The sequence below is a fragment of the Eptatretus burgeri genome, chromosome 10 (assembly GCF_056783735.1).
Source record: "Eptatretus burgeri isolate ZD-2024b chromosome 10, Ebu_testis_v1, whole genome shotgun sequence".
Classification (NCBI taxonomy): domain Eukaryota; kingdom Metazoa; phylum Chordata; class Myxini; order Myxiniformes; family Myxinidae; genus Eptatretus; species Eptatretus burgeri.
In genome coordinates this window covers 51,775,149-51,837,289 of record NC_140970.1, presented here as the reverse complement: position 1 = coordinate 51,837,289, position 62,141 = coordinate 51,775,149, and the positions used below count along the sequence as shown (strand labels likewise).

Here is a 62,141-nt window from a genome sequence, read left to right as displayed (position 1 = left end):
TCTGGCTTCACCAAGTACCCATGTTCTCTGTGCATGTGGGATAGTAGGGACCGTGCTCAGCATTACACGAAGAAGGACTGGCCTGTGCGGGAGGAATTGGTGCCATGCAAAGAAAGGAACGTCATCAACGACCCTCTGGTGGACAGAGACAGAATACTCTTCCCACCGCTGCACATCAAGCTCGGCTTAATCAAGCAGTTCACCAAGGCTCTGGACAAAGATGGTGACTGCTTCACTTACTTGTGCCAGGCTTTTCCAGGATTGACCATGGAGAAGTTGAAAGCTGGCATCTTTGATGGTTCTCAGATCCGTCAGCTCATCAGAGATCCAGAGTTCAAAAACTCAATGAACGAAGTGGAACTGGAAGCGTGGAAGACATTTGTTTTGGTAGTGAAGAACTTTCTTGGCAACAATAAGGCCAGAAACTACGCAGAACTTGTCAACAACATGCTGACTGCTTTCAGAAACCTGGGCTGCAACATGAGCATCAAGATGCACTACCTATTTTCACATATGAACCGGTTTCCTGAGAACCTGGGTTCAATGAGTGACGAGCAGGGGAGAGATTCCATCAGGACATGAAGGAGATGGAGACCAGGTATCAGGGTCGCTGGGACGCAGTCATGATGGCTGACTACTGTTGGAATCTGAAGAGAGACCTCCCTGCCGCTGAACATTCCAGGAGTTCGAAGAAACGGAAGTTCAAGCCCTGAAGTTTGAACAGTGGTGACGCAACATGCAATTTACTTGTACTTACCTTTATCAATGCCCACCATTCAGATGACAGTAATCGATGTTTCTATCATGTAATCAATAAATGTTGATGGCAAAACATTTTTTTTTCTTAAAAACATGTTTAGGATGATATGTGTTGACAAAAATCAGCTGATAATGCCACAAAAATGTAATTGATTTTGTCACAAGATCTGATTTTTTCAAATCAACTTAGCACAAAAACCTGACCTGATGGAGAGAAACGGATGCCATTTCCTGATTCAGCAGTGCCAGAATACCCTAATTCACTTGTAGAAATCTAGACAACATTCAGAAAGTAAAAAATTGTTGACCAGTGTTCTTTTTTTCTTTTTTGTTCTTGTTCTTTTTTTTTTGTTCTTTTTTTTTTTTTTTTTTCTTGCTTTTTGTTCTTGTTTTTTTATTTTTTTTTTGTTCTTGCACATCTTGCACATCTTGCAAGTTTTTGTCTTGCACATCCATACTTTGAAGCAACTTTTGAATCTGGAAACATCTTTTGAAATAGAGGTCCAGCATGATCTGAGACTGATATGGGCAAGTTATGTTCCACAATAAATCCACTAAAGAGAAGTTCCGCTCGGGTAACATCCTCTTCCTCGCTTGTCCCTTGTTTGGTGAAATAATTCAGAAGTGTACCGGTACTCGTGCTCGAAGATCTCTCCTTTGCAATGTCTGTGTGCCGTTTGCTTCCAACGTGCTTCCGAATATCATCGCGACCTCCGTGCTCAACTGAAATATCAACGCTGCATACTGTACAATACGCATGATGAATTCCTCTTTCAGACTTTCGAATACATGGGTATTGGAGACTGTATTCGGTCTTGTACTTCTGAGACCATTTCTTGGTCTTCGTAAGCTTCTTTTCTGCCATTTCGTAATCAACATCGAGGGCTTGAAGCATCGGTAACTTCGAAGTCGATGTTCCACAGCTGCAGCGCGACTCGTAGAACTCTAGCGGCTGTTAAACACCGCACGGTGGTCGCGACCGCCGGGCTGGTACGGGGCCCAGCTGCATGCAGTGAGCGTATCGCATGCATATACACTGTGCACACATACCGCATGCACTAAATCTCAGTGCATGATCGCATAAGCGAGATCCAGACCCAATGTTTCGCTGCTCCTCATTTGAATTTGCAATTTTTTACGTACAATTTGGTAGCAGCGAACGTTATGGAGTTACCACATGCTATACGTAGCAGACGATGCTTTTCATTCAATTCTCATACTAGTACATTCTGATTAGTGAACAGTGCAAAAATATCAAAATTTCGGGAGGATAAGGATAGTGATCGTAAGGGCGGGAGTTTGGGTGAATTTTCGGAAGCCTCCCGATGAAATCGGGAGGGTTGGCATTGCTGGGATATATGATTGAGATGTTTAAGATAACTTGTGCATGCCCGTAGGTGCGTGCCCTTACGTGCGAGGCCGTACGTGCAAACAAAACAAAAGAAAAAAAATTCAAACCGCGTGCCAGAAACAACAACCACACAGGCCGTTCCTTCGCTCTCACATGCCTGTGCATGCGTGCCCGTACCCGTTTCTTCTGCACGGTGCCTTGCCTCGCGTCCAGTGTTGTCTGCCAAGCGAGCAGTTCGTTCTTCATCCGTTTCTTCTGCACGGCGCCTTGCCTGGCGTTCAGTGTTGTCTGCCAAGCGAACAGTTCGTTCTTCATCAGTTTCTTCTGCACGACGCCTTGCCTCGCGTCCAGTGTTGTCTGCCAAGCGAGCAGCTCGTTCTTCATTCGTTTATTCTGCACGACGCCTTGCCTCGCATTCAGTGTTGTCTGCCAAACGAGCAGCTAGTGCTTCGTTAGATTCCATTGCACGTGCATGACGCGCAGCTTCGTTCCTTCGCTGTCGTAAACGACGACTGGATTGGGGTATTGTGTTTCAGAAAATCGAGAAAGAAATCGAGAAAGTACAGAAATCGAGAAAAAAAGAATACAGTAAGTCGATAAATCAAGAAAAAAAAATCAAGAAAAAAATCGAGAAAGAATACAGTGATCGTCACTGACTGGATTGGGGCATTGTGTTTAAGAAAATCGAGAAAGAAATCGAGAAAGAAAGAATAAAGTAAGTCGATAAATCGAGAAAAAAAAAATCGAGAAAAAAATCGAGAAAGAATACAGTAAGTCGTCACTATCCGGAAGTCCGGAAGTTAAGTCCTCACTGTCCGGAAGTTCGCATATCGCAGTTAGGATTATTTGCAATTTAGTTTTAATAGCCAGTTATTCAATTAGCACCAACGTATTTTGCCTTTTTGCAATGTCATCGCAAGGAAAAACACAAAGAGAAGAGAAGAGAGAGAGAAAAAAACCGTTGTGCAAAAAAAAAAAAATTACTTCCTGGTTCGGAGCATACCAGCTCACCCTGATGTTACCGAAATTTATGCACCGTCCAATATGAAAACGATCATAACTTGGGGCATTGTGTTTATCTATAAATGCGCATAAGAAATCGAGAAATTATTAGAATACACGAAGTCATCATTACCCGGAAGTCCGTATGTTGTAACCCGTAATGGGGAACGCGGCTGAGTTTCCCTCCCCCATCGGCCACGCCCACGCAACAACGTGTCTTGTCATTGGTTGGTAAATAAATGGCCATAACTTGGGAGGCACTTGTCCGATGAATAGTAAACCTTGAAAAGGCACATACTCTGGTCCCCAGCAATATATCTGGCAAGTTTCAATTAGATCGGACCAGCGGTTGTCGAGAAACAGCGGACACACACACACACACACACACACACACACACACAAACACACACACACACACACACACACACACACACACACACACACACACACACACACACACACACACACACACACACACACACACACACACACACACACACACACACACACACACTCACTCACTCACTCACTCACTCACTCACTCTGCTGGAATTATAGATATATGAAAGGTTATAGATAAAATAAGTGTAGATGAATTATTCAACAGAGTAGAAAGTGAGAGGACCAGGGACCAATGCCTGAGAGTAAGGGAGGGAGGGGACTTTTACTCAGAGAGTAGTTAATGCATGGAATGGTCTCCCTGAAAAGCTAGTGGCAGCAGAAACAGTGGACGAGTTTAAAATGGAATTAGATAGGTACCTAGAAGTGATGGAGACAGAGGGGTATGGGGATGTTGGCAGGACTTTTAGGTAGCTTGAGTGTTGATGGGTGATTGTGTGCATCTGGCAGTGTTGTCTGTGGTGGTCTCATCAAGGGGTGTTGTGTGGTTTATGTGTTTCTCACCCAAGGACCGACTTCATCCATTCCACACCCCCCTCCCCCCACCAGAAAGAAAAAATGTATGCAGTTTTTTTTTTCATCGAAAACTGTTTGTTGTTGATGTGGCACAGGCACGATGGGCCAAATGGCCTCCTGCATCTAAACTCCTTGTGCATCGTTGTGTGTGACGGGGAAGTAGTGTGAGCGCGAGATCGAGTGCACGTTGAAAGCGAAAGGACGAAATGCGCGAAGGGAGGTGAAACGTGAAAGAGGACGAAGATTTTCGCTGACCCTCCCCCACTCTTGGTCATGATGAAGTCAAACCGGAGAGGTTAATCATGTCGAGCTATCGACCAATACAAAGCCTCGCTCTCACTTCGGTGTACACATGCGATGTTCGTGATTCGTCTTATTCTGTTTTGAATTCAAACTGTCACTGTCGATTGTCGTGGGTCAAAGCATCGAATGTTGCGGCACCATAAATAAATAATAATGATGATGTGCTTGTTTACTATCGTTCAACTAACCTAACTTATCAACCACCTTCACACATCACAAATACACACGAAGATCAAAGGTTGCGCTCTGTTAAAGAACCATTTGAGTGGCTCTGAAAAGAGCCGTTTGTGGGTGGATGAACCCGAGGAGCGCGGGGTGCGAGTCCGAGCTCACTTGGAGCTCGTGTACTTGGTCACGGCCTTCGTGCCTTCGGACACGGCGTGCTTGGCCAACTCCCCGGGAAGGAGCAGACGAACCGCCGTCTGGATCTCCCGCGACGTGATGGTCGAGCGCTTGTTGTAATGCGCCAGACGAGACGCCTCGGACGCGATGCGCTCGAAGATGTCATTGACGAACGAATTCATGATGCTCATCGCTTTGGATGAAACACCCGTGTCGGGGTGAACTTGCTTCAGAACCTTGTAGATGTAAATGGCGTAGCTCTCCTTTCTGCGGGAACGCCGTTTACCGGGACCCTTTCGCTTTCGGCCTTCGGAAACTGCTTTCTTCGAACCTTTCTTCGCCGCCACTTGTTTGGTAGATTCCGAAGGCATGATGAGCGTCGATCGAAGCAACAACGAACAAAAATCTGGATATATATATATATAAGGACGTAAAAGGAACCTTCGCATCGAGTCGCCTTATAAAGGGGTTCATATGCAAATTTGTGGATCACAGAGGGTTTGGAGGCGGGGCCTCACAACCTGTCGTTCAGCCATTGGATGGTTGAAAAGTGGGCGTGAACGATTCCTGATCCGACTTCCGCTGAAAATTGGAACGACATTCAGGAAGGTGCTTTCGATGTTTATGCCTGTGTACAAATTACGTGGGGGTATTGTAAGGGCAGCAAAACGGGTACAGTCATCTTAATAAACATCAATACACGTCCCAACATCATCCAATAATGTCTGCCAGCAACAATACGGGATTGAACAAAATGACGTACTGGTGTACGTTATAACAGGACGTTCAAATAGGATAGCAAAACCGCCTGTCACTTTCAAATAGCACATACCATTTTGAAAGAGATTATAACATAGGCTTCCCTTGAGGTCGGTGACTCGAAATGCGGCTGCCACCTTGTTCATCCACTCTGGAACTGCATCTCGCCGAGGGGGTTCACGCACCGCCCAGAGACGCCCCGAATGGCAAAGAACGTGTGAACTGGACAAACGAACCCCCCTCCAGCAGCCGGACCAGCCGGCCAAGCCCAACCCCACAGTCCAAACCCCGAAACCCGACTCAGGCCAAGAGACCAGAGAGCTCTTCATCACGCCCTCGCTGCGATGCTCATAAATGCCTGGAGCCACCAGTATTTTGTGCCTTTGTTTAATTTCAGCACATGTTTTACAACCAATATGCGATGAGCCCCAGAATCTCTCAACCCGAACTGAATCCCAAAATTCAAAACGCAGAATCAAACCCAGCAGCAGCCCCGACTACCAAAGAAAGCACCCACCCTCACAACCTGCACACTCCCCGATACTCCCGAGCTCTAAACACAACACAAACACCGGAGCACAACATGACCACCTCCAAACAACACAACAACACAACCACCCATTGTTTTCTCACTTCATGAAAGTTGGAAAAAGGGTGAGAAAGGGAGGAGAGAGAGGAAGGAGGGATGGGGGAGTGAGGACAAACGAAGAAATGAGGGGAAAGGGATGGATGGATGGAAAGAAAGGATGGATGGAAGGAAGTATAGAGGGAGGGAAGAGATAGAGGGAGGGAAGGGATAGATGCAGGGAAGAAATGGAGGAAAGGGATGGATGGATGGATGGAGGGGACAGAAGGAATGGATGCATGAGATGGAAAGTGGATTCACAGGAAGTTCCACAGTTGTTCATTAACGCATGATACTCTAATCTCACAGAGGGAACACGAGGTGTAGGAATGAATGATGAATTAATGAATGAGTTCACACCTGCTGTTCCTTTATCTGCCATTACATTCCCTGCAGCATCTGCAATGAGCTTGGGTTTGGGAAACAACTCTCCCCTAATAACCTCTAAAGTACTCTGCCAGGGGGGGGGGGGGGGTGTACTCCAGGCGGTGCTCAACATCACTGCTCTGAGGTGAAGGTTACATTTTAAACCTTTGTCAGATTTAACTAAGACTATGAAACACATGTTTATATATTTATGTAATTTACATTATTACCGAACATTGTCTTGAAAGTCAATTTGTAATTTTATTTTCAAAAACGACAATAGCTGTAATTTTTTTTTAAAAAGTCATTTACACTGCCATCTACTGTCTCACCATGGCTTACAAACAACAGTTTGGACCATCCATCCCTTCCCTCCATCCATCCCATCCGTCCATCCCTTCCCTCAATCCATCCCTTCCCTCCATCCATCCCTTCCCTCCATCCATTCCTTCTCTCCATCCATCATTTCGTTCCCTCCATCCATCCATCCTTCCCTCCATCCCTCCCTTCCATCTTCCATTGATAAGGAATGGTAGGCTTGGCACCGCACAACGCCGCAGTGTTCAACACAGGCAACTGCTGCTGAAACTTGACCACCACCTTCATCGCCCATGATGTACAAAAGTTTGTTCATGGCATTAAAAAAAAATCTGGGTCTGTTGGGGGTCTCCAGGGAGAATTTACAGGGGGGTTGTCGTCCCTAAAAAGGTATTTGCTTTCTTCTCAGAAATGACGCACATAATTCTGATGAAACTTAACTACATCCTTCATCTCCCATGATGTACCAAAGCTTGTTCATGACATTTTAAAAATCGGGGTCATATGAGTGTAAGGGGGGGGGGGGTTGCCTTTCAAAATATGTATTTGGTTCTTTCTCCAAAACTTCACACACAATTTCGATGAAATATGACCACAACCTTCATCACCTGTGACGTTCCAAAGCATGGTCGCACCATTAAAAAAAATCGGGGTCGAAGGGGTCTATGGGGGTTTGCCCCAAAAATAAGTATTTCCTTTCTTCTCCAAAACTACACACACAATTTCAAAGAAACTTAACGAAAACCTTTATCACCCGTGATGTACCAAAGTTTGTCCGCACTATTTGAAAAATTGGGCGAAGGGGATTTATGGGTGGTGGGTTGCCCCTCAAAATAGGTATTTGCTATGACATTGGTTCATTGGTACATTTTGCTGATTCTGTCCCATGTTCACTTCCTCCTCAGTTTCATTATTGTACCAGGTAGGCGCCCAAGGGTATTGCTGACGAGCCATAGATAACTCCGCGGCACAACGGGTTGCTTAACAACCACGGACACCGTCGGAGATGAATACTTTAGCAGGGTCCTTGCGTCCAATTCATGTGTTACCTTTCCAGCAAATCAATCCCCCCAGATAGGGAATCATGCTCTCGATGCCCCATCCCTTATGAATGAAGAACAGCCAAGCTGAACCATAAGTGGCACGTTGGCTAGTCTGACTGTGGTGAAACTGTGCAGCAAAACTCCCACTATTCGCATACTCTGTCTTACCAATGGAGAAAGAGACACTTTGGCAGGTTGGAAAGAAATGGTCATGTTTAGCAAATGGCATGGATTTACAAACAGTCATTTATAAAGCAAAAGCAGTGTCACAAAGAAAGAACCTTACCCTTGAACACACAATCCCCATTCATCATTCATCTTACCACAAAGCTACACACAGACACCTCAATCATTCTGGGAAGCATGATAAGCAAGGGTGATAGACAAATAACTGAAGTCGGTAGGGGATGGTGTCGAACTCGGGCTCGCCCATACATGAACCGGTCGGCTCATGTGCAACAAACAAAGTGTATGGTGCAGGTGATTGAAAAGTGCAGGTAGGAGGAGCAGTGTATGCGGTAGAGATCTAAAAAGAACTGTTGTGGACTCCGTTGATGCTCCACTACAGTGAGTCAATGAGGTGTGTGCGCTGGGAGATAGAAGGATATAAGGTGTGTGTGTGTGTGTGTGTGTGTGTGTGTGTGTGTGTGTGTGTGTGTGTGTGTGTGTGTGTGTGTGTGTGTGTGTGTTTGTGTGTGTGTGTGTGTGTGTGTGTGTGTGTGTAAAAGATGTGAAAGAAGAGAAGTCAGTTCTGAGGAGATTTGATCAGAGAGGAGGTGATCACCATGCCTGGAAACCTGCGTCTCCGTTCTTGGTCTACCTGGTACATCTCAGCGTTGCATTCCTTCAAGCGCCTGATGTGGACTAACACTTTGAACTTGATTCTTTCGAACAGGGTGTCTGTGTCTGTGTCTGTGTCTGTGTCTGTGTCTGTGTCTGTGTCTGTGTCTGTGTCTGTGTCTGTGTCTGTGTCTGTGTCTGTGTCTGTGTCTGTGTCTGTGTCTGTGTCTCTCTCTCTCTCTCTCTCTCTCTCTCTCTCTCTCTCTCTCTCTCTCTCTCTCTCTCTCTCTCTCTCTCTCTCTCTCTCTCTCTCTCTCTCTCTCTCTCTCTCTCAGAACTCACCCGAGCTCCACCACAAAAAATTCTCCAAAACTTCTCCTTATGAACTGCTCTGCCGGAGATGTTATCGGCTTCGCCCCATTACCAATCACCTCTGCTTTTCGGCATCTCCCACACTGGCTGGTGCACTGCAATCCAGCTTTTGCGATTCGTCCTTGAATTGTGATGAGCAGGCGGAATGGTTGTGCAATGCGTCCAATGCCCGCGCGAATGCCCACCTAGTTTTTTGGAACCTTGAAGCGATCGAAGCGCTGGAATTAGACGATTGAATCACTGGAGGTGCCGCTTCGATGATCGAAGCACTGGAGAAATGCAGTTACGTTCGGCAAGTGTCTTGAGAATGTGGTTTGAGAATGTGGTTTGATAATGATGGTTAGGATGGAGTATGAGAATGAATTTCGAGTGGAGTTGAAGAATTAAGAAGAGCACAAATGCCAAAGGGGATAGTTCTAACTCCATTCACAATGCATCTTTTCCTTTCACTGATACAAGGGGAGGTAATCTAACTCCACAAAAATACTACAGAGATTTTGAAACTCCAGGGTTTCTTCATGTGTTGGATGTAACTCACTGGGGTCTTCCAAAACCGCAACACTATGTCCTGTATGTGTCACATTTAATATGTACTGTATTATCACGTGTAATATGTGCATAATCATGCATTATGGTTATGGTTTTGAGGAGTCCCAAAGAGATCCACACATACTGTGGTTAAAGCTAGTTATTTCATAGTTTAACTGTCTAAAGTCCGTGTTGATAGGTCTGCATTGTGATTGTGAAGTTAAAAATCCAAAATGTGTCATTTTCATATTCTACATTATGTATTTTCTACAAGCTATTTCCCACATTCTGTAGATGGTGCCGATAGAAAGTCTACACCCCCTTTCAAACCTTTTACCTTTTGTTGCCTTATAGCCTGGAATTAATCAGGATACATCAGGACAAGTCCCCCATCAAAATGTTCAACCAAATTCCAGCACAGGACATGCTGCAGCACACATGGTGCAGTTCCTTGCCCGACGATTCCCACTGCAGGTCGATCCATTCTCCATTGGAACATTGACAACGAAATGTTCATTCTATAATGCGCTTCTGTTTCAAAAGGAAAACCACAATTGTTGCCACAAAGGCAAAGTTAAATTGCCACCATTGGCACAATACCAAACTGAACTCAAAGACCCTTTCACAACAGATACACCACAAGCTCAAAACTTTAGAGCCAACATCCGCAGCTATAATAGTTCCATGGCATTCGCATCATTTGGCGCCAACATTGTGTCCCCACCAGGCCGTGGCCCATATGCATTCAGACTTCATGGCCAAGTGTACCACAGGTCTGGCTCACTTCACCCTCCTCAAGGCACCACACCATGCTATAGTCAACTGTACATTTTAGAAGCAAGCCAAGCTCTACAGGACAGGATGCAACAACCTACCAATCAACAATGTCTTCCAGATGTCATGTCACTCCTTCAAAATGTCCTACAACGAACCAACCCGTATGCAGCAGTCTACAAACAAATGCAACAAGTCAAAGCTGAACAACGCCGCATAGCTGATCAGAATGGAACACCACAAACTGTTGTAACAATGCACATCTTGAGAGGTGGTGACCAGCGGAAATATAATGATCCAAGGCAAGATGAGATAGCAGTTGTCTTTTCATCACCAGATGGCACACCTACACATAACAGAGATATTGTTGTGCATCCCAAAGGTGAACCACCCCAGCATATTTGTTACCTGTCGTCGAACATTGACCCCATGGTTTACCCCATCTTCTACCCATTTGGAGAATTAGGTTGGCAGCACAACATGCAACATGATGAACAGCACAGGTCAGAAAAAAGACACAACATTACTTGCCTGCAGTACTTACCCCATCGCCTGTCAGTTCGAGAATTGTTCTCCCCAATTTTCTATGGTGGAAAGCTTTTCCAACAGTATGTTGTTGACGCATGTATTCGTGTCGAAGCTGGCAGATTGCAGTATATACGAACAAAACAGAATGACCTACGTGTTGAACTTTATCAAGGACTCATGGACCACATAAACACTCAGACTGAAACGCGAAATCTCCCACCTGGCAAAATTGTTGTACTCCCGTCTTCCTTTCAGGGTTCACCACATGCTATGCCACAAAACTACCAGGATGCCATGGCCATTGTTGCTAAATTCGGAAAACAGACTTATTCCTCACTTTTACATGCAATCCCAAATGCCAAGATGTGCAAAAAGCCCTCCTCCCTGGCCAACAAGCGCAAGATCGACCAGACATTGTTGCCAGAGTGTTTCAACAGCACCTACATGAAATCATGATGGGCATAAGAAAAAAACATGTACTCGGCAAACCGGTCACACATATCTATGTGATCAAGTTCCAAAAACGTGTTCTCCCACATTGTCATCGACTCATCATTTTGGCAGACAATAGCAAATTAAGAGAGCCAGCTGACATCAATAGCATTATATCAGCAGAAATACCAGATCCAACACAACATCACGAGTTGTTCCAAGTCATCAAGACAACCATGGTTCACGGTTCATATGGACTCCTTAATAAACACGCACCATGTATACTAGACGACAAATGCACAAAGGACTATCCTAAGGAGTTCCGGAAAACAACTGCACTGGCAACTGATGGCTACCCACTGTATAAGAGGTCAGATAACGGTTGCAAAATCACCATCGGCCGGCACCAAGTAGACAACCGATGGATTGTACCGTACAACACTTACTTATCCCAGAAATACCAAGCCCATATCAACCTCGAGGCCTGCACTACAATCAAGAGTGTAAAATACTTATTTAAGTATGTTTGCAAAGGCCACGACTGTGCCAACATCCAGGTCACAGAAACTAATCAGCTCCATCAAGACGAAGTTTCCACCTTTATTGATGCCAGATACATCAGCACACCAGAAGCTTATTGGAGAATGGCTGAATACAAAATGCACCACCAATCTCATGCCATCATCAGGCTCGCCCTCCATCTACCCAGCCAGCAACCAGTTTACTTCACCCCCAGGAAACCACATTGCTGCAGCAGAAGCCTCCACCAAGAAGGATGCAATGCTAACAGCATTCTTCAAACTCAACATACAGCAACCCACTGACCTCTGCTATCATCAATTGCCAAACCACTACGTCTTCAACAAATCCACACAAGAATGGCAACCAAGACAACGAGGTGCTGAAACCACTATAGGCCGCATGTATTCCATCAGCCCCAAAGACATAGAACGCCACTGTCTCCGTCTCCTCCTGCTCCACGTGCCTGGCCCAACCTCATTTGAAGACCTGCGAACAGTTGACGGCCAAGTCTCTGACACATTCAAAGAAGCATGTATACGTAGACACCTCCTGATTGACGACACCGAATGGGATAAAGCTCTCTCTGATGCAACTCTCCTCCAAATGCCGCAACAGCTGTGATCCCTTTTCACCACCATTTGTATATATTGTGACCCAACCTACCCCCAGCACCTTTGGGAAAAACACCAGAATGCCATGATTGAAGATTACACCCATCGCCAATATTCCACCCACACAGTGACACAATTAGCCCTTCAAGACATCAACAGGTCTCTGCAACAAAATGGTACAAGTTTATCAGCATTAGGACTCCCAGATGTTAACCCACTTCATATTGAACATCTCCCCTCAGAAGACATCGATATTGCAGCAGAAGCTGAAAAAGTCCAAACCCAGTTAATGCGCCTCAACGAAGACCAACGCACCTTAGTTGACCAAGTGCTAAAAGATCTGGATTCACTTTCTCAACATCATACACCATCAAGTCGATGTTACTTCTTAGATGGTACAGCCGGGAGTGGCAAAAAACAGTGTATAACACACTCATCACCTGTTGCCGGAGTAAATCCATCCAAGTTGCATCATCTGCATGGACAGGAATTGCCGCCACACTTCTCTCTGGAGGAAGAACTGTCCACAATCTTTTCAAACTTCCTGTGCCAGTCCAAGATACCAGCACCTGCAACATTTCTCCAGTATCAAAGCATGCCCATTACCTCCGATCAGTCTCTCTCTTCATTGTTGATGAAGCCTCCATGGTCCCAGCAAATGCTCTCCAAGCAATCGACAGAATGTTACAAGACATCACTGGCATAAATGCCCCATTCGGAGGAAAAGTATTCCTCATGGGAGGAGACTTTCGCCAAGTGTTACCTGTTGTCCTAAAACAATCACAAACTGTCATTATTGAAAACTGCCTCAAACGTTCCGCACTATGGCCACATTTTAAGATTGTGAAGCTGACAAAAAATATGAGGACTCATGAAAATCAACAACACTACGCACAATGGCTCCTACAATTAGGCAACGGCGAATTCCACAGTCAGCTGACCAATGCACCACCATCAGCCATCGAAATCCCACCCCAGTGTAACATCGTCACCGAACAAGACAACATAGAAGATGCTGTGTTCACCAATGTAACCAATCCTCACGCACTGTCCAACACTGTGATTCTGACACCACTCAATGAGACAACATTGACGCTGAATGGCAAAGTCATAAAAAAATCTCCCAGGTCTGCCAAAAACCTACACGAGTGCAGACAAGGCCATCTCACATGATGAAAATGAAGCCAACAACGACCCCATGGAATTCCTTCACTCTATCACCCTAACCGGCATGCCAGCGCATCGCCTCATTTCAAAACCAGGAGCACTAATCATGCTCTTACGCAACCTAGACATTACCAAATGACTGTGCAATGGCACAAGACTATACATGAGACACCTCCATGAGCACGTACTAGATGCCAAAATCCTCACAGGAAGCCACGTCACGCAAACAGTCCTCATCCCGCGAGTTAAACTTGCCCCATCAGACGCCAACCTTCCATTCACACTGCAGAGGATGCAATTTACAGTCAGACTCGCATACTCGATGACCATAGACAAATCCCAGGGCCAAACATTTGACAAACTCGGAATATACCTCCCAGCCCCCGTGTTTTCCCATGGCAAACTATATGTTGCATTTTCACGTGCAAGAGGTTACTCCTATATATCTATCAAAGTGGACAATAATTCCTCACAAGGACTATTCAGCAACAAGACACTCACTCAAAATGTCATCCACAGGGAGGTCCTTCAGAAAACCAAGGACAGGTAACCATAGTGCATCACATCCCTAATGACACCCTCCCCAGCTTCCCATAACATCAACTATTATGCCTCATCCACCTTTTGCCACCCATTCAACTCCGTGCAGAGCACGGGTATATGCTAGTATATATACGTTTATATTGTTTTGTAATAAAAAGATTCAAAAGTCTCTCTCTCGGTCTCTCGAGCTCTCCCTCTGAGCTGTCTCTCTCTCCCCCTCTCTCCCGTTGAGCTCTCTCTGTGCAAGGAAGCAACAAGTGGCATTTAGAAACAGTTTGGTGTGACTCGGCTGGGATTCGAACCACCAACCTTCCAAACTCAGAACAGACATTCTTCACAATGTGTTGCACTTGTGTTTACTACTAGTGTTCAACTAACCGAACTCATCAACCACCTTTACACATCACAAACACACCCGAAGATCAAAGGTTGCACTCTGTTAAAGAACCATCTGAGTGGCTCTGAAAAGAGCCGTTTGTGGGTGGGGTGCGAGTCCGAGCTCACTTGGAGCTCGTGTACTTGGTCACGGCCTTCGTGCCTTCGGACACGGCGTGCTTGGCCAACTCCCCGGGAAGGAGCAGACGAACCGCCGTCTGGATCTCCCGCGACGTGATGGTCGAGCGCTTGTTGTAATGCGCCAGACGAGACGCCTCGGACGCGATGCGCTCGAAGATGTCATGGACGAACGAATTCATGAAATCTGAATCTGGCCATAAAGTGTTGTTACCCCAACCCAGTAAAACACATTCCTTATTCAAGTCTTTCAACAAACAGGTGGTGTTATTGTGCAGGAAGCCATGATTTCAACGGAAGATCTTTTTTTTTGTTCACGAGAGTTTGCTCGGTGGTTGCCAACTTCACTAGCTCTCTTCCTTGTTGAGCTTCCCGACGACCTGTCCAACGGACGCCAACACAGCAGCGCACCTTTTTCTTCTTGTCCCTGCTCTTCCACTGCGCTTCCCGTCCTTCACGGTTGCCGTTTCGAAAGCCCGTTTTCCCCACTTTCACAACATCTGCTTTGGTGGAGGAGGTTTTCCAAAGCTCTCCGCACTTGAGCAATTGTTTGGCTTTGTGGGTTTCTTTTTTCACGCGCCGAAACACAAGCAACCAACCGCTCTTCGATACTGCAACAACACTTGTGCGTCCGCCATGCCGTCGAACTTCCTGTTCCCACTGACTCCCCCATCAATGTCAGTGCTGCCACCGACCAGGGAGGGAAGAGAGAATTGAATTTTGTTTAATTTTTTATGTTTAATTTCAATGGAGGTGAAAGAAACTTAGCATGGGGAAAGCCGTTTTCAGAGAAATCCGTGCAGTGAGGTAAAAAGCAAACAAGGCCGAGTCCGTCTTGCAAAAAGGGTTCATATGCAAATTTGTGGATCACAGAGGGTTTGGAGGCGGGGCCACAGAACTTAACGCTCAGCCATTGGATGGACGAAAAGTGGGCGTGAACGATTCCTGATCCGAATTTCCCTTTAAAAGAACCCCAATTCGCAACTGCAGTCATTGCACTCCGTTCAACGAAAGTTTCCTGTGGGCCTTGTACTTGCTTTAATCATGTCGGGACGTGGTAAAGGTGGTGGAAAGGTTCGTGGAAAGGCAAAGTCTCGTTCTTCTCGTGCTGGACTGCAGTTTCCTGTGAGTCGTTTACACAAGCTTCTCCGCAAAGGCAACTACGCCAAGCACATCGGTTCCGGTGCTCCAATCTATCTGGCCGCTGTGCTTGAGTACTTGTGCGCGGAGATCCTGGAGCTCGCTGGCAACGCGGCCCGAGATAACAAGAAAAAGCGCATCATCCCGCGCCATTTGCAGCTCGCCATCCGCAACGATGAGGAGTTGAACAAACTGTTGGGCGGCGTGACGATCGCGCAAGGTGGTGTCCTGCCGAACATCCAAGCCGTGCTGCTCCCCAAGAAAACTCAGGGCAAGTAAACGGCTTCGCCTCGCACAAGGCCTTCCGGCTCTCCAACAACGGCTCTTTTCAGAGCCACTCAAACCTTTCGGAAATCAGCATCAGTGATACATGATCCTCGAGTTGCAGCAGAAACAGTAGATAAGTTTAAATTGGAATTCGGCAGCGACCTGGAAGTTATGGAGGGGTATAGGGATGTTATCAGGAATTTAGGTAGTTTGAGTGTTCATGGGTGATTGTGTGCATGTGTACGGAGCGCTGTTGGTGGGGATCTCATCAAGGGGTGTTTAGTGTGTTTTTAATCCAAGACAGTCTTCGAACATGGTCCCTCCCCTAAAAGGAAACAAAAACAATTGGCATTTTTATTTTGATCTGGTGTTGAGTGGCGCAGCCATGATGCACTGAACGTCCTCCTGCAGCTCCTTTCCTTGTGTGGAGGGAAGCAAACGTGAGATCAAGTGAAGAGCAAAAGGACTTGGTGCACATGCGCGAATGGAGGTCGAAGTGAAAGGTACGAAAAGCTTTCGCCCAGCAGTCACCTTGCCCTTCCCCCACCAGGCACCTTGCCCTTCCCCCACCAGGCACCTTGCCCTTCCCCCACCAGGCACCTTGCCCTTCCCCCACCAGGCACCTTCCAACGGTACGAAATCCGACCCTCCAACTCACAGAGCATTCCAATAACAAGCAAAACATCATCCTCATGGAAGTGTTGTGCACACTAGGGTAATACACCAAGTACCATTTTAAATTGTGAGTGGCTTTTAAAATGGCAATGGAATTGTCAAAGTGGTACTTGCTGCAAGTCGGCCGGGATTCAAACCACCGACCTTCCAAACACTGCACATGATACCACAAAGTCTGTTTAAGATATTCAGTAGAGAAGTCAATGGAAAGCAATTTGTATATATTTGACGTGGGTCTTGGCAAGGGGGGGGTTGTGTGGTTGATGGATGTTTTTAACCAAGCCTATGCCTCCTCCCCGAGAGGAAACCCCCCCCCGCCAAAATATTTATTTAATTCATTAAAAACTTTTTTTCTCTCCATTTTCTTCCTTGGATCTTGTGTACATTGGTTGGTGTGGTGTGTTCGTGCAGGCATGGGCTGAATGGCCTCAACCTGTGTAAGATTTCCTTGTTATTGTAATATTTTTTTTATAAAGACTAGTACGTGCCCGTACGTGCATGTTTATCTCTATAATTTATCGAGAAAGAAAGAATACAGTAAGTCGTCACTATCTGGCAGTCCATATGTTGTAACCTCTCTTCCCCATCGGCCACGCCTACGCAGCAACATGTCCTGTCATTGGTTTGGTAAATAAATGGCCATAACTTGGAAATCACTTGTCCGATTAATATCAAACCTTGAAAAGGCACAAACTCAGGTCCCCAGCAATATATCTGGCAAGTTTCAATTAGACTGGACCAGTGGTTGTCGAGAAACAGTGGTCACACACACACACACACACACAGATTGCTGGAATTATAGATCGATGATTGGAAAACACATCAAATCAGCTTTAAAACGGATGAACAATCACGACCATTGTCGTTTACTATCGTTCAACTAACCTAACTAATTGACCACCTTACACATCACAAACGCACCCAAAGAGGGACACGAAGATCAAAGGTTGCACTCTGTTAAAGAACCATCTGAGTGGCTCTGAAAAGAGCCGTTTGTGGGTGGATGAACCCGAGGAGCGCGGGGTGCGAGTCCGAGCTCACTTGGAGCTCGTGTACTTGGTCACGGCCTTCGTGCCTTCGGACACGGCGTGCTTGGCCAACTCCCCGGGAAGGAGCAGACGAACCGCCGTCTGGATCTCCCGCGACGTGATGGTCGAGCGCTTGTTGTAATGCGCCAGACGAGACGCCTCGGACGCGATGCGCTCGAAGATGTCATTGACGAACGAATTCATGATGCTCATCGCTTTGGACGAAACACCCGTGTCGGGGTGAACTTGCTTCAGAACCTTGTAGATGTAAATGGCGTAGCTCTCCTTTCTGCGGGAACGCCGTTTACCTGGAGCTCTTCGCGTTGCCTTGGAAGCGGCTTTCTTTGAACCTTTCTTCGCCGCAACTTGCTTGGAAGGTTCTGTAGGCATTTTGAGTAAAAATCGAAACACCAAAAACCAAAAGCTGAATCAGTTGGTAAAACAGTGGATACACTTGGCAGCGAGTCCCTTTTATAAAGGGTTCATATGCAAATTTGTGGATCACAGAGGGTTTTGAGGCGGGGCCACAGAACCTGACGCGCAGCCATTGGATGTTTGAAAAGTGGGCGTGAACGATTCCTGATCCGAATTCCCCTTCAAAAGAATACAATTCGCAACCATTGGTACAACATTCAATCAGGTTTTTCAGAGATACGCTGTTGTGTTCAAGTCATGTCAGGACGTGGTAAAGGCGGCGGCGGAGGGAAGACTCGTGCCAAGGCGAAGTCTCGCTCTTCCCGTGCTGGACTGCAGTTTCCCGTGGGTCGTGTCCACAGACATCTCCGCAAAGGAAACTACGCCGAGCGTATCGGTGCCGGCGCTCCGGTCTATCTGGCCGCCGTGCTCGAGTACTTGTCCGCGGAGATCCTGGAGCTCGCTGGCAACGCGGCCCGAGATAACAAGAAAACGCGCATCATCCCGCGCCATTTGCAGCTCGCCATCCGCAACGATGAGGAATTGAACAAACTGTTGGGCGGCGTGACGATCGCGCAAGGTGGTGTCCTGCCGAACATCCAAGCCGTGCTACTCCCCAAGAAAACTCAGGGCAAGTAAACGGCTTCGCCTCACACAAGGCCTTCCGGCTCTCCAACAACGGCTCTTTTCAGAGCCACTCAAACCTTCCCGAAATCGGCATCAACGATACACAATTCGCGTTATACACTAAACTCAGCGCTGTGTCTTGACATGATCTTGTAGAATCAGTAAGTAGCGAAATCTGGAGTGAAATTTGAAAATGTTGAGGAATAACCGGTTCTTTGAAACGGAGGAGTGTATTTATTTCAGGAAGGCTGTGTTCCCACCTTCTCCGTATTCAGCGAAGTGATGGGTGGGATTTGTTTGTCATGTTACTCCTCTGACCTCCCAAAGTTAATTGTGACGGTTACCCATATCATTGGTGAGAGCTCTGATCATCAAATACGGTATCAGAGGCAAAAAAATATATGTAATTCTTTCCATGATCGATAAGATCGGCGAAGGAGTCATGTGACTTCTTGAAAAACCAAACACAGTACAAACAGCCGATACATCGCTTTAACGGCAAATGTACTGCTCATCTCACAACATAGTCAGACTCTCAAGGGTGAAATAATAGTTTGTAGAAAAAAAAAAAGGTTACCACCTGTGCTAACTTATCGAAATGTACACCTTGCGAAAATTACAGCACAAGCAATTGTGATAAGTATACCTACAGAGTTGTTGAGAGAGTGTTCGGATTGCCTAACAATCTTTTTCACATGGTTAACTATATGTTGGCTACTAAAGAGTTGGAACACCAAAGAATTTACAAGTTCTGGTCTTTGATGGGGAAAAAATTCAATATTGTCCACCCAAAAGCATTGCAATAATATTGTTGCGGCCACAGGTACCGAGACACCAGTTTGTCACTCAGGGGGATTAATCCCTGGTTGTCCTCGGTCGAGCCGGACCTGGGTCCACCGCTCACATTTTAAACGTGGTACGGTGGGTTGTTTTTGGAACCACGAACACCACCCAGTCAACCACGAGTTCCAGTGTTCATCGTCTAATTATTACGTTTAACTAGAGGTCATGTGGTTACCTGAGCGGGGAGCACGCCCTCGGCAAAGCACCAATATTATCTGATTCGATTTTAATGAGGGCGGCCGAGCGTTTTAACCGCCGGTGCGTGCCGACGATTTTTCGGTCGAATCCGTGGTAATTACTTCCCAGTCTCTCAGTTCGAACAATGCAAGACCAATGCAAGGAAAGGACAAACACGGACAGGTTGGAAATCGACAAATAATTTATTAATAATAAAATAAATAAATAACAAGATCTTTTTATTTGCTGAGGTAAATAAATGAATTAATCTCAAAACAAAATCAATTAAAATGCCAGGAAAGAGACAAAGAGCAGATGCTTATCGGGAGTTGAGACGTGACCCCCCAACCCCAATTGAGACGTGACCCCTTTGAGCCGTGGCGGAAAGGCGGCGGGGTCATGTAATGGGTAATGAGGGAGTCGTTCCCTGACTCTCCTTCCAATGAGCCAAAGAAGCAGGCCATATTGGGATTTAAGAAATTTTGATTGAAAATTGTACCGAAAGTGATTGCAAATTGAGACTGACAGAAGGGATAAGAGTGGCACGAGTGGATTTGGGTGATTATTGAAAAACAAGCGGTGGAGACATCACAGGCAGAGCGTTAAACACACCTGAAACAAGTGGATGACAAAGAGTGGCTTGTTTGAGGAAGGATTGAAATGCCTGGTTGGAACCATGCAGAGGTTCCATGGGGCTGGTGAAGAAATTTTGATGTCTTCTTTAAATTGTTGGAAATGGGCGATTGAGGCAGTTTGGAGGAGGACGACGGACGTGGTGAAAAATTGATTGGGGTTTGATTAAAAAGTGTACCAGTTAAATTTGATGACCAAGTGGTATCCGAGGGACTGGTGTGTTTTTGTTTTCTCATAAAAGTGAAAGGTGTTGGATGTTGTGGACTGGGTGTGTGTGGCACTGTGAGATGAATGACTAAAGTGTTTGGGTGAATGACGTGATTGTGCGAATGAGGAGAGTGAGTGTGAACAACGTTCCCTGTCGGTAGGAGTCTTCTCACCAAGTTAGTGTAGGTTAGGGGGACTTGGAGGATTTTACATGGATTATAGCTGCTGTTCCATTGTGCAGGCGAACTGCGAGGGGTAGGTGCAGGCCAAGGTATGGGGATACTGGCTGGGAGTGTGACATGGTATTGGAAGTTGGTGAATCGGGAAATAGGGCAGCAGGGCTTTGGGGGGTTCCTGGCAGGTGAAGGCTGTCAGAGGTGCCAGGACAGCACGGTAGGTTCAGTGCCAGGAGAGCACGGTAGGTTCAGTGCCAGGAGAGCACGGTAGGTTCAGTGCCAGGAGAGCACAGTGTAGGTGCTCTGAGAGCACAGTATGGGTGCTATGAGAGCACAGTGTGGGTGCTAGGAGGGCACAGTATGGGGGCGAGAGAGAGCTATCCCTTAGTTAGGAGTGCCAGAAGCACGCTCAAGTGAACCCCGACGTCGCTGGGTGTCCTCCACTCCTGATTGGAAGCAGGCAAAGAGGCCTAGTAGAAGTCACACTCCCCAGCCAGCGAGTTATGCCTGGCACCACCAAATGGAAAAAGACAAATAAGGGCCTTGCCCAGGTTTAATAGAATGGAGCAGTGTGCCAGGTCGGGAAAAATGGGTCATTAGGATCATTCAAGCCATAGCAGGGTTTGTTGCATTGTCTCGAGCTAAAAGTGAATGGTTAGGTTCGATGGACTCTCCTCCGCACCATTCATGTGTGACACCTGGTACGAGTAGTGTTGATGGGAAAATTTGTTCGCAAGGGCCAGGCTCGGTCACCCTCTCCAAGTGCCAGAGAGGTGCCTGTTTCGCATTTAACGAGCGGCCCTTGCGTGCGCGTCTTCGTGTAGGGAATCTGGCGTGGAAACGCTCCGTATGGAATTCAACAAGGCCTCGTGGATGGCTAAAATGGCGGCGAGTGTTGTTTGAATTCGGCAAACAGGGGTCCACATGCGAGCGCATGTGCGAAGCTCCACGTGCTGCATGCCGCATGTTCTGTTCACGGAACGCGCGGAGCGGGTTTCCGGGGCGATAAGCTCGGGCTGGCCTGCACGGGAAACCGCGCCGGTTTGGTGTGCGAGTGACGTCATCGGCACGGACCTCGCAGCGCGAGTTACGGGCGAACGGCGCACGTTGTCCCGTGTTTGGAATCCCTCGAAAGCGGGTGCTCGACAGGGCGACGACAAGGCTTTGATTATCGCCAAATGGAAGGGACGAGCGAGTGTGCCGTAGACCACCGCCTTGGCAGTGATAAAAAAAGAAAAAAAAGCCTCGCTCAAAGTACACGGCCCACCCAGGATGTGGCAAGCATCCTCGCTTGGGCATAAGAGCACTTGTTAGCGGGATGGGTTTAGCATTAGTTAGACCGGCCTCATGGGGGCATGAGCCGTCCTCCATGGGGCCCGTGGACTAGTTAGTGGGAAAGTAGTTTCGATTTAGAATGAGAAATGGATTTCGGGAGACACGGACAGACATGGAATGTGTCGTGGGGATGTAGATTAGCTACGTTGAGTTAAAAGGAACCTGCATTAAAATAAGGGACAACGAGGGAGCACGAGATAGTTAGGGGAACATAGAGCGTGAATTGAAAAATAAAAGAGAAAGAAACGAAAGGAATACAATGAGTGAATGTGGGACAGTGGGCCCAAGAGTGTGAATGGAGCGAATGTGGAATGCATGGTGCGAATGAATAAGTGGGGGGAGGAGTGCATCCCACCCAAGTGACCCCAGGGTCAGTGTAATTAGTGGGTTAGCTAAATTTACCAAAAGGAGGTCGTTTTGTTGTTGTTGGTGTGGGAAGAAGGCACGAAACCCATTTGGAGGGTGCAAGAGTCCATGGACCGGCTGGGAGCGTGGCTGTTGAAATGTGAGTGTCGAGTGGAGGGCACCCCGGGCACCGGACTAGTCGGCCAGAGTCTGCCAAGGGTCCAAGGGACTGGGATAGTATAGTGGGCACGGGTGACCCACGGAACGGGACCCGAAGCGCCAAAATGCCATGTGGGCATCGGAGGGGGACAATGCCGGGAAGGGCAACCCCCCACGTTCATAGGGAGCAAGTAGGCTCGGAGACAACTTCAGGGCCCGGGTATGCCATGGAGTCCGACAGATGGGAATCCCTGCCAAGTGAGCCACGCTGCCTAGCCATGAAATTGTGCAAGGGCACAAGTGAAAATTTGAGGGCAAGGCCCAAATTGGTAATGCACACCAACACAGGCGACGAGAATCATGGTTTTTAGAACCAATAGTTTAAAGTGACAGGCGTATTGAAAATCCCCGGGCTAGTTTAAAGTTAGGAAATGTACCCCTTCGCACCATCCATCCGTTCACTCTGTGGGCCGCTGGACCCACCTTGGTAAGATGGCTGAATTATGTGGGAGGCCATTCTGAGGTTTTGTTGGGCCTCGAGACAGGATGCTAGCCTCTTCCCTATTCCCCTCCAAAATAGGAACGTAGGGGTTGGGAGTTGATTGACAGGATAGATTAGCCGGACAACGACAGAAAAGGGGTGAGGGAGACGAAATTATAAAAAATTAAAAAATTAAAAAAATAATAAAAAGGGGCTAAATTTTGTTGTATTCTTGTCGCAAACAAAGGGAGTGGGTATGGACAAAGACAGGCAAAGATGATAGGTTGGGAGGGGGACCATAGGTTAGGCTCGAGCCCGTTGCCAGAGCGGCCGGCACCACCGCACTCCCTCCACAAACTTCACGGAACGAGACCAGAGGCCGGCTAGCTTCAGATGCCGGCCTGTTGTGCTACAGTTGCTGGTCCGCATTGCTTTGCCTTGCCATGCCTCGTTGCCTGCCTTTGCCATAATCCCATGCCTGCTCGCCCTATTTGCATTGCCCCTGTGTCACCATCACCATGTGCGCCAGGACCATCTCCTTCAGTGTGTTTGCAAGGACTGCCCTGCAGGCAGCCTCACCACAGGACTGCATTGCGCAGCCCGTGCATCGTTGTCATTCCATTCACTGAGCCAGAGACTGCATTGAGCAGCCTGGCCACCTCTTCTTGCATAAAGGCCACTTCAAATGGCCTGTGGGATGGTGCGTGGCCTGCCGTGTTAGGTTGAGTTGCCTTCAGCAGCTGGGGGTATGGAAAGAAAAAGAGAAGAAGGTTCATTGAACAACTCAAGGGGGACCTTTTGAGCAGGCCATGAGGACGACTGACCTTCAGCTGCTGTGCACTCCCCACACACACAAACTGTTAACATTGTTGTGCCTTTTCCCCACAGATGGCAGGTCCTGGGCCATGGTTAGTGTAAATATTAGTTAAGATTGTAAATAAGTTTAACCCACCTGTTGTTTGTGTTAGTGCCGGCAATGTAGTTAAGTTGTTCGAGTGAGTCTGTTAGTTTAGTTACGCAGCGTACTAGGTTATTTATTTTGGGACATGTATGAAAAAATGTCGCACTCAAGGATCTGCAGGAATAATGTACTTGGGGAGAACTTACACATGCTGGTCACACGCAAATTTGACTACTCGGGATGAGTCTGTAAAAAGGGAGGGGGTAGTGTTGCGAATCTGGAAGCCATGAACACACAACAGCCAGGTCTTATTGGTCAGTTATATCGTTAAGTATGTGTTTCTAGTTAGGGTCCCATCCCTACTCTAATGGGAATTAAATGTTCGTGCGCTGCAGAGTTATTTTGATAGTTAGGATTTTTTACATCCCTTACTTACAACTACAACAACACCTTTGTTCCATCCTGACGCCATAATGTCTGCGGTGGGCGGAGTTCAAGGTGGAACCTCGCGGCGGTTTTCGTCCAATCGGGGTGATGCGAGCAAGGTTGCCGTCCTTCGACCTGTTGTCGAAACTGTTAAGTGCCTGTGTTCCTTGTACATTATTTGCCCTGCTGTAGTCGTGATAACTCTGCTCTTGTGTGTTCCCTCCCCCCCCCCCCCCATTGTAAATAAATATCCATTTTGTTGAATGTATCGGCTCGTTTCTGTGTTTCTTTCATTGTCTTAGCACGGTGCGTGCTGGGAAATTGGTAAGTGGCGAATTGTGCATTTGGACTGGTGCGGCTCTGGTAACTCTGCTTGGCTACGCTGGATCTGAGCCGTTACCCACGACTCGGATCGGACAGAGTCGGCCGAGGGTATGGTTTTCCCGGTAGTTGGACGGCGTGAGTACTTCGGCAAATTGGAGTTCGACAAGTGGACCCTACCTCATTGGCTACCACGGTCCTGTAAGGGACCCATGCCTCTTGGAGTTCTCCGAGAAGCACAATCTAGATTCCAGATGTTCGGTAGAGCCGACTCTACTGCTCCACCTAGCGGTTGAGCTCGCCGCCGACACCCAGCCCCACAACAATACTATGTCCACTGCCTTTCCCTCATCCACCCAACCAAACACTGCTTAACAGAACTCGAAAAGATTTGTTTCAACAGTAACTACCTTTAGTGAACCAATGCTGACTACCTTTAATTAGTTTGTATTTATTTAAATGGTTCCTCATCTGGTCCTTAATTAATGTCTCCAACACCTTCCCCATAACTTACTGATGTCAAACTAACAGGTCTATAGTTGCCTAATTCTTCTCTGGATCCTTTCTTAAATAATGGTGTTACATTTGTTACTCTCCAATCCTCCGGTACCTGTCCTGACTCCAGTGAGTTCAAGGTGTGCTTCGATTGAAATTGAATACATTTTAATTTCCAACCTCCTTTGACAATTCTCCGTTTCCTTCAGTGAGTGCAAAGTGAATGTGCATTGAGGAAATGTTGAAGTGCGCATGCGCGAAGGGAGGAGAGCTTCGTTGCCGCTCCTCCTCCACTCTGAGCAGACCATTCACCCCGTCCCACCCACAGGCGACGCCCATCACCAAATAACGAAGTCAAAGTGCAAAGGGCAATCATGTCGAGCTATGTACCAATACAAAGCCTCGGTGCCACCAAGGTGAACATGTGGACACACGAATATTCATCGTTTGGTTTATTTTGTTTTGAACTCAAACCTTGGCACCAAGTGTGCTTGTGGTGAAGGAGGAAACTATCTCGGAAAGGAGTGAAGCTGTTATCGCAAAGGGAGGGAATCACGAAGCCGGCTATCCGTCGTCTTGCCCGTCGTGGAGGGTGAAGCGCATCTCGGGTCTCATGTACGAGGAAACCCGCGGAGTTCTCAAGGTGTTCCTGGAGAATGTTATCCGCGACGCCGTCACCTACACCGAGCATGCCAAGCGGAAGACCGTCACCGCCATGGACGTGGTGTACGCCTTGAAACGCCAGGGCCGGACTCTACGGTTTCGGTGGTTAAACATTCGGGTGGTGGTTTTCCTCAGCAGCGACAACAAAAACGGCTTTCAGAGCCACCAACTCGTTCATAAGACACAATTATATGTTTTATGAATTCCACAGCACAAGAAATAAATAAATAAATATGTTCCCTCACGAGGTCGTTCAACCCAGGAGGAAGCAACGAGGTCCGTGAGTGAAACTCCGCGCTCCGATTCCAGTTCGGTATAATTCGAACCATCGACCTTCCAAACACGTTTACCTTCGATCCACTAACCCAACAACTTATTAACCACCTTTACACACCACACCCGAACATCAAAGGTTGTACTCTGTTAAAGAACCATTTGAGTGGCTCTGAAAAGAGCCGTTTGTGGATGAACCCGAGGAGCGCGGGGTGCGAGTCCGAGCTCACTTGGAGCTCGTGTACTTGGTCACGGCCTTCGTGCCTTCGGACACGGCGTGCTTGGCCAACTCCCCGGGAAGGAGCAGACGAACCGCCGTCTGGATCTCCCGCGACGTGATGGTCGAGCGCTTGTTGTAATGCGCCAGACGAGACGCCTCGGACGCGATGCGCTCGAAGATGTCATTGACGAACGAATTCATGATGCTCATCGCTTTGGACGAAACACCCGTGTCGGGGTGAACTTGCTTCAGAACCTTGTAGATGTAAATGGCGTAGCTCTCCTTTCTGCGAGAACGCCGCTTGCCGGGACCCTTTCGAGTCGCCTTAGAAACGGCTTTCTTCGAACCTTTCTTCGCCGCCACTTGCTTGGGAGGATCCGCGGGCATGATGAGCGTCGATCGAACCGACAACCAAAAGGTGAATCTGCACAGAAACTGTGAGAACACTGAATCGAGTCCGTCTTATAAAGGGGTTCATATGCAAATTTGTGGATCACAGAGGGTTTGGAGGCGGGGCCACAGAACCTGACACGCAGCCATTGGATGGTTGAAAAGTGGGCGTGAACGATTCCTGATCCGACTTCCACTCCAAAATGAACTCGATTCGCAAACATTGGGCACGATATTCAGGAAGATGTCTTCGATCTCAATTACTGTGTACAAATTGTGTGCGGTACGTGGTAAGTGTGGTGGAAAACAAATACACCAAAGCGGGGCAAGATGAAGCACTCATCCGTAAAACCAAACAATAGGGTGACTGCATTTGGGCAGAACATCCGCCATTTCGTGAGTGACTTCACGGCGCTTCATGACCACGACGGGGCTGACGTGCTGACTCGCTGAATACTGAAATCGAGCGTTTTCTTTTCCTTTTTAGTGAAAAGGGGAAAAGAATATCAAAAGAAAATATTTTTTATTTTTTATTTTTCTTATTCTTATTCTCTGATGCTGATTGTCCTCTTGTTAGAGTCTCCCAGTTCACATCACCCAACTCTCTCCTCATACCCTCAACGTTTGCCTTCCTTAAATCTAATAGCCTTACCCAACTCTCCTGAACTCGAACCCTTAACAGAATCTTTGCGCACACACACACACACACACACACACACACACACACACACACACACACACACACACACACACACACACACACACACACACACACACACACACACACACAAACACAAACACAAACACAAACACACACACACACACACACACACACACACACACACACACACACACACACACACACACAATGTTATGGTCACTTTATCCTCAATGCTCCCTGACCTCTAGCTCCTCCACCATATTGGGTTCGTTACTCAAAAAGGAGGTCAAACACTGCACTCCCCCTCGTGGGCTTATCCACAAACTGGGTTAAAAAACAATCTTGGACTAAATCTAGGAAATCCTCATCTGCTCTGCTCTTTCCCTGTTCCTGGACCCAATCTATCCCTAGCAAGTTAAAATCCCACACAATCAATACTCTTCCCTTACCTGCTTACCACATACCCTTTTGAATTCTTCATGTGCTCCTCCTCCCTCCTCTTCCCTCACACAAGGAGTCCAATAAAAGCATCCTACCAGTATCCTATTGTTTTTACAATCTCTAATCTCCACTCATACAGAATCCTCCTTATATAAGTGTTGCCCCTTTCTCTTAATGCAATGCTGTCTTTTACCCAGATTGCTGCTCCTCCCCCTATTTTATGCTTCCTGTCACACCGCTACACATTGTAGCCTTGCAATCCTGTCCTCCAGTTACTCTCCTCCTTTAACCATGTCTCCCTTACTGTAACTATATTGTACTTCTCTCATCTCTACCCATAAAAAGTACATTCAAAGTTCACTACCCCCAAGCTAAAAAAATAAATAACATATCCTCCAGCAAGCGACATCACCAGGGTGCCTTGGCGCCTGGCCATGCCACTATACAGCACATGGAGACAGAATTGGGAAGGAGTGGTGTGCAATAATTTATTAATTGCAAAAATAAAATAAATAAATAATAATCGTAAAATTATTAATTTCTCAATCAATTGGCTGATAGCATACCAAAATTACCACGGTTTCATCCAAATCTGTAACTTTTTGAAAATTAATTAATCAAAACATGAATAATAATTCATCGATTCATTGATTCATGAATAAATCAAAAATACCCTTAATAGCCAAATCACTTGTTCACCGTCATGCCCAAATATCAGCTTCCAAGCTCAAAAGGTGCCTGATATATGACTATTGCCCAGATGAGAAAGAAAATAAATAAGTAATTAATAAATCAATTAATTGATAAAGCAAAAAAAAACAAAAAACTACCTTTTTTGCCAAAGAACATCGTCGCTTTTGTCCCCAAATTTCAGCTTCCTAACTTAAAGGATGGCTGAGATATCACCCAGACAAACAAGAAAACAAGCAGTCATAGACTGGTACTTATGAAATCGGCAACTTGACTTCTGACCTTGTCTAATAAAAGCTGTCTCTAGAGAAGGTCACGACTCAAACCAGAAGTTTCTACAATGATTCTGTACCAAACCATCAAAAATCGAATGTTTTGGATGTTTGACCTCACTGTGACCTTGATCTTTGACCGATTTTGACCAAAATCTAATCAGCGCTAGCCACCACCCTCCTGAATCACGTGGTGTAATTTGACATTGGTAGCTTCTTCCGTTCTCGAGTTATCATTTTTTGGATGTTTGACCTCACTGTGACCTTGACCTTTGACCGATTTCGACCAAAATCTAATCAGCACTAGCCATCACCCTCCTGAATCACGTGGTGTAATTTGACATTGGTAGCTTCTTCCGTTCTCGAGTTATCTGTACCAAACCATCAAAAATCGAATGTTTTGGATGTTTGACCTCACTGTGACCTTGACCTTTGACCGATTTTGACCAAAATCTAATCAGCACTAGCCACCACCCTCCTGAATCACGTGGTGTAATTTGACATTGGTAGCTTCTTCCGTTCTCGAGTTATCGTGCCTACAAACACACAAACACACAAACAGAGGACGGAAGTCATCAATATACTTACGAAATCTTTAGATTACATCTTTAGATTTCGTAAGTAACAAACAATTCGGTTCAAACTGTAACATCCAAATTCCTGGGACAGTGTTCACTTGTCACCTTAGTACTGTTTATTTTTTTTCAATTTTATAAAAAAAATTGAAATAAACTTTCGGGGGGGGGGGGGAGGGATGGGTAGAAAGGTAAAATATATGGCATTGATCCATCTTTCGTTTGTATTCGTATTCAGACTTATGGTCATAGATCTAGCCCCACAACACACACACACACACACACACACACACACACACACACACACACACACACACACACACACACACACACACCTTAACCTTAATGCCAAGAAATGTGCACAATACGAGCAAAACTTTCAGTCTTTCCAGTTTATTCACATAATCGAGATTACATCCATATCACTCCTCTCTCGTGCACATTCCTTCTTCTCACAATCTTGGCAGGCTTCCCTCCCTTCAGTCTTACATTTCCAAAATACCACCACGTACATCACCACCATTCACCTTCCATTATAAACGTTGACTCACAACATGTATTACCATTTTAAAATACTATCATAATCTCATTGTAAATAAGATACATGTATAAGGATATAAGAGTATGGGGATAAAAGAGAAAGGAAGAAACAGAGAAAGCAGAGAGAATAAATAAAAATTCTGCCATGTTGGCATAAAAAATAAAAAGATGACTCCAAAAATGAAGGACAACAGGGCAGCAGAGTGTTGAGTTAAGACAGAAGGGACGGGATGTTAAGGGAAATCGGGAAGGGACTTGTATGACATATATCGTTAAGGGGGATGGGGTGGAGTGGTTCCTCATGCAAATGCCCCTTAAAATAATTTACTGGATGGTGACATCATTGGAATCCAGATTGGGAAAAACAGAGTTAAGCAAGTCAGAAAAAAACATTAAAAAAAGAAAACAAAAAAAAAACATGAAGGTATGGAATCCCCCCCCAAAACAACCAAACAAGGTAGGAAGGAATGACAAGATAGCAATTACAAGTGAGGAATGACACCACACCACAAGAGCATAATCCTTTTATGGAATGTCATCACGACATCTTTTAAAAATAAATTCAAATACAAATAAATGGCGGGAGAAATCGTTAATAATAAAATGGTGGCGAAAATCGGGCGCAGCATTGCAATCAGTTGAAACACCTGTAAACACATATACATTAGCCCTTACCATTACGAGATCATTGCGCCCTGGGAAACTGACAACAATCACCTGACACAGATATATACTACTGGATCCAATGTACCCGAAGAAAGGCACAGAGAGTTTGGGGAAGAGGGGGTGAAGAAATAAGAAGTTGAAAGAGACAGGATGGGGTCTGGAGATGCACCCCAGTCAGTGCTGGATTAACCATTAGACAGACAAGGCATGTGCCTAAGGGCCAGCCAAAAATTCGGGCCAAAAATTCTATTCACATTAAATATTTGTCTTTTTTTTGTATTAAATATTTTGTTCTTGAATCAGTTCATATTTTGTCTGGAGTCTATTTCCATGAGCCTGAGATCTAATTTAAAATTTTCAGGCCATTCTCTAAGATTTCAAAATGTGCCTTAGGGCCAATCGAGGCTTAATCCGGCACTGGCCCCAGTGAACCTTTGGCAACCTCGGCTGAGGTTGCCATGATCATGGTCCAGTGGCCAGATTCGTTCCTCGCGCTCCCTGGTTCCCCCCCCCCCCCCACCCGCCGGTGGCAGAGTCCCGGTGGTTTGGTGTCACTGTTCTGCATAGCTTCGGGAAAGCTTGTTCTGCTCAAATGTGAGGGCTTTGGCATTCAGGAGGCAGAGAGGCCTTGGTGCTGAAAACGACACGCCAAGACCATGTCGTGTTGAGACAGATGTTAGAGAAAGCGAACTGAAGACATGGGAAGACGGAGAGGCGTTTTGGTCTGAAAAATGAAGTATGTAATCTGTAAATATGTGTGAAAATGAGAAAGGTGTGAGGAGAAAGTGAGGCAAGCAAGATGCTAAAATCTGTTAGCTAAGGGCAGGAAAACCTTGCTGGGGAACAGGCTCAAACTTCTGTTCTGGCTGAAGTGGAAGTGGGAAGAGAGAATTTGCTGCGCTCTGTCCTTGTATCTTCTCCCACCACGTCCCCCCTCACTCCCTTGTCCTGACAGTGCCGGAGTCTCCTCCATGGGTGGTAGGTACTTGTGAAGTGAAGTACACATGGGCGGTGCCAACATGTGATCAGACAACTTTGACAACGGCTGGAGTCCTGGTGAAAGAGTGATTTCTCCGAGATGGTGTTCCCCGAAGGCTACACTCTGATCAAGGCCATCATTTTGAATCTCAACTGATTCAGGAACTTTGTATAATGTACAGAATCAAGAAGTCCAGAACGACTCCCGACAGGCCACAAGGGAATGGTCAGCGTGAAAAGTTTAATCGTACTTCATACAACCTGCTAAGAAATCTACACACTGACAAAAATCAACGACATTGGCTAGAACACTTAGCTGAAGTATCGTGTGTGTACAATGCAACTCCTCACAGTTCCACTGGAAAATCACCTTTCTACTTGATGTACGGTCGTGACACAAGGATGCCAGTTGATCTAATGTTGAACTGGGATGCTGACAATGAAGATGGTTGACCAAAACCTTTCAACAGCTGGTTGACTAATCACCACTCTATTTTGTCCGATGCGAATGAAAAAGCAGGGAAGCTTCTTGACAAAGTGACCAACAGCAGGAAGACATTCTCTGACTGCAAGCCAAAGGAAGCTCCACTTAGCATAGGTCAACGGGTGTTCCTGTGGAATCGGACGTACTATACAACGGTTGTCATAAGATTCAATATATTTGGGCACATCAAGGATATGAAGTAGTGAAATCTGGAGAGGCAATCTACATTGTAGTGAGGATATGTCAGGACAGAGACAGTGTCTGAATAGAACAGAAATAAGAGCCCATTATATTCCCTTGGCTTCAGAAAATGTAAAAAACATACTGTCCATCAATGTGATGAGATCGACAGAGATGAGACCAACAGAGATGAGACCAACAGAGATGAGACCAACAGAGATGAGACCTGACAGAGAATTATAGGCGGCAGATGCAACAGAATACACTTGGCACAGTTATTCACCTGAGGAAAATTCTACCAAAAGGCAATCAGACATTGAATAGATAGAACAATCTGACAATGGAAGTGGAGCAGATCAGGAAGAGGACTTCACTGCAGCAGAACCATCTTCCAGGAAGTCATCAAGATCAACTGCAGAGAAGCACTCCAACCCGTTCAAGGAGCATCAATATGTGTACATAAGTGGAGCTGACAATCAGGAAGAGGACCTCACTGCAGCAGAACCATCTTCCAGGAAGTCATCAAGATCAACTGCAAAGAAGCACTCCAACCCGTTCAAGGAGCATCAATATGTGTAAAGAAGTGGAGCTGACAATCAGGAAGAGGACCTCACTGCAGAAGAACCATCTTCCAGGAAGTCATCAAGATCAACTGCAGAGGGAAGCACTCCAACTCATTCAAGGAGCATTAATATGTGTACAGAAGTGGAGCTGACAATCAGGAAGAGGACCTCACTGCAGCAGAACCATCTTCCAGGAAATCATCAAGATCAACTGCAGAGAAGCACTCCAACCCGTTCAAGGAGCATCAATATGTGTACATAAGTGGAGCTGACAATCAGGAAGAGGACCTCACTGCAGCAGAACCATCTTCCAGGAAGTCATCAAGATCAACTGCAAAGAAGCACTCCAACCCGTTCAAGGAGCATCAATATGTGTAAAGAAGTGGAGCTGACAATCAGGAAGAGGACCTCACTGCAGAAGAACCATCTTCCAGGAAGTCATCAAGATCAACTGCAGAGGGAAGCACTCCAACTCATTCAAGGAGCATTAATATGTGTACAGAAGTGGAGCTGACAATCAGGAAGAGGACCTCACTGCAGCAGAACCATCTTCCAGGAAGTCATCAAGATCAACTGCAGAGAAGCACTCCAACCCGTTCAAGGAGCATCAATATGTGTAAAGAAGTGGAGCTGACAATCAGGAAGAGGACCTCACTGCAGAAGAACCATCTTCCAGAAAGTCATCAAGATCAACTGCAGAGAGAAGCACTCCAACTCATTCAAGGAGCATTAATATGTGTACAGAAGTGGAGCTGACAATCAGGAAGAGGACCTCACTGCAGCAGAACCATATTCCAGGAAGTCATCAAGATTAACTGCAAAGAAGCACTCCAACCCGTTCAAGGAGCATCAATATGTGTAAAGAAGTGGAGCTGACAATCAGGAAGAGGACCTCACTGCAGCAGAACCATCTTCCAGGAAGTCATCAAGATCAACTGCAGAGAAGCACTCCAACCCGTTCAAGGAGCATCAATATGTGTACATAAGTGGAGCTGACAATCAGGAAGAGGACCTCACTGCAGCAGAACCATCTTCCAGGAAGTCATCAAGATCAACTGCAAAGAAGCACTCCAACCCGTTCAAGGAGCATCAATATGTGTAAAGAAGTGGAGCTGACAATCAGGAAGAGGACCTCACTGCAGAAGAACCATCTTCCAGGAAGTCATCAAGATCAACTGCAGAGGGAAGCACTCCAACTCATTCAAGGAGCATTAATATGTGTACAGAAGTGGAGCTGACAATCAGGAAGAGGACCTCACTGCAGCAGAACCATCTTCCAGGAAATCATCAAGATCAACTGCAGAGAAGCACTCCAACCCGTTCAAGGAGCATCAATATGTGTACATAAGTGGAGCTGACAATCAGGAAGAGGACCTCACTGCAGCAGAACCATCTTCCAGGAAGTCATCAAGATCAACTGCAAAGAAGCACTCCAACCCGTTCAAGGAGCATCAATATGTGTAAAGAAGTGGAGCTGACAATCAGGAAGAGGACCTCACTGCAGAAGAACCATCTTCCAGGAAGTCATCAAGATCAACTGCAGAGGGAAGCACTCCAACTCATTCAAGGAGCATTAATATGTGTACAGAAGTGGAGCTGACAATCAGGAAGAGGACCTCACTGCAGCAGAACCATCTTCCAGGAAGTCATCAAGATCAACTGCAGAGAAGCACTCCAACCCGTTCAAGGAGCATCAATATGTGTAAAGAAGTGGAGCTGACAATCAGGAAGAGGACCTCACTGCAGAAGAACCATCTTCCAGAAAGTCATCAAGATCAACTGCAGAGAGAAGCACTCCAACTCATTCAAGGAGCATTAATATGTGTACAGAAGTGGAGCTGACAATCAGGAAGAGGACCTCACTGCAGCAGAACCATATTCCAGGAAGTCATCAAGATTAACTGCAAAGAAGCACTCCAACCCGTTCAAGGAGCATCAATATGTGTAAAGAAGTGGAGCTGACAATCAGGAAGAGGACCTCACTGCAGCAGAACCATCTTCCAGGAAGTCATCAAGATCAACTGCAGAGAAGCACTCCAACCCGTTCAAGGAACATCAATATGTGTACAGAAGTGGAGCAGACGACCAGGAAGAGGACCTCACTGCAGCAGAACCATCTTCCAGGAAGTCATCAAGATCAACTGCAGAGAGAAGCACTCCAACCCGTTCAAGGAGCATCAATATGTGTACAGAAGTGGAGCAGACGACCAGGAAGAGGACCTCACTGCAGCAGAACCATCTACCAGGAAGTCATCAAGATCAACCGCAGGGAAGCACTCTAACCTGTTCAAGGAGCCTTGATCTGTGTCCGGACTTGAGATAAAGACAATCTCTAAATTTAGTATTGAACTGAGTGCCATGCTCGGCTAACGGCTCATGAGAACTGCCCTGCAGGAGATGGATACCTGGTGTATGATCACTTCAGATAGAAACAGTAGCCTCAAGATTTAGGGAGTAGTTAACCTTTTCAGTACTCAAATGGTAAATTTAGTTAGCAGTGTGTTGTCTAGGACAGCATCTGTACAGGGGAGATTGTGGCTTGGTGAATGCCATAAATTCACGATGTATGGTTATTCGGTTATTTTGATATCGGAGGACAATTTGATGACCTTTGATCGAACCAAATGTTACTGCATGTATTGACTCATCAAATGATGTTTGGAAGAATTAATGTTGTTATTCAAAGTTAGTTATTGTTAAAACATAGTGTTGTTGAAACTCTGCTAATTTAGGTTGTGAAAAGTAATTCGTAATGAAATGTTGAACTCGGTGGTGCGTTGTGGATCCATACGGTCAGACTGTTTTTTCCGACGTCGTCTTAAAATTCTGGGAATGCAGGGTTGGGGTGCCCGTCCGTTCTGGATGTTCAGAGAGACGAGCTATGTGCATGAACGCTGATGGCTCGGTGCATTGAAAAGCTCTGGAGATTATCGTCCTGGTCAGTGGCTAGAATGTATAATGCATATATTAGTACATTTGAGCGAGATGTGAAGCAGGGGAGCCAGCCCAGAGTGGAGAGCAGTACTCCATCAAACTGTGGATGAATTTCTTCGCTATTGTTTGAAGCATTGCCAATTTTCCATACATGCCACGTGAACCTGGGAAAGAGATGTTTGAACAATTTTTCAAAGATTTCCTTCCAATTCTGCACACCTTTTTTGATAAATGAACCCTCAGCCGAGCTTGATTCTGAATGGAAGTGACGGCAAGGAAAAGCCGAACACAACATCTTGTTGAACAGATTTTTCAACCAAAGGAAATTTGTTGTGGCACAAAAATGAAAAAGAGCGACTGTTGTAGCCAGCGAAGCCGCGATCGGGCGGAGGCATGCGGCACAGCCCGGGCCACATGGCGCACACGGAGCAGGCGTGTGGGAACGACGTTGCCCTCGGCCAGTCGTCAGGGCATGGCCTCGGGGTTCTTGCAAGGCAAGTCATGATGCGGAGTTCGGTGTGGGTGATTCATATTGTTGCTGGCCGGGAGTCGGTGGCGAGAATGACCGCTAGGTGGGGGAAGTAATGCCGTCTCCCACCAGACCCTCTGGAATTGTAGGCTGTCGCTCCAGATAATTCCGTGAGCTGGCAGGTCGCTGAACCGACCGTGGACGCCAATATCTCAACCGCGTAGCATAGGGTCTATTTGTCTATAACCAATTTACCTAATTAACTACGCGATTTCGACTACCGGGGAAACTACGCCCTCAGCACGTCTTGCTCGAACTGGGTCACTACCGACTGCGGTAGAGTTCCAATTACCGACTAACAACTTCGGTTCGGGTGCAGCCGAGCGGAAACTGCCAAAGCCGTGCCAGCTGGAATGAATGGATTATCGGGGATGAAACCCTGCTTATACTCAGATCCGGACCATGCTAGACCAATGAAAGAAGGAACAGAAACGGACTGGGAACATTTCTAATAAATTTATTAACAGTAAATAAAGACAAGCCGGTAGGCAGACATGGGTAGTCGACTACCCAATAGAACCTGACGCGATGGGCCAGTTCGATGGGGAATGACCTGAGGATTAAGCTAAAGAAAATTCATGATTCTAGCTTCAAGGGTTAATGCTGCAGATTGTTTTTTCATTAAAATACCCCCACATTTAGAGGTTTTTCGGCCGTTGCTAGGCAACGGAGGGGTCCATAGCAACGGTTCTTTCCCACACATAACTAGGACATACCATGAACCTACCATACCAGTTTCATGTATATCTGACTCATAGTCTCTGAGATAGAACGAACTTCGTTTTTATATTGTTTTCGACCAGGGTTCATTCAAAGTGAATCTTCGCCGACAGTTTTCATAGGATCCGGCTGGAAATTTTTGACAATATGGCTGAATGTACTGCCCACAGTCGCTCGGGGCCCGATTTTTGATTTTCGAAGAAATTTTTTTTGTTTAATGATTTTTCAAAAATTTCAAAGTCCCGTTGCTCGGCAACGGTGGTGTCCATAGCAACGGTTCTCATTTGCACACAACTCGGTCATGGTATGAACCTACCAACCAAGTTTCATCGAAATCGCCATTGTATTAACGGAGCACTGGACCGAACAGAGGAACAGACAGACAAACATATCGACTGAAAAAGTGATAATAAGGGTGGAACAAATTTCAAAAAAAAATTTTTTTTTTAATTTTTTTTTTCGACTAGATGGACTACCCAACCCAAAGACTTGGGACGAATATGCAAGCAGGGAATATTTACAATAAGCAAAAACACTTACTCAGTTCTACTTAAAGACGGGCCCACACGCAGACACACACACAAAAAGAAAACAAACCCCAGAGTCTTTATTTGACCCTCGCAGCCATGAAGAGAGACAAGCGGGGGGTCAGAGTTCGATGGGTACCTGGTCGTCGGAGGGAAAGCATGTTCTGTCGTGCGGCACCTGCCAAAGGTCGTTGGTTTGGTCCCAGTCGCACGTTTGGGACTCGTGGCTTGTGGCAGAGCTCGCGTGGCGAATAGTCGGGGTCCACAGAACTCATCTCCCCATAACAGCCACCGTGAAGAACGAATCAGACTGCTCACAGCCACCGTGAAAACTCCTCTCCACCGAACTCTTCGCTGAGGATGGTGTCGGTCATTTTATGGACCTCCCTCAGTGGGGAAGGGCCTTGGTGAAATTTACGTCACTGTTCGCCCCGATTGGATGGGGCTTCCATGGGTCCGCCCTTTCTGGGCGGGGTTTCAGCCATACCGGGAAGCCCGCCCACTCCACACATGCGGACTCGCCCAAAAAGGTACTTCACAAAGATTTTGCCTCGAAACACGAGGCTCCAGAGACGCAGGTGGACAGTGGATTGTGATGGCGGATGGGATGGTTGTTGGATGTTCGTTGGAGGGTTCGTTGGATGTAAAGATTTAATAACCTACCTAAAAGGACATCACAACGCACACCTTTGATTCTCCCACTAGACAAGAGGAAGGGACCTGTCTCACATGTACATAACGGGATAACTGACTTTTGGGACCTGTATGTTGAATGCAAATGGTTTCCAGATCCGTAAAAAATATCATGTCGTGAAGTCGGAGCAAGACATTTTTACGGCTCGGGGTCACCTTGCTGCTTCCGGCCATAGAGGTCGGGCCATGCAGGGGGTGGGGGGGGCAATCAGAGCGCCCGGTTCGGATGACGACGCGTCGCTTCGGGGTGCCACCACGCCCCGTGCCGCGGGGCCTATAAAGGTCGGAGCGGGGCCGTTCGCTTATGCTCTCTGCCCTTTCTCGCCTTCCGCTCAGGCTGGTCTTCGACTCCGCCTACTGTCGTCATCACTTCGACTCGTCATTGGTGAACTCCTCCTCCTCTTCTCCGCCCACATGACGCTGACTCCACCCACCCACCTGGTCCCGCCTTCCACTCCGTACACTCGCTCTGGACTCCACCCTCCCAACTCAAGCCCCTCCTTCACGCCCACGGTCTCGACGCGAGCTGCCCGAAGCAAGAGACGAAGCGCCAGCTGTCAGAGGGGTACCGCGCCACGGAGCATTCCCCCCAAACATGTTGGTGGCACGTTCGGGTATCGCGTCTCAATTATACAAAGGTACCGAGAGACCGTAGCCTCAACTCCTCTCCTGTCTTGCTTCAATTCCTCTTCGTCGGGTTTTCTGTATCTGTGTGTGCATGTGTGTGTGTCCTGGTGCCTGTCCATATAAGTAAGCCTGTAGAAGATTGTTATGATTATTTTCGGGTTAGGTCTGCTCTACGTCCACTTTCATAAGTTGCTTGTTTATTGTCGCACCCACACCTTTCTTCCCTATCTCTGCACAACATACCCTTCCTCACCTGCTTGTTTATAAATCATTATTAGAAATGTTCCCTGCTCCTTTTTGTCTTTTCCTTCATTAGTCCAGCATGGTCCGAATCCTGGATTAGCCGGGACTTTATTCCCAGCAATCCGTTCCTTTTAGCCGGTACGTCCTTGGCAGTGTCACTTGGCTGCATCCTATCCGGTAAAGTGATCCGGTCCGGTAGAGTGATTCGGTTCGGACAAAGCGTACCGAGGGCGTGTTCCCCGGTAATTAAATCACGTGGTTATTTTTAGGTAACCGGATTAACTCGTCGGAGGACCTCTATGCCACGTGGTTGAGTTATTGGCATCCACGGTCGGTTAAGCGACCCGCCGCGTCACGGAATTATCCATGTGCGCCGGCCTACAATTTGGGGGAGTCTGGTGGGAGCCGTGATAGCTTCCCCGCCCCCCGCCCACCCCAGTGGTCTTCTCACCCGACCCCTGGCCCACAACAATATATATGTATATAAATATATACATATACATACATATATATTTATAGATGTATTAAATAAAGGAGATATTTAGATAAAAGAAGTAAATAAATAAATAGACAAATAAATAATAAACATTATTTATAAAATCCATTATAAATTAAGCATTAAAATAATTTGTTGGTGGTTGCTGGGATACACAGTGCAGCATGTTAAAATGGGTTGTTAATGACAGTTTGAGTCTATGGTTAGATGGAGGTGCTGTGTAATGGACATGTCTACAAGGTAAAGTGTTTATTGCTAAATATAGTATCATATAAAGTGGTGTATGATTAAAGTTATTCATATGTAGTAAAAATTAAAAAGTTTGAATAAGGATATTGCATTGCTGTGTTGACTGACTGTCTGTCTGGACACAACTTTGAGGTTGACTGGCTGCGACCAGCGTTGTGGATCGAGTGTTTGGAGAGGTTCTGGGCTGAAAGGATATCAACCTTGATGAAAAACGGTGCCCAGGTGATGATCCAGGCAGTTGGAAAATCAGTAAATTTCATCCATCCATTGGGACCGTACTCTGTGCAGAGCGTTGGTGCTGCCTCAGCACCTCCTTGGCTGTTGGACACAATCCTGGACAGATCACCACTCCAACACAGGATACCAGAAAGCTGGTACTCAATTTGCCAACCTCGGACGGATGACAGGCAAAGTCAACCTCACCTGGTATTAATTCAACAGCTGAGTGGGATCCCAAGCCCACCACCCTAACCATAAAGCCAACGCCAGGCATAAAATTAGTTGATTGCTTATAAGTTAAGGTTATAACTTCAAATGAAATCGCTTTTGTAAGTACTTACTAGTACATAATAATATATATGTGTGTGTGTGTGTGTGTGTGTGTGTGTGTGTGTGTGTGTGTGTGTGTTTGTGTGTGTGTGTGTGTGTGTGTGTGTGTGTGTGTGTGTGTGTGTGTGTGTGTGTGTGTGTGTGAGTGTGTATTGCTGTCTGGCTTCCTTCTTGGGACTACGGTGCAGTAATTGGTCTTTATTTTTATTAGGTGACAAGAACGAGCCAATTAGACTTTGGTTCAGATCCGGATACATATCCGGCCTATTAGTGGGATACAAAACGTAAATACAAAAATGTACCCTTTCTAATTTATGCAAAATCGAAGAAGAGCCCCACATGGCAAACAGAAAAAGGTATGCATGACGATAATTTCATCCCATTATAATCAAATGGGATATATTTGTGATTTTGTTGTTGCCAAACCTCAGGAATCTTTCAAGATCTCAGATTGAAACTTACACGGCTTATTTGTATGCATGTGTCGTCAATGTGTCTAACATCTTGTCAAAATTAGTCAAAGATCAAGGTCAAATCAACCAAATTTGTTGTGCACAACATTCCATCATGTAAAACACTTGGTGGGTAAAATTTTCCAAATTACCAAATTTCTGTTTCCATGGCAACTATTGTTTCTTTGGATTTCACAAGTAACTCTCTGCCTATGGCATCCAAGGCCAACGACACACATGTAGTGTCTCTCAACAGAATCCTTTCATCTCCTCTCCCCGTCAAGTGCCCCAAGGTCCTTTTTCTGATCTTCATAAATTATCTCTCTGGAAAATCCCCTTGACTTATTTGCTGAAGACTCCACCTTCTGCCGTGACATCTCTCATCTTTCAGACAGACAGGATGCAGCCTCTTCCCTCTCTTCAGATGATGACAAAATCACAAGCTGGTCAAACACTTGGAATATGTCTTTCAACTCTGAGAAATCACACTCTCACTCTCCGAAAAGACCATCTGACAAACCCTCCCTTCTACCTTGTTGATCCTCTTGAGGAAGTTCAGTCACTCCAACGCTTGGGTCTCGCTATCAGTCACGATCTTTCTTGGGCAAACCACATTTCAAGATTGGTCTTAAAACCCAGTCGCCGACTGGCATCCTCCGTAGTACAAAGGCTTTCCTTGGTACACTTCAACTGCAATCCACCAACAAGGCCTTCATCCACAGCTTGATGGAGTACTGCTTTCCCCTTTGGGCTGGCTCTCCTGCCTCACACCTTGCTCAGCTTGGCAAAATGGAAACCAAGGCCTTCAAGATCATTGGAATCTCCCACGATGAAGCTGATATGAGTCGATGGGCCTATCACTTCGCCATCGCAGACAGGTCGGTGATCTCTCTGTCTTCTACTATCTCTTTTCTGGTCTTGCATCCTCTGCTCTTTCCATGCTTTGCCCCAGGTCTCTGCAGGGCTCACACTGTTTACCATCAACCCCTTTCTGGTGAAACTACCAAAACTAACTGCTCACCTCCATTCATTTGTTTCTATTGTTTTCACACCTGTGGAAATTGATTCCTTTGAAATCGACACGGGACGAAACTTTGCCACCATGGCAACCCGTAACAGGCATGGCACGTCCACACACCTGCGGAGAGTCCGTACAGATCCAAATCTACCCACCCATATGTACCACGTCCGTGTGTCTTGGAAACGTACGTCTACGTTGTAGTGATTGTCGACTGCACATCCCGATCAGGACACGAACTGCACTGTGCAGCTCGGTCAGTGACTTAAGCACTCAAGCACTCCAATGGAACGCCTGGCTTGGCAAGCGATTACCAAATGCCGTTGATACAACTATGCACCCGGAAACGCCCAGCAATGTCCGAATTGGACAAATCAACACTTTTTTCGGAGTCGGAACTGCTGATACTTTCAAATCTTTTCCTATCAGGGATTCTTGGGGGATTAGGGCATTTTCTAGAAATTGTACTGGACATAGTGGGACCCAAGAGACATAATAGTTAGGGACATTGAGATGGTATAGGGGGTGGTAAGGAATACAGCAGGGACAGGGGGGCAAGAACCATGACAAGGATAGGCCCATGGCGATTAGGGGTGACGGTTAGGTTGGGCCGAGCCTGTCCTAAGATCGCACTCAGGTACGTGCACATAAAGAGGCCAGCCAGTGACGCCTGCCGGCCCAAATTGCCTATATCTTTGCCGTGCCTGTTGTCCCTACTTGCCGCCCTTGTCGTGCTCTCAAGAATTGCCATCGACTTTGTGCCAAAGACCACTTGTTTAGTAGCTGTGTCGACCATTTAGAAAGACTGTCAGACAGCAAGGGCCACTGTTTATTTTATGGCCACGTCGAGCCCCTGCTTGAAAGATGCTGCAAAAACCAGTGTGGGAATTGTACAAAGCGTATAGTATTTGTACAAAGTATTTGTATAGTATTTGTAATTGTACAAAGCAAAGCAACACTCACTACCGAGTTCCAAGCTGACTTTGGAAGCAACGTCAGCACAAGCACTGTTCGTCAAGAGCTTCATGAAATGGGTTTCCTTGGCTGAGCAGCAGCACACAAGACCAAGATCACCATGCGCAATGCCAAAAGTCGGCTGGAGTGGTGCAAGGCTCACCGACATTAGAATCTGGAGCAATGGAAACACGTTCTCTGGAGTGATGAATCACGCTTCACCATCTGGCAGTCTGAGGGATGAATCTGGGTTTGGCGGATGCCAGAAGGTTACCTGCCCGATTGCAAAGTGCCAACTGTAACGTTTGGTGAAGGAACAATGGTCTGGGACTATTTTTCATGGTTCAGGCTTGGCCCCTTTGTTCCAGTGAAGGGAAATCTTAACGCTACAGCATACAATAACATTCCAGACGATTCTGTGCTTCCATCTTTGTGGAAAGTTTGGGGAAGGCCCTTTCCTGTTTCAGCATGATAATGCCCCCATGTGCAAATCAAGGTCCGTACAGAAATGGTTTGTCGAGATGGGTGTGGAAGAACTTGACTGGCCTGCACAGAGCCATGACCTCAACCCCATCAAACACCTTTGGGATGAATTGGAACGCCGACTGCGAGCCAGACCTAATTGCCCACTGTACCAAATTGACCCCACTAATGCTCTTGTGGCTGAATGGAAGCAAATCCACACAGCAATGTTCGAACATCTAATGGAAAGCCTTCCCAGAAACGTGGAGGCTGTTCTTGCAGCAAAGGGGGGGGGGGGGGGAGTTCCAACTCCATATTAATACCCATGATTTTGGAATGAGATGTTGGACGAGCAGGTGTCCACATACTTTTGGCGATGTGGTGCATGTAGAAAAGCCGGCCAACCTCGGGGTCTGGTACAGAAAAGGGGGTTGTGCTGCATTTGTGGAAAAGGACCCACAGGTGACATGCTCAACACAAAAAAAATCCTCAAAAACATCTCAGTAAATGTGCTTAATCAAGTTACATTTCCCTCATAGATGGGAAAATGTTTTGTGTTTGTGGCAAGTTCTATCCCATTTTGCAATCCCTCCCCACTCCCTCACCCATCTTAATCCCCATACTTTCTTGAACTCTGCCCCCCCAATGAATTTCCACCTCTCCCATCCTTTTTCCTACTTCCACCTTTCAACAGGGCAAACCACACAAATGCTGCCATCTCCAATGGCAAGTACTTCACACTGAAAAGAGATGCAATGGAAGCAGGCAGGGGAAGAAGTGCTACAACCACCATTAGTCTGCAAGATGGAAAATTGTAAGTTGTGCCAGTTTGATTCACTGCACCCACCTTAAAAAAAAAAAAAACCCAAGATACACCAGCAATGGTGCTGACCAACATACCAAAGATTGGGATGAGACTCCAAACTCCCTGCCTGGGAACGGAGCAAGCCAAATTGCTCTGGGCAGAGACCGAAGGCCAAGGCAGCACAAGATCCTTGAAGGTGGTGGGTGTGGCCACTACTTCACTTACCTTCGGACCAACATGCGTCAGAATGAGGCCACAATCATACCTTGGACTCCTCTCAGAGGAAGGTGGGCCCATCCTAAATTATGTGCAAGGGGTTATTTTTGTGCTCTAGACTGCGCATCACTGCATTTTCAAATCGTTAACCTGGTCATTTGTCTTTCCACCATAAGCATATGTAAGACAGCAAGTTTTACAGCAATTTGTTGCACGACATAGCAGACTCCCCATTTACGGTTTCGCTCGGCTTTACGCAACAAAGGTGGCTATCGAGTGGTTTTCTTGTTGGAATAACTAAATGGCTAATAATTTAGTTGATAGAGTTGCCTCAGCCACCATCTGGAGTTTAGCACGACAAGGATTGTGGAGTCAGACTTCGTCAGGAAGTCAGTCCAAGCAACTCCATGAGCCAAATTGCAAGAAAATGGAGAAGAGAAAAAAAAAAAAAAAAAAAAAAATAACAATCTACTTTTTTTGGTTTCACACATTTTGTATTTAAACAAACCTGGTAAAACTTCAAATCCAAACTCCTCAGCACTGAAGCTCAAACTCATAAAAAATAAAATAAAAAGCTCACGTTTGGAATTGACCAAGTTTATTTTTACAAACTACTCACGATTGCACTCACATTTTCACGGTGCTTAGCACTATGTTTGCAAAAACTCCAACCCCACACAAATGTCAAACAAACAAAACCAAGCTTCAGTGAGAAAAAACAATAATAATAATAATAAAACTGAACCAAACCAATAACCACAGCTGCATCATTCTTCTCCCATCACATAAGGCAAGAAGCACTTTATTACCAAAAGAAGTACAGGAATCTTATGTATTTTTAAATTCACATCAAGCACGCAAATGCTTGGATATGCAAAATTACCCAAAACCTTGGAAATCAAACAATTTACCACAAATCAGCTCATAACCATTTCAAGAGGAACAAGGAAGTAATTGCCAAAGATTTTACAGCTGCAATTCTTTTTGTGTGATCGTGATGTCATGCATCACCACATTTATTAACCTGCACCAAAACAAAGCACTTCCTGACCACAAATGGTAAAAATTTTGCTAATGCATTACATTTCCATTGAACAAAACAAGCAACAAAAAGCAAAACGATCAGACTGAGAAGCTGACAGGGGTGGGTGGTGTCGAAGTTAGTTTCAGGTGTGCAGTGGTGGAGGTTCATGTTGGAGAGGGGAAAAGGGTGTGGAGGATTGGGTGGTGGGAAGCATTTGTTGATCTGAAAGGGGAGGTGGGGAGAAAAGGTAAAAATGCATTACAATACAGCAGGGGTTAACAGTGTGAATGGGAAAAGGTTTTACAAGGGCCATTTTAAACCAATTGCGCCTCTATTGAATGGATGCTGGGGCACGTGGAAGGCTTTTCCATCAGTAGCCTTTAGGCTTGGTGCAGCAGTCACGCTGCAAATGCCCAATCGCGCCACACGAGAAGCAGCAGGGAGACATATCAGGACAGTTGCGGGCCAGGTGGCCAGGGTTTCCACAGCGGTAGCATGTTTGCTCACGGCGTTGTTCCTGGCAGTCACGTGACACGTGTCCACATCGGCCACAGTTGTAACAGGCTGAGGGAAAATGGGGGGGGGGGGGATACTCAACCCCAAAGTAGGAACAAAACGACGAAGTAAATAAAATACAGAACGTGTTTTCTCAGCAAAAAACAAACTAGAAAATATAATTGACACAAATATGTCAATAGATATGCCTTTGCCCACATTATATGGCAACCCAAAGTTATGTTTGATCTAAATTAAGTCAAGTTTGAGACAGAATAGTAGCAAAAACAGAACAATGCCTTTGGCTGAAGAAGCAAACTCAAAATAGATTTCCTTTTAATAAAATTTGTATTCCAAATTTGAGTTTGGCTTGCACTATTTGTTTGAAAATACCCTTGAAGCCTCTTCGCCCTCTGTTACTGTGGAGCAATCTGTAGCATCCCATGCAAAGGGGGCAGAGTGGGAGGAGAGGTGGAGGGTGCAAAGTTTGAGGGGGTTTCAATGTCAATTAGAATGGCACAGTGCATGCATACCTCTGCCAAAGTTAAACAGTTTATGTTTTGTATCTCACTGATTGGCAGGATGACAACAATGCATTGAAAAAAAAAAAGTACAAAAACAGATAACCTTAATGCACACGAGGGCAAAAAAAAATTCCCCAACCTTGGAACCACAGACGCACACATTACATATTCCAGTTTAAATTGATTACTCATGGAGTAGCTGAAAGCCCTCTGCACAGCTTACGATTGTGAAATTTTAATATTTTACAAAATTACTGTATTTTCACCTTAAAGCCAATATCAGAGAAGATAAAAATTACACAAAAAATAAAATTAATGAAAAATAGTAAAAGAGGCTGCAGTTTTTCCTGTCATTAAACTTCAAAAAGATTTTTATTGTTGGAAGTGCTGTATACATTTGACTGTTCAGCAGTGATCTTCACTTTTTTCATATATTTTTTAGAAAGGGGCCACTTTTTCCAATAAGACAGACTGCCACCACACTGCCTGTAGGACTCCAAAATGGCTGCCATTACGCCCCGCCTCCACGTACTCTGTGGTGGTTAACTGGGTTGCAAGTGTAATGGTTTATATCCTGCCATTACTTTTACACTTCACATTGGAACACCCATTTGAAACCAATGGGTCAATTTGATAGCATTTAGGGTGGATGATGGGGTGTTTACACATTTGTGCATTATGAACCGCTCGTCAAGGGGCCACACTTTCGGCCACAATGAAAAACATGGCTTTAGCACACGTCATGCTTAAATTGCTCTAATTTACGACTTGCACCGTTAGTGTCGGCCATGTTTTTTTGTGTTTCAATTTCAAAATTCCTCCAAGAAAGAAGTTCCATGCTGATGGGGATATAAAAAAAAATAAAATAAACCAATGTCACCCGCAGGGTGACCCGTATCTTGCCAAAAGGTGACCACGTGTGACTTCTTTAAGGTCACACTGAGGTGAAGAGCTGCTATCCACCAGGAGCGACTCCTTGAGGAATATCTGCCTACGAGAGATTCCGATGAGAATCGTTCTACAGAGCAACCATGAAAAATATGCTTTTTCCTCATAACATCACCAAATGACATCATAATGTCTCAAGCTTGACATATCTAGAAAGCACTCAGAGGTGTTTAATTTGAGGTACTACACGATATGGTTCCTAAAACTTGAAAATTTGACCTTGGGGTCAAATATGTTTGACCTCAGGCGCTAACCATGAAGGTCAAGGCCAATCGCCACCAAAAATTAATCAGCTGAGCGCCAGACCATGAACTTTATTCCCATGAAGTTTGAAGACTATCCGATCAAAATTACTCAAAAAATAAGGGTTTCGTCGACCCCTGATTTGCGCCAAAGTGACCTTGACCTTCAAAATTTTGTGCACTGAAAGGGACCTCGATAGGCCTCTGATATGCGAAGTTACAAAAATTTCCGATGATAACTGTGCTCTGCAGAATTTTTTTATACGCAATTACAGACAACAAAAAAAAACAAACAACAAAAAAAAAACAACCATACAAGCTGACTAACATATCTTGAAAAAATTCGTTTTGGCAAGATTTAAAAAAAAAAAAAAAAAAAAAAAGAAAGTCTTCATCAAGCAGGCAGGACAGACATTCTGAAGTCCATAAGCTCCCGAAGGAGAAAAATCCCGATTTCTTTGCCTACCACAGAGAATAGGACTGCAGTTCCAGAAAACTGGTTCTACTGCAAATAAGGGATCTTGCAGGCTGAGAGCCACAAGTAAAGATGACAGGCAACAAACGTGGTTTTCCAGGAAAGAAAGAAAGAAGCCTGTGGAAGCTGGCAGAGGAGTTCACAACTGCTGAAACCAAGACCATTTCCTGATGCTGGTTTTGCCTCAAGATGTGCCAAGAAGCCTCAATTACTCATTTAAAAAAAAAAAAAAAAAAAAAAAAAAAAAAATTCAGGCCAAATACGAGAACAGATTCAGACTGGTTTCAGAGAACTCTGGTGTGAAGAATTAAGATTTCATCTTTGCAGTGATGCCCCAGAACGTTGTCTTCACAGATCTGGTGAAATTCAACCGAGTGCATGTCAATAACTGAAGCATGGAGGTGGTGGAATCATGGTCTGGGGGTGCATCTTCAGCTGCTGGTGTTGGTGAGCTGCCAAGGAATACCAGAAAATATTAGAGAAAGGATTACTTCCCAGCCTCCAAAAGTTATTTCCTGGAGAGAAAAAGCAAGGAAGTCTTTTTACAAGACAATGCCCCCTGCCCACACTGCAAAAGCCAGCACAAGGTGGTTGGAGTAAAAGTTCCTGACACTTATGTTCTGGCTTGGTGAGTGATTATTTAAACCCCACAGAGCAACTTTGGGCCAATATTCAGTGCAACCTTATTGGAAGGAAATTTGCAAATTCTGATCAACTGCTGGAAGCAAGCAAACATGAATGGGACAATATTGACATTTCTCAGTGCAAGGAACTTTCAGAAAGTTTGACCAAAAGACTAAAAAATAAAATGAAAAGGTCAAGGGACAAGCTATTCCAAACTGATTTGTACAGTTATTTTTCTTCAAGTATGGTAAAATAGTTAGGACAAGTAAAAAAAAAAAGACAGCTTTTTTGCCCCAGTCTACTTACAATCAGCAAAGTAATGGAATCCATCATCACAGTTGACAAAATCATTCCTCTTCTCCAAAAGCCCCAGCAATTCACATTCAGACCTGGTCACCACCTTGGACATGCTACTTCGACTCTCCTAACAATGGATGGAAGCCCTCAATATCAGACATGAGATCAGGGAGTCTCTGGACACCAAGCTTTTGTTTGTCTGGCATCCTACCTATGGAATCAAAAGCCAACTCCTCTTGGATTACCAAATTCCTCTCCTCAGAGTTAACGTGGCTCTCAGCGGAACCCTGACATCTCCTCTCCCTGTCAAAGCTGGAGTACACCAAATTATTCCTAATCATTTTCAACAATGAACCGACTGGAAAAATACTCCACCTCTTTGCTGATGACAACTCTGCCATGACACCTCACCCTTCTGACAGGCAGCAAACTCTTCACTCAAATATATATATATATATATATATATATATATATATATATATATATATATATATATATATATATATATATATATATATATATATATATATATATCTCGCAAGCTGGTCAAACCATTTTGCTTCAGCATCCATATTATCCAACACCCTTTGCATTTTACCTTTCCCTTTATCGTTAACTGCATCCCTTGTCAGTCTGACTACTTTCTTCCTCTGCCCTGACATTGGAGTTTCCCCATTCTCTTGCAGTTTTGTGTAATCACTCTGCCGAACCTAGACCATGCATTTAAAGATAAAAAGTGACTTTTTTTTTCCAGGAACGCATCCCCACAACCAGCAAGGTGAGACAGCATGTTTTTGCCTCCTCCTCCCCCCCATCTCAATGGTGAAGAATCACCTTTCCAAAAAAAAAGTAATAAAATTTCAACACACACCTCCACTGAGTTTGAATAGATCAGTTTACATCTGTCCCTGTCCAAAAACAACAGCTTACTGATTACAGGGGGGGGGGGGTATTGCATCAGCAGCACCTTTCAAAAATTATACAGCCAAAGGCTGCATATGAATAAATAAAGTCTCTGGAGAATTGTACACAAATTGTATTTTCCTCTGCAGGTGCACATAATAATGAAAGTCCATAAATTTTTGAAGGAATTTAAATTTTCTTAAAACAGAAGACAAGTGATGTTGATGGCATGCTATCGCAAATCTCCCACTTTAAGCAAAGTTGAAAGATGGTAAAAAAGTTCCACCAGGAATGACGCAATATATAAAAAAAAAAAAAAAAAAAAAACCAAAAAGTTGCACAGTAAACCTTCAAATGGAGTTGACCAATCGGAGGCAACCTATTGCGTTCTAATTTAGTTATCATGGGATTTCATGTCGACCAATCATGGTTCGAGCCAAGACGAGTCATCAGTTGCATCCCATGCGTGTACGATCTCCCAATATGAGCTTTTTGTTTCTTACAATGCAAATAAAGCAATAGACAAAATGAGTTGTGCCAAAAGGCAGAGAAAGGTAATGACATTGGGCAAAAATAATTAGAGGAGTGAAGAGGATGCCATCTGATACCTTCTTCCACAAGCAAGAACGATCTGCACTGGAGTTCAAGGTCATGTGGTCAAGGATAGTCCCACCAAATTCGATTTTGGTGAAATCTCAATCTGATTCTCAACACTTCCTCTGTCATTTACCTCCTCAGCTTGATGTATTTCGCCATTTACCCCCTTACGCCCACGCAAAAAAAAAAAAAAAAAAAAAAAAAGCAGTCGGCATAGTCACAGGGGAAAAAAAAAGATGGAGCAACTTTGAGGTTTTGCACAATATAAACTTTGATAGGGGGGGGGACAACAAAAATACCAGAAGCATCAGTGGGACATCTACCAATTCATCGTTTACTTATTCGAGGAGCTGTTGATGACAACGCTACCCTCATGTCATCAGTTTTCAGGCAGTTCCTTGCTTTTGTGTTCATTGCTACTAAAGTAGAGAAACCTGATTCACATAGATATGTGGTGACAAAGGGAACAAACACTTTGAAGGCTCGCTGAGGAAGAAGTGGGAATGAATCAGAGTTTCATCCAGAAAAAAAAAACCAACTCCATCAAATTCTTCCTCAAGACCAGCTGAGGATTGAAGATCAATCAGCTCCTGTTTTGCTGGGTTGTCATCTCATTTGTCACATCAGTGGTAAAAGGTCTTAATATCCATTTTTGTCAGTAACATGTCTTCTGGAAAGTAGCCAGTGAAGTGATGCTTCAAGATATTCAAATGTGCTGCGATTTCATTTATTTCAGGTCACGCACCAGGTTCTTCTCCAATGGCCTCAAAGCTTGGAAAATTTGCAAATTTTTTTTGATGAACTCTTCGTGCCCATAAATCCAACTTTGTCTGCAATGTTGTCATCTTTTCAACTGCTTCAACGATAGTTACTGAATTTCCCTCGAGTAGTTTGTTGACTTGGTTAAATATCTGAGAGGTACCCTAAAGAGGCAATGAACTTTGAATCAGTCACAAAGCAAAATCTCGACCTCAGTACGGAGCTGAAGTACTCGGTTAAGAACAAGTCCATGCGAGAGCCACCTTTCCTCAGTATGAAGCAAAATAATTGAATGCTGAGAGCCCATCTGATCACAAAAAAGTGGCGATTCAGTGTTTGGGCACGAATTAAATCAACAGCCTCAATAACTTTCTGCAAAACCATTTTCAGGAAGGGTTTTCATAGCTAATGCATATCTGAAGAATACAACGAGTTATCACATGGGGTGCCTTTTGTTTTACAAGTGCAGTGAAGTCTGATCTAACTCCCATCATGGCTGGGGTTCCATCAGTACAAATTGAACCAACTATGTCCGACATGAGAGTGTTCCTTTCAAAGAAGTCTTCTATTTTCTGCATGTCAGCAGCCTTTGTGGTTTGTTGGAGTGTTTCACAGAAGAGAAATTCATCCTTCAGTTCTTTTCCACATATGTACCAGACAAAAACAAGCAGTTGTGAAAAAAATGGCAACATCAGGATTCATCAAGTTACAATGAAATTTTTTTGGGCTAGATTTGATCTGTTCAATAACTTGACAAATATCTTGAGACATTTCACTAATATGTTGATGAACTGTCATGAGAAAGGGGAATGTCTTGAATTTTCTGTTTTGCTTCTTTCCCACATACACGTTAAACCATGTCCAAGGCACAAGGTTTAATCAACTTCTCGGCAATGTCGTGAAGTTTTTGCCTTTGCTATTCGCTGTGATATGTAGCTGCAAGCATTGGTTTCTTGTTAGATACGAAGCCATGTTTGGGCAGTGTTCCTGCAGCACTAAACCTAGCTCTTTGTCTCAAAGGTAGCGTGTTCAGCAGATACATAGGCAGGATGTGTAGCTTCAGGTGCCATTTTAGTATTGAAGATTTCAATGAGAAATTTCCAAGAACTTTTGAGCAAAGCAGACACTGAGGCTTATCCACACCATCTGCAACAATGAAGTCAAAGCGAGATTGTACACATGAATCCAGGTATGTACCTTTTTTTTTTTTTTTGACATGCCAAAATCTGAAAAGAAATTATGCAACATTTTTCCATTCACTGAAAATGATTTTTTTTTTATAATAATGAATTACACACATTCAGCAGAAACTGAGGCAAGCGCACATGCCCAGAACTAAAACCCGACTGAATCGAGACTACATGTCTGAGGATTATCAATTTTCAAAATACATACAGGTATTTGTATTTTTTTTGAATATTTAACCTGAACCTAAATTTTAAATACATTTGAGTATTTAACCCCAACCCTGAACTTAAAAATTTTAAATGGATATACATATATACAAATTTATCAAAAAAAAAAAATAATAATAAAAAGGGTATTTTTGGCCAGGTGCATAAAAAAAAAAAAAAAAAATAGCACCGCAAAGCGGGGATAACCCCTCAGCCCCTTGACGCAAACCAATTTCAAGATGGTGGCCATATCAAAAATCGCAGCACATCCATTTTCGAAAGGAACCTTCCTCTACTCAACCCCAACACACCCAGCAAAAATGGATTTAATCGGACAAGGCGTTCTCCTCAAAATTGATGGAAATCAATTTCAAGATGGCTGCCGTGGCGGTCACAGTGAAAAAAAAAAAAAAAAAAAAAAAAAAAAAAAAAAAATCGCAGTGTACCCATTTTGGAAAGGAACCTTCCTCTACTCAACCCCATTATAACTCGCCAGAATAAAATCAATGTGTGAAGCCGTTCTAAAATTCAAGATTGCTTATTTAGCCGCCATATTGGATTGCGCTGAATATCAAAAGGAACCTTCCTCGAAACACCCCCATTACATCACACAAAAATGAAATCAATAAGTCAAGCCGTTCAAGTTATTGTCCGGAAACAAAATTCAAGATGGCTGCCCTAGCCGCCATATTGGATATCGGATTGTGCTGTATATCGAAAGGAACCTTCCTCGAACCACTCCCATTATACCCCCATGAAAATAAAATCAATCTATCAAGCCGTTCAAGTTATTGTCCGGAAACCAATTTTAAGATGGCTGCCATGGAGGCCACATTGAAAATCAAAGCGCGCCCATTTTCAAAAGGAACCTTCCTCGACTCAACCCCAACATACCCTGCAAAAATGGATTTAATCGGACAAAGCATTCTCCTCGAAATTGAGATGCCCGGACGCCCGCCAAATTCAAGATAGCTGCCCCAGCCGCCATATTGGATATCGCATCGCACTGATCATCGAAAGGAACCTTCCACGACCCAGCCCCAACACACTGCAAAAATGGATTTAATCGGACAAGGCGTTCTCCTCGAAATTGACGGAAACCAAAAGTTGACAGACGCCTATGACAATACCCCGTAGCCAATTCTGGCTGAGGGGTAAAAAGGTAAAAAAAACCTATTTAAACCAAACAAAACAAAAAAAAAAAGACCAAAATAAATTCCTGACCCTCAACACCCCCCCCCCCAAATATTTTTCATAAGGAAAAAAAAAATTTAAAAATAAATAAATTGTGGTGGGGGGGGGGAGAAATTGATTGAGTCTGTATAGAATAATTTAAAGTGATTTTTTTTCACCGTTGAGATGGGACCAAAAAAACAATATTATCAAAAATAAATAAAAAACCCGATTCTGATCATTTCAAGCTGCTGTTAATCTTCCTCCACGTTTTCTCAAAGACCTCGGAACGAACACCCCCTTTCCCCACTGGTTCTTCATTTTCACTAACGCAACATTTTCCAGGAACTTTTGATCAGACACCTGAGCCTGACCCATGACGTTTAGTATTAAATGGAATTTAGAATGGGATTCAAATAAATTCAAATCAAATGGAAGACCAAATAAATAGGTACAGTCCTGCTTTGGAGTAATCAGAAGAAACCAAACAGGAAGAGCAAAAACGAATAATTAATTCTGCCAGGCTGTGTGATCAAATTGAGATTTAAAATATTGTGGCAGTTCTGCAAAACCGCATGCCTCCAAGGCAATGGCACCCAGCATAGTGATCCCCAGGCAGTTATTTCATTAATCTTCATGCAGTCAGATCTTCCCTCATGTCTAGTGAGGTAATGGGACAAAGTGCGTTGCATGGGTCTTGCAGCTTGGTTTAATTATATCTCTATCTTCTATTCAATCCTGATCTCCATTCCAACCCCTTCCTTTTATCCATGACCACCTCTGAAAACCACACCCTTTCATTCAAATTTACGCACTAATTTACGACAGCACCTCACCTTGCTCACCAACATTTCCCGCACAAGGGAAAAATTATTCCATGCCTCCTCGCACCTCTGCATCGACACAATTCAGTCAGAGGCGTGCTGCACGGCTGAGGTTACTCGGACCACGTGATGCGGGGACAAGCAAAGAATGTTAACAGCACCAACAGCATCTCGCCAGCAAATAGGCATGCGGGATTGATACGACCCTCGTCCAGTCGCCAGAACATGGCAGGACAGGTAGTGAAGGAAGAGCGATCCAGAGCTCGATGCAGTGTCACACTGGATGTGCGAATGAGACGGCTTCAGCCCCAGGAGGCTGGAAGTGCATGGCCAGGACCGCAGTGACCCAATAGGGAAGTGAGATTCAGGCCACGGCGCGTAGCTTCGAGTAGTCACCCCACCCTTCGCCCAGGGCTGAAAAAAAATTGCCCGCCCGACCCTCGCCACTGCAACTCGTCTGCCCATCGCTGGATCCACTCGTGGTTGGTGTGTGACAGATGTTCTTCTTGGACCAGAACGGAGCACACGTGTTCCATGAGCCCTCGCAAAGTGACGAAGCAGGAGATAAAATGCCAACTCTGTGGGATTGCTCAAGTGTAGCATCCCATGGAGATGCACGCTGTCACAGACATGCACCACTAAGCTAGGAATATTTTACCTCACACATCTTCTCTCTCTTTCCACCCCTCTATGTCACCCCCTTTCGATGCACAAAAGAGCACCCTACTGATTCGCAATCAGTTTCTCTGGCAAGATACCGTACCCCCCATATTGCACACCACACCACACCTCCCACTCCTGAGACGCCAAACATTTCTCCTTCCTACCTCCCCCGAAGCATACTGGGTTAGGTTGGTCGGCTGGCCATGCCAAGTGTTGAGGCCGTTAATCATTTAGTCCCTTTCAGTGTGCGTGTTGAAACACACCAATCAGGTGTGTGCACGCCTGTTATCACTTCCACAATCTTAATTTGTGTTACAACAGAATAAGTCTGCTCTGTCTGCTTTTGTCGCACCCCACAAATTCCTTGCTATCCCTGCTGTAAATACAAATTAACCCATTTACTTTGTCACATACCTTTCCTCGCTCAATTGTAAATAAATGTTTTGAATAGAAATGTTCCCAGCTCGTTTTCATCTTTTCCTTCATTGGTTCATATCATAGTCGAGCTGGGATGTTATCCCCCAAGGATCTGTTTTCCGAGCCGGTACGTTCTTGGGCAGTTGCGCTTGGCTGCATCTGATACGGTTTGAACAAGGCATATCGAAGGCGTGTCCGAGTAATTCGATCATGTGACCATTAGGTAACCAGTATTCATTCGGAGGACCCCAAGTCACATGGTCGAGTTATTGGCGGTCAGTCGATTAGCAACCCACAGTGTCACAAGGTTATTTGTGTGCGACAGCCTGAAATTCCAGAGTCTGGTGGGAGCCTGACGTAGCTTCCCCCCACAACAATACGTACCCCCATCACTACTAGATCATAATTGTGAAGTTACACAATCTATCAAGCTGTTCCATGGAAAACATTTAATACTTTTCTTCAATTCAAAATGGGTGCCAAACCATGTGACCTACGACATCACATGAATCTTTTGTTCCTCATGGATAGACAGTCATTCATGTAGTTTTGTCTATCTGTTCAGCCTTTGAGAAGATTTTTGAAAGTTGAGGGGAAGAAAAAAAAAAAAAAAAAAAAAAAAAAAAAAAAAAAAGGCTGCCGAATCATGTTACGATGACTTTTGTGGGCCATTTTATATCGAAGTGATCCCTAAAATTTTCATACCGACTGGATGTGCCATTCTACATAATATGAAACGATTGTGGTTGGTGGTTGTTGTGTGATGGCGGTTGAGACGTGGTTGGTTCAAAATAAAGATAGAACAGAAAAACGGCTATCTCAAAGGGTCGCAGCCCGAATGAATCACATTTATTCCTTCTAAACAACGGGTTTGGGGCTAACTACACATGCACTTACAGAGATATCTCACCTACGGGACCTGAATGGTGGTTTGCGAATTTCCTCAACCACAACAATATTAAAAAAGGAAGGGATCTGAAATTGCACCAGTAATCATTGAAGCAAGGGGAATGATGATGGGGAACCTTACAAAAATCTTAAAAACCATCCCTAGGAATATTTCAAACAAACTACAGTTGGAAGTTATCCACAGCTGTGACGATCCTCAAAAGAAGCCTGGGACCAAAACTCACACCTCGGTCCACAATTCGTGATCACCCTTTCCAAAATCAAGGTGGCCACTTCGAGACCCGAGAAGGCTCCGCTCCACCTTCTGAAACCCACATATGGCGATAAACACTGGGCCCAAGTGCCCTTGTAGCAATAGTTCATATAAATGTGCAAAGTCCATATAATCAAAAAAAAAAAAAATTTTTTTAAACACTTTGAGTTTAAGTAATGACAGTGGTTGGGGGGCATAAAGAGCCTGTAGGCCATTTGCATTATGAAGGATTTAGACCAAAAAGCCCAGGACAGCTGCAGAACTAAATTTCTATTTAATAATAAAAAAAAAAACATGGGTTGCACAAAAGTTATGGCAGACCTGAAATATGTAAATCCTGGGTTACAAAAACAGTCTCCTGGAAAAAAGGTGGCACATGGAACTCTTACTTGACTTTGGAGCAGTGGAGAAATGAAATATGATCAGACGAGACCTTTAAATCAACAAATGGCAGAGTCTACATTTGAGAGACAAGCCTAGGTCTACAACCTTGACTGCATTCAAGCAAGTCAAGCAGGGAGTAGTCCGACTTGTGCAATTTCATGGAAATATTTCAGCCCAATTATTGCACTAAATCACAGAGCAGTGGTGAATAACTGAAGACAGACTAGACCTAGAGGATGAATTTCATCCAAGGAGGGGGGGGGATATAAAAACCCGACATGGACAAACAAAAACTACCCAGTAACCAAAGTAAACAAATAAAATGACTGACTTCACATGAGCAGATTCAAAAGAAGTCACAAAAAATACTTCTGGATACAATTTCAACTTCATTATAAAATTCAAATCATAAGATTTCAGCTGTACAAACAAGTCGACATTTTGAAACCCATCACGGTACAAACAGGGTTTTAAGCACTACACGTTAATCAAGCACCCAGCAACATTCCAAACAGCTGATACTCACCATCTTCCTGTTGTTTACAATCACGGGAATAGTGTCCACTTTCACCACACCGGTAGCAGATATCTGAAAAAAAAAACCCCCCAAAAAATAACATGTCATTGCAATCATTGATCTGCTCTACAAGCGTTCAGCCGCATTGCTAAACTGCTGCTCACACCTACGTAGTTGCATATAAATTTTTTTTTTATATTATTACAAAAGGACATTTAACATGAGCAATGCCAAAGTGAATATCTACTTCATAGCAAAGCAATTACTCTCCAAAAGTATAGTGAAAATAAATAAATCAAGCAAATGAATGCACTTCTACCCACAGCAATTCTGCCGTCATGTACTGGGCATGCAAAAGACGAACCAAGTAACCAGCACGTCCATGTCCAAGCCAAAATGGTTAGGGGATGTGAAGGACACCATATTATGCCGAGGTATTTTTGTGGCCTCAGAGTCGGCACCATCAACAGTATTTAAAAAAAAAAAAAAAAAAAAAAAAAAAAAAAAAAAAAAAAAAAAAATCAGCATAGCCATAGCATTACAATGGATCAGTCAAAAAGGACAACATCCAGATGTCGTACAAAGAAGCCACTCACTCAACTACCTGCAAAGTCAGAATCCGGCGGCATCAACATTTTGAACACACCTTTAATAGCTCGAAGTTTACAAATATAAAATTAATAAACTGCACCACCAACGACACAAAAGAGTATAGAACACAGCTACCCATCCCGAGCAATGACGTCACTTTACACATTGGCAATGGTTGCCGCCCAAACACTATTAATGGTTTCGTCCATCAATGGCGTCGTCTGGTCGGTGGATTAAAAAAAAAACCCAGTAAATTACTACACAAGACAGACGGGTTTACGAGACATGACAAATCCTGAGTCGACGTCTGAGCTGCTGTTAAGTGTTAGACAAACTACGGACAGAGCAAGCTGCCATATGGCTCCTGTCCGACTGGAAACCATTCCACAAGAGCAAACAAAAGCGATAACGTCGAATACATGGGAAAGCTTTATAAAAAAAAAAAACAAAATTACGATACGCAAAAAAAAAACAAAAAAACAATTTAAAACGGAACAAACTTTCAGCTAAAGGAGGAGAAGGAGAAGCGCGACGGTTCAAGAAAACGCGGGAGATGGAAAAATGGGCTTCACCAAAATGGCCGCAAGGCTGCGTGACATGGACGAACAGAAAGAGAGAGAACATTTCCACACACAAAAAAAAATAATAAATAATAACTATCATTTAACAGAGGACGGGTAAAAAAACGGGTTCGAGTTTAACTGTGACCCGTACAAACAAACAAACAAACAAACATCGTGTACGTACCTCGTGCACTCTTGCGTCCAGGATTGCGTTGCTGGCAATCGCGGGCCCAGTGGCCCAGTTGGCCACAGTTGTAGCATTCACTGTTCATGTTCGCGAGTTTCAGTTACTCCTCACTTGAAACAAAAAAACAAGAAACAAAACGAGCGGCAGAAACATTAACAACGTCACGTCGACTCGACTCGACGACCGAGCCCCCCCTCAGAAAATGGAGCCCAGGCCTAGAGGTCCCCTCAGAAAATGGAGCCCAACGCCCCACGTGCATCAGCTTCCTCCTCACAGATCCAACAATACTCCCTCAGCCGGCGTTACAAAGCGTCAACTAAACAGCCACCACATTAAAAAAATTAAATTAAATAAAAAAAACTAAATAATAATAAAAAACAATAAGGATGACAAAAATAAAACTACAAACAAAACAACACCGAGGAGTTCAAGAGAAGTCATGGAGGAAGGAGACACCGTTAGCGATCCGACATCTTTTTTTTTCCCCACTACGGTACTAAGAGTCTGAGGAAGAAAGGAATAACCACACGACACACCGGGCACCGCTCAGCCGGACTCGGAACCCCGTTAAAATCACCGTTCGCTGCGATAATCGCGTCGGTTCGAAAGGACACGGCACCGGGAAGGGGGGGAGACACGAGGGACACAAATCGGGATCCAAACCGCGCACCAGCCACGATCAACGATCACCAAAGATGGCGAAGAGAAGCCACGTGCTCCGCGAATCACGTCGTTTTGAGCAATGGCGTCAACCAAGTACAACCGCTGCAGCAGGGGGGGGGGCGGATGGAGGTGGAGCAGGAGAGGGGACATTTAAACGTGGACTAATCTATAATTTAATAAATTACTACCGAATCTGAAACGTTCCGAGGACTCTGTATGAATATTATTTGCGAACTGATCAAGTTTGTACGTGCATGTTGTGAAGGAATAAACGGCACATCGGTGATTGTTGTTTTTGTTTGTTTCTTGGACCGTACCATTGTGAGTTGCATCATTCCGATGAGAGTAATGATGATGATGGCATCTCCCGTTCACCGCGGAAACGAGGTGTCGGCACGAAGGGGAAGAAGGGAACGACGTTCCGTCGTATTTGTGCGAAGCGAATGGATTAAATGAGAGAATGTTGATGTTTTCCTGCTTTTTTAAAGGATCTATGTTTATCTGAGGTACTTTCGAGGACATCACGTCGGTTCACACAACGTCCAATAAACCGTCGATTTTTGGCTTTTACACGAATCGGAGTTTAATATTATTATTATTATTATTATTATTATTATTATTATTATTATTATTATTTTTTGCGTGTGTGTTTGTGTGTGTGTGCAGAGTGGTGAATGTTGTGTGTTCTCGGACGTGTGAACAATCCCGTATCGGCGTCGTTATAACCAACATGATGACCGGTTATCATGGGCGATGTATTGTGAGATAATGGGAAACCAGCCTTGTTGAATTCTGAGGTGAAATGAATAATAATTACACCTCCAGTTACCGAGCCAACGTCCTCTCTCTCCCACACGTCGTACGACTCCCGTCCAAGGTAACTCGAGTCGCTCTCACGACAGGTAAATCCCAAATTCCTGCCCTGACGATCGCATCAACGGTATCGCTATCGTAGCGGCACAACTACGTGTCTCCCACAAACGTGGGCCTAACCGGCGGCCATGGTGCCTGCCGTTCGGAATTACAGCAGATAACATCTGTGGGTCCCTGTCTGTGCAGGGACACGTGGCCATCGTACTGGAAGAACCGTGCACGTCTGGTGAAATTCACATTACATTACACAAGAACACACAACAACCGTTACAACTCGACCGACATGTGACACGGTACGCCACCAAGGTCGAACGGTAACTCGTCCCAAAAGTTATGTAATTAAACCAATGGATGCAGTGATTATTCTTAAAATGCACAAGAGGAGTGTGAATGAAAGGAGTGGAGAATGTTGAGCGTATTTAATGTCGTCAAATCGAAAAAAAAGGAAGTGACACCAACTTTTCCATGTCTTCTTCTGCCTCCTCTTCTTCTTCTTCTTCTTCTTCCTCCCCTTCCTCTTGTTCCTCCTCTTCTTCTTCCTCCTCCTTTTCTTATTCTTCTTCCTCTCCTTCCTCTTCTTTTCTTCCTCTTCTTCTTCTTCTTCTTCTTCTTCTTCTTCTTCTTCTTCTTCTTCTTCTCTCTATCCTTCTTCTTCCTCATCTCAATTTCCTCTTCCTCTTCTTCTTCTTCCTGTAACTGCAGGTGGAGTGATGAGAGCCATCAATTATGTCCTCTCTGCACAGTCTTGCACTACGTGTTGGACTGCCTTTTCTTGATGACCACAAGACCATTCTGGACTTTCGGTTCGTTTCCACTTGTGCACACAGTGAGCAGTTCTTGCATGCACAGTTCGCACTCAGTCGAGAGCACTCCACTGGCGTCCACATACATCAAAGCCCAGGGACTCCTGGGTGTGGTTTCAGATTATCTGGTCATTTGAAACGGATGCATTTTCCCAGTGCTGGCACCACAACTCCTTGACTATTCTCATTCTTCGATTCCACCACAAAAGCTTTCGTGACTTCGGTTGAGGTATTGGAGGATTCTTAAGCTCTTCATGGATGGGTTGGTCAACACTGGCTTCTACACGGAGGTATTCTCAAGACGTTTGTGCTTGCCTGTGAATGTCTGGAGGTACGATGTTTGTCAGCATAGGGAGCCAGGGTAAAGTGATTGACTTTAAGGTTCCAGAGATGATAGTCATTGCAGAGTGCAGAGTAGTATTGCTGTGGAAATGATTCCAAGGGGTGAATGAATCTTTAATTCCAGACAAATAAATGTGTGTGTCGGTGTGTCTTCTCCATTACTCCAAAACCATGAAACCTCGCAACCTGAAACTTTGCAAGTGTACTAAGGGAACTCCAAGGCAGTGCATGAGTGGAAGTGGGTATTTGTGTGAATTTAAATACCCCTTTTGAAGATAATTAACGGCCTTATTTAATAATATCCTTTATCAGGCACATCGTCAGCCACCTCACTCTCCATGGGGTCTGAAGGCCTATCCTGGTTTACCTCGCTGGGATCTGAAGCCGCCATGTTTTTTTTGGCCTGCTCAACCATGCCGTGACG

The 62,141-nt window shown here is 45.0% G+C and overlaps 8 protein-coding genes across 12 annotated transcripts in view; 3 read left to right on the top strand and 5 right to left on the bottom strand.

Moving 5' to 3' along the window:
• Nucleotides 1-3,549: 3,549 nt before the first annotated feature.
• On the bottom strand, nucleotides 3,550-5,107 carry LOC147018546 (histone H2B 3-like). The gene has a single exon (XM_085898326.1). It carries the CDS (start codon nucleotides 5,041-5,043, stop codon nucleotides 4,660-4,662), a length of 384 nt encoding a protein of 127 aa, XP_085754452.1. The 5' UTR covers nucleotides 5,044-5,107; the 3' UTR covers nucleotides 3,550-4,659.
• A 9,090-nt stretch (nucleotides 5,108-14,197) lies between these two features.
• On the bottom strand, nucleotides 14,198-15,458 carry LOC147018545 (histone H2B.3). The gene has a single exon (XM_085898313.1). The coding sequence runs from the start codon at nucleotides 14,733-14,735 to the stop codon at nucleotides 14,541-14,543; it is 195 nt and encodes a 64-aa protein (XP_085754439.1). The 5' UTR covers nucleotides 14,736-15,458; the 3' UTR covers nucleotides 14,198-14,540.
• A 103-nt stretch (nucleotides 15,459-15,561) lies between these two features.
• On the top strand, nucleotides 15,562-17,128 carry LOC147018544 (histone H2A). The gene has a single exon (XM_085898312.1). It carries the CDS (start codon nucleotides 15,598-15,600, stop codon nucleotides 15,970-15,972), a length of 375 nt encoding a protein of 124 aa, XP_085754438.1. The 5' UTR covers nucleotides 15,562-15,597; the 3' UTR covers nucleotides 15,973-17,128.
• Nucleotides 17,129-17,575: 447 nt separating this feature from the next.
• On the bottom strand, nucleotides 17,576-18,113 carry LOC147018543 (histone H2B 3-like). Its single transcript, XM_085898311.1, has one exon. It carries the CDS (start codon nucleotides 18,051-18,053, stop codon nucleotides 17,673-17,675), a length of 381 nt encoding a protein of 126 aa, XP_085754437.1. The 5' UTR covers nucleotides 18,054-18,113; the 3' UTR covers nucleotides 17,576-17,672.
• Nucleotides 18,114-18,277: 164 nt separating this feature from the next.
• On the top strand, nucleotides 18,278-19,922 carry LOC147018542 (histone H2A-like). The gene has a single exon (XM_085898309.1). It carries the CDS (start codon nucleotides 18,336-18,338, stop codon nucleotides 18,714-18,716), a length of 381 nt encoding a protein of 126 aa, XP_085754435.1. The 5' UTR covers nucleotides 18,278-18,335; the 3' UTR covers nucleotides 18,717-19,922.
• Nucleotides 19,923-24,611: 4,689 nt separating this feature from the next.
• On the bottom strand, nucleotides 24,612-26,805 carry LOC147018541 (histone H2B 3-like). Its single transcript, XM_085898310.1, has one exon. It carries the CDS (start codon nucleotides 26,744-26,746, stop codon nucleotides 26,366-26,368), a length of 381 nt encoding a protein of 126 aa, XP_085754436.1. The 5' UTR covers nucleotides 26,747-26,805; the 3' UTR covers nucleotides 24,612-26,365.
• An 18,231-nt stretch (nucleotides 26,806-45,036) lies between these two features.
• LOC147018540 (uncharacterized) lies at nucleotides 45,037-61,146 on the bottom strand. 3 transcript variants are annotated; one of them, XM_085898307.1, is made up of 4 exons: nucleotides 61,032-61,146; nucleotides 59,034-59,146; nucleotides 57,705-57,767; nucleotides 45,037-45,861 (listed from the first exon to the last, which is right to left on the bottom strand). In XM_085898307.1, exons 2-4 carry the CDS (start codon nucleotides 59,119-59,121, stop codon nucleotides 45,668-45,670), a joined length of 345 nt encoding a protein of 114 aa, XP_085754433.1. In that variant the 5' UTR covers nucleotides 59,122-59,146; nucleotides 61,032-61,146; the 3' UTR covers nucleotides 45,037-45,667. The 3 variants fall into 3 exon arrangements, with proteins under 3 accessions (XP_085754433.1, XP_085754432.1, XP_085754431.1); XM_085898306.1 differs by lacking the exon at nucleotides 61,032-61,146 and adding an exon at nucleotides 59,707-59,840; XM_085898305.1 differs by lacking the exon at nucleotides 61,032-61,146 and adding an exon at nucleotides 59,614-59,778.
• The window catches only part of LOC147018539 (uncharacterized), a 282,825-nt gene continuing 280,750 nt past the window's right edge, over nucleotides 60,067-62,141 (top strand). Inside the window, exons 1-4 of one of the 3 annotated variants that reach the window (XM_085898300.1) lie at nucleotides 60,078-60,205; nucleotides 60,366-60,576; nucleotides 60,759-60,865; nucleotides 61,275-61,665. In XM_085898300.1, the coding sequence (XP_085754426.1) occupies nucleotides 61,634-61,665 (32 nt within the window). In that variant the 5' untranslated portion in view covers nucleotides 60,078-60,205; nucleotides 60,366-60,576; nucleotides 60,759-60,865; nucleotides 61,275-61,633. Of the gene's footprint in view, nucleotides 60,206-60,365; nucleotides 60,602-60,758; nucleotides 60,866-61,274; nucleotides 61,666-62,141 lie in introns of all 3 variants that reach the window. The other 2 variants (XM_085898299.1, XM_085898301.1) reach the window with 2 other exon arrangements.

What these genes read in the sequence shown, in the direction of transcription:
- LOC147018545 (XM_085898313.1), bottom strand. Translation starts at nt 14,735, where the DNA reads ATGAATTCGTTCGTCCATGACATCTTCGAGCGCATCGCGTCCGAGGCG.
- LOC147018544 (XM_085898312.1), top strand. Translation starts at nt 15,598, where the DNA reads ATGTCGGGACGTGGTAAAGGTGGTGGAAAGGTTCGTGGAAAGGCAAAG.
- LOC147018540 (XM_085898307.1), bottom strand. Translation starts at nt 59,121, where the DNA reads ATGAACAGTGAATGCTACAACTGTGGCCAACTGGGCCACTGGGCCCGC. An exon ending in TGGACGCAAGAGTGCACGAG is followed by an intron (nt 57,768 to 59,033) that starts GTACGTACACGA and finishes TTTTTTTTTCAG; the next exon opens with ATATCTGCTACCGGTGTGGT. An exon ending in TTGTAAACAACAGGAAGATG is followed by an intron (nt 45,862 to 57,704) that starts GTGAGTATCAGC and finishes ATTTTCCCTCAG; the next exon opens with CCTGTTACAACTGTGGCCGA.
- LOC147018543 (XM_085898311.1), bottom strand. Translation starts at nt 18,053, where the DNA reads ATGCCTACAGAACCTTCCAAGCAAGTTGCGGCGAAGAAAGGTTCAAAG.
- LOC147018542 (XM_085898309.1), top strand. Translation starts at nt 18,336, where the DNA reads ATGTCAGGACGTGGTAAAGGCGGCGGCGGAGGGAAGACTCGTGCCAAG.
- LOC147018541 (XM_085898310.1), bottom strand. Translation starts at nt 26,746, where the DNA reads ATGCCCGCGGATCCTCCCAAGCAAGTGGCGGCGAAGAAAGGTTCGAAG.
- LOC147018546 (XM_085898326.1), bottom strand. Translation starts at nt 5,043, where the DNA reads ATGCCTTCGGAATCTACCAAACAAGTGGCGGCGAAGAAAGGTTCGAAG.